Source organism: Bidens hawaiensis, unplaced genomic scaffold, assembly GCF_021521415.1.
Source record: "Bidens hawaiensis isolate Kalapana, Puna unplaced genomic scaffold, B.hawaiensis_p1.1 tig00019096_1, whole genome shotgun sequence".
Taxonomy (NCBI): domain Eukaryota; kingdom Viridiplantae; phylum Streptophyta; class Magnoliopsida; order Asterales; family Asteraceae; genus Bidens; species Bidens hawaiensis.
Genome location: NW_027492903.1, coordinates 157,943 through 218,890, shown reverse-complemented (window position 1 = coordinate 218,890; position 60,948 = coordinate 157,943). Strand labels below are relative to the sequence as shown.

Sequence of the window (60,948 nt, the reverse complement as noted above, 5' to 3'; positions counted from 1 at the left end):
ATATCTCTCTAGTTTAAATATCATGAGAGTTATTAACGATTAATTATTATCATTAACCGGTTATCTTTATAATGATTTATTTAATTGTAATATCTTTAAATAAAAGAAATTGGTTTCAGTTATCCAATATACGTTAAACATTATTCATGGTCGATATGGTCTTTAAGTTCTTTTCAATTCTCTCATTGTGTAAGGTAAAGGTAGAATTTGCTAAAAGTAGAACGACGCTCGTGTAAAATTGTAACTCCATAATCATGTAAATATTCGTACTAATCACATAATTATAAAACGATGTAGGTAAAATAACTTGCAATCAAAAGACTAGCATCTTAAATTTGTTTGATAAAATGGTCATTTGGGAATTGCGGTAGTATCTGTCAAACAAAAGTTACAAGACTAGCTACAAATGATTGTGGTCTTTGTTAAGAATCAGTTAAAATTACTAGGAACAAAACTAGGAACATTGGTGTTTTTTCTCGAATCAAAACGTTAAGAAACATCATTGTTTGATTGTCTTTTTGTTTTAATAAAGACGTAGTCGATCACTCAAACAACATGGTAATGCAACTATGAAGAATCCATATATATATATATATGAATGTATCATGATTCAACTTACAAGTGCTTCATGTAGGAGTTCCTTGTTGTCATTAGATCTCTTGATCCATGCTCCATACCATATAATCTGTAACAAGGCCATAAAATGCATCAATTTAAATTTGTATAATACGTTTACAAAAATCGTATAAAATTCACGACCCCAACTACGTGTCTATAAGAATAGTTTTTGAACAAACGTGTATTAGTTCCACACCTTCTAGCTAGTATCAATACTTATTCTTGTAAATCTAATTATGCTAAAATATTATTATTATTATTATTATTATTATTATTATTATTATTATTATTATTATTAGTGTAAAAGAGAAAGGGTGAATGAGTTACCAGACTGCCATGAATACTTTTGAAGATCGAAGAATGAATACAACCAAGTGTCTCGGTAAACAAAGAGAAGTGTTTTAAGGTATCGAGAAGGTCATCGACAATAGCGACCGTCGGCCTCAAAGCACACATGAATATGTCAAGATTCTTGTTGCTGAAAGGCATGAAGGATGCCATAACTGTGTGTGTGTGTATTACTTTGTGTTAATGGTGAATCTAAACATGAAGTGCAAAGAATAAGAAGATACGAGTCGATTGATGTAAAACTTACCATCAAACGGTGGTCCAAACGACTAAAGGATGCTTCAATTCCAATGTTTAAACTTTTAATTAACAAAAGTCAAAATGTTTACAGCGTCATTTCGAGTTAAGTTTTACATCAGTCGATTAATATTCTCATTCTGATCAAAAGCCCTAAAATATCAATCTGAAATTTGAAAAAAATTTAACGTCGTTAAATTTTTTTTAACGGAGGTCCAATGAAAATAAATAGTGTGAAAGTTGGGACCAGGGACAGCTATTTTTAAAATTGGGATTATTATCGGCCAACTGAACTAAGTTGCGATTATTAAAATCCAATTTTCCTTTTATTTTTAATTTATGATTAGCACTTTTTAGAATAATTTATTATTTAAAAATGTATTTCTCTTATTATATTGATATTCACATATTTAGTTATAAATATTAGTATATTAATGATATTTGACATATATATAATATTCAAAAATAAATATTAATTATATTTACCATATTCGAGTACTCTCAAATACACCCGACTCTCCAGTCGATAGATTCCGCTTACGAATTTTACAACCTTAGTTGTAATTTGTAATTATAAAATAGAAAACTAGGAGGGGCGAATCTTGGACTAGCCAATGAATGGGGACGGATACTGCAAGAAAAAGTTGAACCGAATAGGAAACACAAGTCTCATATGACTAGTCAATTAATATAATTAAGTGGGTGTTTGTCCAGATTGGTGCTTATTAAACCTTCTAATTGTTTTTTAAAATTAAAAGAGCTACAATATAAAAAAACTCCAAAGTAATTCAGATTTGTTTTTCACTTATAAATTTATGCATGTATAAACCTTCAAATTGCTTAACTATTGTATAGAACTTATATAATCAGAAAAAATAGTTTTATAAACAATGTGAAACACTTATTAGTTCCAAAGTTTATCAAATGATTCAGTAATATATACTTTCTCATATACATTTTTAAAAGTTAAGTTTTTGCACATTTCATTCTCTAAATATACAATATAAGGGTTTTTTTTTCTCTAAAACATTAAGACTCCCATGTTTGTTATATACTAAAGGGTACTTGGCCTAGCGATACCAAGATACTGGATAAAGGTTTAAGTTCTGTCGTGTTGTAAGAATTTAGGAATATAGTTGGATTTACAAAATCTGTATATATATTAAAATTTACCCGAAAGTGTTATTATTAAGAAAAACTGTAGATATGAGATTGTTAAATAAGAGTCAAACAATTTGACTAATAAAACGAAAAAACAACATGAGAGAATCTATTGACTGATCAATATCTATTCTTGTTGGTTGTTGCTAATTCGGAATTCCTTGTCCATTGTTTCTGTTCTTGGTATATTCCTTTTAATGTTTTTATTTAGATATTTTTTGAGTGTTAGATAAGACAATCATGAAACATGATGGTCCAACAAAGATAATGGTTAATGGACATACCTATCATCAAACTTTTTTAATAGCTAATTATCTACTTTACCTCTATCTAAATGCAAAACATGAGCCTTTGAACTCGAAAGAAAAAGGACACCTATTATATCACTATATACCATACATACCATTAATCAAAATACCATTTTATTTATTTCCTATGATGCCGATTCCACGGCTTTACTCAAATGACTCAAGAACACAATGATTTCATTCAAACGATTTGAATCGAATGATTCAGTTAACAAGCTTAAAGCTTACAAATTCTTTATTCAAAACATTCAACTCCTGATGAAAGACATAACAATTTTAGTAGCCTCAATATCTTCATAAATTCTGGTTCGTCTTCCCACGCGCCCTCTGGATAGATTGGTTCGATGAATAGAGGTGGGTGACAGTACAACGGTTTCTCCTCTCTGTCGTCACCTTCGTCCCAGACGACGGTGCTCGACTCGGTTTCCGTCTTACGCATCTCCCCTTTCAACTCAAGATCTCGGATCCTATGTTGGAGCCGCGTGATCTCTTGTTGTATTTCAAGATCTCGGACTCGTTTACGGAGCCGTTTGATCATCTTAAGATCCCGTGGGTCAGAATATACTCCACCGTGCCTCGGTCGACGAATCTGCGAGTAGGGTATCGATCTTCTGCATGGGCACGTGAATCACCGATGTTCTTGTCGATGCCTCGGTCAGCGACTCTTCGAACAAGAAAACAACCGCCTTCACGTAGAGCCATGTGAACAACCAAAGCTCTAATATCAACTGATGCCGATTCCACGACTTTACTCAAATGGCTCAAGAACACAATGATTTCATTCAAACGATCCGAACCGAATGATTCGGTTAACAAGCTTAAAGCTTATAAATTCTTTATTCAAAACATTCAACTCCTAATGAAAGTCATAACAATTCTATTTCAGACGTGTTCGGCGGTTCACCTCGCACCCTGCTTTCCCGCCAACACTCCGTTGACTTTGCCACGTCAGCAAGTTTAGCATTTGATGACATTCCGGCGAGTGAGGACGAGTTATACAGCTATATGTTTGGTGATTCCTGGAAATCGAAGAGGTCGAGATCCGTATCGCAAACGAATTCCAATTCTAAGTCGAATTCGTCGTCGATTTTGAGTTCGAAGGAGTTGAGTCCGCTCCGGCCGGCGGTCGGAGACGGTGATGACGTCATCTTATCTTCCTTTGCCGCCAAAATCCGGTAATGTAGTTTTCATAAGACTGTTATAAGTTTTTGTTTCAGTCCCTTATGTTTAAGATTATTATCATTTCTAGCCCTTCTTTTTATTAAAAGTTGATAAGCACCCTATTTGTTTGATGTTAGGGGTGCAAACGAGCTAAGTCAAGCCCGAGCTTATGAGTAGTTTTTCAAGCTCGAGCTCGGCTCGTTTACTATTTCTTATTTAATTTTTATATATTTATAATTAATTTTTATATATTTTTTCAACTACAATTTATATATAACATTATAAATAATATTTAATTATTTTTTCATAATATTAAATAGATTAATAATTATTATTAAATTAATATGAATATAAATTATAAAAATTATATTGATGACAGGCTCGTGAGCCGGCTCGAGCTCGAGAAGTGAATCTCGGGCTCAGGCTCGTATATTCAATGAGCTTACTTTTAGGCTAGAACTCGGGCTTGAGCTCTTTTAAGCTAGGCTCGATCGAGTTTTTTCTTGAGCCGATCTCGAGTAGCTCGGCTCGTTGCACCCCTATTTGATATATTTACTAAATAATGTATAGTTCCATTATATTCAATGTTTTTTTTTTTTTTTGCAAGTAGTAGTTTTAGTTCCATCACAATATAAAAATGTTTTTTTAATCATTTTGTATATATAACTTTAACTAAATAGTTCAAATTTGTAGAACACTCGTTATCTGGTTATTACAACTTCGAACAATAAAAGCAGTATAGCAGATTTCGTTGCAACTTATTATCTGATTCTGATTATTCAGTATCACTTTCAAAACACGTGTTGGTTTGAAACTTACAACTTAAACAAAAATTCCGTTTTTGTGAAGGCCAATAAATGTCACATATAATTGGAACACAACAAAGAAGATGCATGAGGCTTGCAATTATAATTCCTTTGATGGTGACTACACACACAAATTTAAAGGTTGTAATTCTGGATTCACGCAAATGGTTACATCCCCTGAAACTACCACTTTTGGACCGTATTCGTATGCAAGTGTCAAGGAGTCAACTGAGGATATGCAAGTCAACTCTCCAGCATCCATAGTGTCCTTACTTAATCAAGATCAAGGGAATGAAACAAGCACCATTCTTGATGAAGATGATGATATTATGAGCTCATATGTCATTGAAATAAATCTTAGTAAACATCGGGAATTAATTGTTGAATCGCTTGGAGCTGAAGGTGATATAACTAATAGTTCCTATTTATTTTTATTTGGATTTGCTTTATAGAACCGAGTGTTTAGTTTTTAAAGTTTGGACCCCACGAGTATGGGATACTATGGGATTAATTTTTGTTCGTATCTTTGTTCGTTTTGCAGAAACGCATGGTGTGACTAACGTTTCTGAAGTTCAAATAAATGAAACAAACGAATCATCTTCGGTAATTATTTTAAAGGATTATATGTTACACAAATTTAAACAATTTGCAAACCTATAACATGAGAACCATAATATGTTTTGGGATTCACTTGTTACACAAAATAAAATAATTTATTATTTCTACTGATCAGTTGGATAAAGAAAATATATGGACACCACAAGAACTAGAAAAAGATGCAAGCAAACAGGTAAACTTTAGGACCAATATTTTTTTAATTTTTAAAGATTACTTTTTAGCAAATATTTCCCTATAATTATTTTTTAGCAATTTTCTTTATGTATTAGTACAGATAGAACTAGAATTACTGGATGAGGATATAAAGTTGTGGTCAGACGGAAAAGAATTAAACATCCGGTTGCTTCTAGCGACACTACACCATGTAATTTAATCGTATGAACACGTTATAAGTATGTTATTTTCTTATCAAATGATTAATCTTGTGTTAATGTAGATTTTATGTCCAAGTAGTGGTTGGATCATGATACCGTTAACAAACCTCAAAGACGGACCGGATGTAAAGAAAGCTTATCAGAAAGCCCGGTTATGTCTCCACCCTGATAAATTGCCAGGAAACGCCACAATTTCACAAAAATATGTAGCCGAGAAAGCATTTCCAATCTTACAGGTATTCAAATGGATTGTATAAACTATAAAGTTATAAATGAGTTAGTGTTAGACAAGTCGGAGGGTTGTAACGAACCGGCTGGTCGACTTGTTTAGTTAAATGGATTGATGGGATGGGTCAGCCTGTTTAGTTAAACATGTCAACCAGAACACAACCTAATTAATAACTGAGTTAGATATGACAACCCAAAACCCGGTTTTTTATTTTTTATTTTTATTTTGTGTTTCTGGTGATGACTTGTTTCGTGTAACCCGTTTAACTCATTTATCAAAACGAGTAATGGGCTTTATTCAAGTTATGAATATGCTAAACGGGTTGGCGGGTCTACATGACTAGTTAAACATGTCAACCTTAACACGTGTTGTTTACACGAAAACCCAAAACTTGATTATTTTCATTTTGTGTTTTGTGATGAATTGTTTTGACATTGTTTGTTATTAGGATGCATGGGCTGCTTTTATATCCCAAGATGTTCTTTTGTGTATATCATGAAATAGGGATGCAAGAATCTAAGTGGACTGTTTTAGACATACATATATATATATAGTAAATGCAGAAGATATAGAAGCAAAAACAGAATATTTGTTTGTTAAGAATTTTTGACATATTTATCAACATTTTTGTGGTTTTGTTTTCTTTTTGGTATTTTAATTCAGGTAATTTGAGTTAACAAGTGTGAAATGAATTTGTATAAAATTGTTATTTTTTATTTATTTTGTATTTGGGAATTTGTTAAAAAAAAGTCATTAATAAAAATAGCATATTTTTTTTGAAATGACCAAAAACGAAGCAAAAGATAAAAGATAAACGACAGAAGAAAACCATTGTGACCATCTAAAACGCCGCGCGTTACTTGAGCTCCTTACTAACTCAATAGTGTAATAGACTTATCATCACCGAATTGCAACGCTAATTGATGATTTATTAATTTTACATATGTTGCTTCATTATTTTTTGAAAAGCAATCGTCAAAAACCCCTACGCGCAATGTTTTCTCGAAATAGTATATGCAAAACTGATTTAAAACAGAGATCACTCTTCAAATAATAACTGATAATTCTACCTCTATGCAAAGTAAATGCATCAGCAAAGTATATGCATCAAAAAACTATTCAAGTACTATTGTTGTAAAACTTGGTAAGTCAAAGGGTTGGTTGTAACTTGTAACCTCATCCATAATATCATCCAACAACCAATGGGCTTCTAACATAACTAATCAAGTTTTCAACTTTATGTCACAAGAGCTCAAAATCCCAGATTACAATTTCAGAAAATTGATCAAATTGCTTGTTTCAAGTGTTAAAGATCAACTAAAGCCTGCTCTTTTTACTTAAAAATATTAGGCTTTTGTGACTTGGAAGCTTTAGCTTATCAAGATTGTGTCTTGTTGGTGTCAAATGTGGAAAACACACCGATTCCTAAGTTGGATTACTTGATCAGTTTAGGGTTTTCGAAACCGGAGGCGGTTGAGATGGTTTTAAGGTGTCCTGGGTTGTTTACTTTTAGTGTTGTTTATAATTTTAAGCCAAAATTTGACCGTATGTTTTAAATAAGTGTGTTCTCAGGGCTTTTTGTTAGGGATTTAAACAAGTCAAGCTGCTCATTAATTACTCGAGATTGACTTGTTAAAAGCTCAAATCAAGCCCAACTTAAACAAACGCTTAGAGCCTCGACTTCATTTATCAAGCTCTAGAGTTTAAATGAGCCGATTGTTTATATAAAAATTTTTAATACGTTAAATGTATATTTGCATAAGAATTATGATTATATAAAAGTTTATGATAAAACTAATTAAAAATTATATTATGTATTAATAAAAACTTTAATTATAAATATACATAAAACAATCATATATACATATAAATGAAATAACAAATTATTTACATTAATAGGTTAAAAGACTAACAACACCCATAATAAGTCGAGTAATATTACATTTAATGAGTTTACAATCAAGACTATGGTGGTATAATGCAGAATTAAACAATAACAATTCCACAGTTGGGGATGATCAATCTTTTGTACAAAGATATTCTGATATGAAAAAATTTGTACAGCAAGACCAGCGGTTTAATATGCCGATTATGAACTTGGCAATGCAGCACCTGCTACAAATGGAAAAAAGAAAATTGCAGACCAAAAAATAATAATTAAAGAATATCAATTTTTTCGGTTAAAAATTAAAATTTGAAACTATGAACTAACCAGTTAAATCTCCATTCGCCTCGTCTCCACTTCTCCAGACAATATCCTTCAATCCAGTTGAAAGATTCTTGTAGAACTGCATAAAAAATGTCACATGTATCACATTCAAAGCGATATATAAGTGTCTAAACAGTTATTACAGTACTTTACCTTAAAACCGGTTATGTATTATTCATCCCTCTTATGAACCAATATAATCTATTTTGCAATATACTGTGAATTTAATATACCTTGTGAAATTCCAATGTATCCCCTCCAGCTTTGCGAACCTCAACCATGTGCAAAGACGGCGCCACTTCAAATATCTAAGGAGTAATGTTACAAATATTAATAAAAAAAAAGTTACAATGATAATCTAACTCTGTGCGAGTCAGTTTGACCATATCTTAACTATAATGAATTAATGACATGAAAGATTAAAAAAAAATATACCTCTGTTGCAACCGACAAGTGGCCCTTACGTCCAGACTTTTCGCCTTGAAGTTTCAGCTAATGTGCAAAAACGAGTTGTTCAACATTAGAGCTTCCAAAACGGAGAAACTTTAAGCTAAAGAAGAAACATGTTTTGTCACCTTGTAATTGTTTTTCTTCACATCAAATCCTAAAGGTGTAGCGGCTTCTTCTATTTTTGAAATGATTTCATTGGCGGGACATTTTGATGTGAATCTTGTTTCTCGCTTGACAAGCCCCTGGTATTTCATTTAATTCAAGAATCGATAAAGATTATAGTTGATAGTAACAACAATAGATTAATTTTAGATGATCGTCTACAACACTCAAAACAGATTATTCTTTTATTTTCATTTAAAGTTATTATTTTTACTTGTATTTTAGTAAAGTTTTTTCTATCCTTTAACCAACGAATAAATTTTACTACTTAAGCTTGGATTTATTAAAATTATTTAATTTTTTCCTGTAGTTTTTTCTATCTTTTAAGCAAAATATTTAATACATAATTGAGAAATAATTTTTAACATTTATGTTTAGATGTATTAATTGTATTTCTTTTTGGCAAACTTTTTACTATCCTTTTACCAAAATATATAATTAAGGAACAATTTTTAGTTTTTTACTATTAGCGTTGGTTCTATTAAGCTTAATTGATGTTTCCCAAAGTTTTTCTACCATTTTTAACAAAATATATAACTGAGAAATAATTTGTATTATTTAGAGACATATTAATGAAAAAATACTTTTGTAAAAGTAATTCAAACCAAGCTATAGACAAACATGTCTAGGTTAAGATTATTAGCGAACAATTGTTTTGTGCATCTAGAGTTTTAGAAACAATGTAGAAAATTTTTATGTTATGAGCTTCCAGTTAAAATATTTTGACCGCTTATAAACATGTAGAAAATGATCTAAAACCAAGGTTAAAAAAAGTTAAACATACCATTTGTTTTTCAAAAAGATTACTGAGGTTGAGGCCTTGAGATTTAGAAATAAGCTCAAAAGCATTCATGGTGACAGGCTGAAAAGGTCGTTCATCCCGTCTCTCCACTACAAGGACAGGAGAATCCTATAATCCAAGAAAATATATCAACCAACATCAAAAGGGTGTATTAGTAATTTAACAGCTGTTATGTATTACCCCGGCTTCATCGAAAATGGCATCCACGTCATCTAGACTAACATCCTCTTGTTCAAATTTAGGTGGCACGTATCCTTTCTTAAACCATTCATGTTCAATGAGTTCAGCCGTTGTGATTCGCTGTCAGTCATTATATTCATATAATCAGTAATAATACTTTAAGCGTTTTTAAACTTTTTTTTTTTAAAAAAAAAAGAAAAGAAAAGTGAACATACAGTCTCGGGATTAGGATCCAAAATCCTTTTAATTAGTTTCTTTGCATTTGCGGAGAACCAAGGTGGACATGAGAATTCAGCCTTAAATATCTGCAATCACATATATGTTGTTACAAATAGGGGTGTAAACGAGCCAAGTCGCTTGTGATTTAATCGAGATCGGCTTGTTAAAAGCTTATAAATAAACTTGTATAATAAACAAGTCCGAGTCCAAGCTTCACTTATCGAACTCAAGTAGGCTTGCAAGCCTATTATTTATATAATTTTTATTTTAACGTATTAATAATATATTTACGTAACTCTTATTGTTATATAAAAATTATGATGAGAAGAATAAGTATATATTATGTTACATAAAAAAACTTAAGTATAAGTTTATACATAAACAATGATAAATATACAAATTCAAAAACTAATATATAATAAATGAGCCAAGCCCAAGCTGAGCTTAAACTTGAAAATTTAGTCACGAGCCGAGCAAGCTCGAGCCTAGGTGAGCTCAGGCTCAGCTCGTTTTAAACCCTGATTAAAAAAAAAAAAAAAAAAAAAACACTCCAAAGGCACATAAAATATACTTGGCAAATTAGAAACGATAAGATTAAAAAAATAACAATATAATAAATATAGAACTAAAAAATATATTACTAACACTAGTTTTGCTTAATATTGAATGTAAATAGATGTAAACGACACACGAATACCTTTTTGTACAAGGCCATAAGGTTTGACTCTTCAAAAGGCAGATAACCAGCCATAAGAACAAAAAGAATCACACCGCATGACCATAAATCAGCCTTAGCTCCATCATAGCCCTTGTTGTTAATTACCTAGCGATGTATGTAGCCAAAAACATTAAGAAAAGGTACATTAATTTATATTACTAATTGTTTACGAAATGAAAAAAAAAACGTCTTCTTTACCTCAGGAGCAACATAATTTGGTGTCCCGCATGTCGTGTGTAGTAAGCCATCTTCCTACAAGAAGAATATATATTTTATGGTATCTAAATAGTGACATAACATAAAGAAGAAAAAGAATTTGAATCAGTAGAAAAAAAAATTAACTTTTACATGTGAAATAAAAAAAGTAAAATTAGATACTCACTCGAACGTGTTGTGGCAGTGCACTCAATCCAAAATCAGAAACTTTGAGACATCCAGTTGCATCCAATAGTAAATTTTCGGGCGGCAAAATAGCATTAAAAAACCTAATCAAAAAAGGTATGCTTGAATATCAAATTTATAGGCCAGCAGAGTAACGGACAAGGGAAGAAACTAGGGGTGGCAATTTCCAACACAACCGGAAACCGACACGAAAATAACAGGTTTTGGATTGCCATATCTAACCCATTTAAAAACCCAGGTCGCATTCGGGTTGACTTGTTTAATTGAACTGGCCGTGTTCGGGGTTGGCTTGTTTAAAAAATGGGCCATCTTTGGGTTGGCTGTTTAAAAAACGAGTTGGGTTTGGGTTTAGATGTTTAGTTAAATGAGTCGCGTTTGAATTGCCCACTATAAAAAATGGGTCGTGTTTGGGCTGGCCTGTTTAATGAAACAGGACGTGTTCAGATTGACCTGCTTAATTAAAAGAGTCGTGTTAGGGTTGACCTGTTTAATTATATGGATCGTGTGCAGGTTGACCTATCTATTCAAAGGGTCACGTTTGGGTCACCCGTCAACCTGTTTAGTTAAACAGATCGACCCACTAACCCGTTTAACTCACTTTTTACAACCGACCGTGTGACACCCGGTAAATTCCCAATCCTATAAACTAAGTAATCAACCTAATAATTAGGTGATTGTAAATATTGAGCGCGCTATGTTAGTCAGCGCGTGCATTTGTTATGTGCGCCCTGCGCGAGCGCGCTATGTTAGTCAGCGCGGGCATGTTATGTGCGCCCTGCGCGAGCGCGCTATGTTAGAATCAGCGCGGGTATTTGTTATGTTCACCCTGCGCGAGCGCGCCATGATAAGAACCAGCATGGGCATATGTTATATGCGCCATGCGCGAGTGTATTGGTTTTATGTATCCATAATGTTGTCTATTGGGTTGACCGTCTCGCATGATGCTAAGGCGGGTGCATCCCAAATCGTTTATGCGCGTGCGGAAAGGGAACTAACCTCCCCGCATGGCGGGAACATTGAGAGCTAGTTTGTCTGAAGCTCCAAGATGGAATTGACTTCAACATAACTGATCACTATGTTGAAATACCAAGACCACCTGGAGAATCTACAAATGAAACTCAATGTCCCTGACTGCGAGAAGGTTACGTACCTACCCGCAGCAAAGAAATGTCCTTCACGCAGAAAGCTATGCGCACAAAGTGATACGCGCAGAACACTTAGTCTATTCTCCAGAGGTAAGGAGATTACTCCCGCCCAAAAGGGAACAGTAGCGTGTTTCAGAGATTTTCCACTTTTTACTGTACACTGACAAAAGTACCTGAAAAAGCACACTGTAACATGAAAAGTCAACTGTCAGCCACCCTACTCCCACCAACCACAGACCTGCATGTCCTGTCCAAATCAAATCAAAATCTTTTATCCACTACTCCACTTTTAAATAAATAATAATAATTTCCATACTTTATCATCATTACACCTAGATATGAAAAGATTACAATCCCCTAAAGCAAGGGATTGTGTTCCCTTGAGTTTGCCTATAAATATGTAACCTAAATTATCACCCAAAACACACTTCAAACTTCTCTCTTAAGAACTGCAAACTTGCACTAATCATCTCCCAAGCATCCGTTGTTTTCATTTCCGATCCTGTTACTAGGTAAGCCGAGAATATAACCTTGAGATCTGCTTTCCAACCCTTATATTCTCCTAATTCTTGATCTTAATATATATACTTCTTGTTATTTAATCGTATTCTAGACCTTCAATTCCGAGGCCAACACCAAGAAAACCCGAATCTCGATTAATCCCTTAACAAGAACCACAGGTGAGTCTCACAGCCCCTATTTTCACTGTTTTCACTACTTTTAAACTGTTTTCGGGGCGAGGGACACGTACTTAAATAATGTTTTATCATGGTATACTTACAAGCTATGCAAGCGATTATGTGTTTAAATTATGTTTCATGATGAGCTATGCGAACGGTTATCTATGGTTTTCGATGTATGTGCGCTAGAATTCGAGTAAGTGATCACTTTACCATTGGAACTCTAAGGGTAGGGACTGCTGGTTTGATCCACCCACTCGTAGGGGTCGCACCTCTTTGCATGGACGAGTGCCTAGTATGGTCATGGGGCAGTACTATGGGTTTGAGCCCGCTCGTAGGGGTCGCGCCTCTTTGCATAGACGAGCGCCTTGTTTTCCGGCACAACGTCCGCTCGTAACCCGCGGGACGGTATTATTGATTAGCTCGTAGGGGCAACGCCTCTTTGCATAGACGAGCACGGTTTTTCAGAAATGTCCACGCGTAACCCGCGGGACGGCATTACATTATTTAGCTCGTAGTGGCAGCGCCACTTTGCATGGACGAGCACGTTTTCCAGAAACGTTCGCGCGTAACCCGCGGGACGGTATTACTTATTTCGCTCGTAGTGGCAGCGCCACTTACACAGACGAGCACGATTCCCAGTAATGTTCGCGCGTAGCCCGCGGAACGATTTTTATCAGAAATATGTGTCAGATCTATGTTTTCATACGGATTATCAAGTATATGTTTAGACATGAAATCAGAAATGTGTTTCAATATGATTTTTATTAAGACTATGATGCAATGCGATTTATCAAGTTACTAAAACTTGTGAACTCACTCAGTTTATACTGATTCAAATGTTTTTACGTGTCTTTCAGGAGATAACTAGGTAGCGCATGGAGTCACACTTAGAGCACCTCACGCTGAACATCTAAAACTAGCTTTTTGAAAGATTTTAGTTCTATCCCTTCGATGCGCGTGGTTGTTCCCGCCGCGCAAGGGGATATGGCGTGGAAATCTTCAACAGTTTTTATACTTGGATGTTTTTATGTAATTTTTAAACAATGTAATGTATTTGTATTAAACATTTCATGCGCAATGAAAATCTTACTTTGAATGTTTGCAATGGCCCGTGCTTAATTATCAATCCCCACTCGCGCGCGCCCGGCTGTTTCCGCCGCTCAGGGCCGGGTGTGACAGATTGGTATCAGAGCACTGGTTATAGCGAACTAGGAAAAGAAGTTTTAACCTAGACTATAACCGTTGGGGAAATCGCATGAAATATTTTTTTCAAAGAAAATATTTTCAAAAGAAACTATACACACACTTAGGAACACGGGTCACACAGTGTCTAGTAAATAAAGATAAAAACATTATGTGCTCAGAGTACATGCGCTAAGTTGATATATTTTCACTCTTTTAAAGTGAGAATGCCTCCAACTAGAGCCAAGGGAATTACCATGACACCCGAGGAACTCGCGGAAATAATCGCGCAAGCGATCGCAACACATGAGGCCAGCAAGGCCGAATCTAGTCAGGGTCGTCAGGAGAACGAGACCCCAGAACCCGAATCAGGAGCTTTGGACAAAGGATGCTCCTACAAGACATTTATGGCCTGTAAGCCTTGGCCATTCATGGGTACCGAAGGGGCCATTGGGCTCTACAACTGGATTGACAAGATGGAGACAGTTCTCTCCATTAGCGGATGTAGTGAGAACCAGAAGGTCCTTTACGCGACCTGCATGTTCCAAGAAGCAGCTTCGTCTTGGTGGAAGCTTCAAGTGAAGACCTTGGGGCGAGAAGTTGCTCTTCACAAGACCTGGGAGGAACTGAAGGAAATGTTGATGAGAAAGTTCTGCTCTCGCGCAGAAATTCAGAGTCTGCAACAGGAATTCTGGAACCACACCATGGTAGGAACGGATATCGACGCCTACAATAACCGGTTCAACGAGCTTTGCCAGTTGGTGCCAGACATGGCAAACACGGAGGAAAAGAAGATCGAGAGGTATATCTTTGGGTTACCTCCTGTTGTTAGGGTTCCGCTCAACGCTGCAGCGCCTCCAACCTTTGATGAGGCGGTAGCGCGGGCCATCACCCTTACAAGGGATACGGTCCGTGCGGGTATGTTGACTACGCGCGGAATCGAGCAGCGAACCTCTGATCCCAAGAGGAAGTGGAACTCTCACCACCGAGGGTCCGACTCCAAGCAGCCACCGTTCAAGAAGCAAGAAAGCGCAAGGGTTTACGCGATCCAAGCCGCGGAACCATCAAGGAAAGGATACAGCGGGCCTCGCCCATGGTGCAACAAATGCAAGTATCACCACGAGGGTGAATGCGCAAGAATCGAATGCGCCAAATGTGGCAGACCAGGGCACAAGGCGATGAATTGCCGTATCAGAGAAGCTGGAGCGAGCGACAACTGCAACGCATGCGGGAAGCCAGGGCATTTTAGTCGGGATTGCCCGCAAAAGGGAAACCAAGCTCGCGGGAGAGCTTTTGTGATCGGCGCAGGCGAAGCTAAAGAAGAGCCGAATGTGGTAACCGGTACGTTTTTGCTTAACGGCCATTTTGCATCTGTCTTATTTGATACTGGCGCTGACCTAAGTTTTATATCCGCTGAGTTTAAAGACTCCCTAGGCCTAGCAACCAGTAGGCTAGACACACCTTATACTATAGAACTAGCCAATGGTAGGCAGTTATGCGCGAACGAAAGAACTGAACAATGTGTAATAGTCATGGGAGGTCACGGGTTCATTATTAACTTGTTGCCAATAGACTTGGGAAGTTTTGACATTGTAATAGGTATGGATTGGTTAGTCGAGAACCACGCGGAAGTTATTTGTCATGAGAAGCAGGTTCGGGTCCCACTGTTGAACGGAGAAACCTTGGTGATTCAAGGGGAAAGAAGGGGAGTCGCGACGAAACTGATTTCGTGCCTAAAGGCGCGCAAGTGCCTAAGGAAAGGGTGCTATGCCTTCCTGGCGCATGTAGTAGAGAAGAAAGGAGATGAGCGAAGAATTGAAGACTTACCAGTAGTGCGCGAATTTCCAGAAGTTTTTCCTGAAGATTTGCCCGGATTACCGCCGCCGCGACAAGTCGAGTTTCGTATTGATTTAGTCCCAGGAGCTGCGCCAGTAGCTCGAGCGCCTTATCGACTAGCTCCATCTGAGATGCAAGAGCTATCCAATCAGTTACAGGAACTATTGGATAAGGGTTTCATACGCCCAAGCTTTTCGCCTTGGGGAGCTCCAGTACTGTTTGTTAAGAAGAATGATGGTTCGTTCAGAATGTGTATTGACTACAGGGAGCTGAATAAGCTGACAGTCAAGAATCGGTACCCCTTACCGAGGATTGACGACTTATTTGACCAGTTGCAGGAATCCAGTTATTATTCGAAGATAGATCTACGGTCTGGATACCACCAACTTAGGGTCCATGAGGAAGATGTGCCGAAAACAGCCTTCCGAACTAGATACGGCCATTATGAGTTCTTAGTGATGCCTTTCGGGCTAACTAATGCGCCGGCTGTATTCATGGATCTGATGAACCGCGTGTGCAAACCATACTTGGACAAGTTTGTGATTGTATTTATAGATGATATTCTGACTTACTCTCGGACCAAGGCCGAGCATGAGCAACACCTGAGATTGATTTTGGAATTGTTGAGGAAAGAAAAGTTGTATGCGAAGTTTTCCAAGTGCGAGTTTTGGCTTAGAGAAGTTCACTTTCTCGGTCACGTTGTAAACGAGAAAGGAATACACGTTGATCCTTCCAAAGTCAAGGCCATCGAAAACTGGGAAGCGCCAAAAACCCCAACTGAGGTGAGGCAATTCCTAGGACTAGCTGGCTACTATCGACGCTTCATTGAGAACTTCTCCAAGATAGCTCTACCTCTGACCGCGCTAACTCAGAAAGACAAGAAGTTTGTTTGGGGCGAAAATCAGGAAGCAGCGTTTCAAATGTTGAAACAGAAGTTATGTAGTGCGCCAATTTTGTCTCTGCCCGAGGGGACGGATGACATCGTCGTTTACTGCGACGCTTCACATCAGGGACTCGGATGTGTCCTTATGCAGCGAGACAAAGTCATAGCGTATGCCTCGCGCCAACTCAAGACCAATGAAAAGAACTACACAACGCATGATCTGGAACTTGGGGCGGTTGTCTTCGCGCTAAAGATTTGGCGCCATTACCTCTATGGTACAAAGTGTATAATCTTTACGGATCACAAGAGCCTTCAACATATATTTGATCAAAAGGATTTAAACATGAGGCAACGAAGATGGGTTGAATTGTTGAATGATTATGATTGTGAAATAAAGTATCACCCTGGAAAGGCGAATGTGGTAGCAGACGCGCTAAGTAGGAAGGAGCGAATAAAAACGCTACGAGTCAAGGCTCTAGGGTTGACCATTCGCGCAGATCTCTCTACCCGCATCCGAGACGCTCAGCAAGAAGCCTTGAAACCAGAGTTTGCTAAAAACGAATCCCTTGGGGGTATGATTAAGAGTTTGGAACTTAAGGAGAACGGCAATCTGTATTTCGCTAACCGCATATGGGTCCCTCTCAAGGGAGGATTGCGCGAGCAAGTATTAAACGAGGCTCACAAGACGCGGTATTCCGTACATCCTGGCGCAGACAAGATGTACCAAGATGTTAAAGCGCTGTATTGGTGGCCCAATCTGAAGGGCGCCATCGCGATGTATGTCAGTAAGTGCCTGACGTGTTCGAAGGTAAAGGCTGAATACCAGAAACCATCAGGGTTGCTTCAACAGCCAGAAATTCCCATGTGGAAGTGGGAACAAATCTCTATGGACTTCATCACCAAACTGCCAAGGACACCTGGGGGTTACGACACGATCTGGGTTATTGTAGATCGGCTAACTAAGTCAACGCACTTCCTGCCGATCAAGGAAACCGATAAGATGGAAAAGTTAGCCCGATTGTATATTCGAGAAGTAGTTTCAAAACATGGAGTCCCAGTGTCCATCATTTCTGATAAAGATAGTCGGTTCACATCAAGGTTTTGGAGATCGTTACAAGGGGCTTTAGGTACTCGTCTTGACATGAGTACGGCATATCATCCCCAAACGGATGGTCAAAGCGAGCGAACAATCCAGACATTGGAAGATATGCTGCGCGCGTGCGCAATCGATTTCGGTGGTAGCTGGGATACTCATCTCCCATTGGTTGAATTTTCTTACAACAACAGTTATCACACAAGCATCAAGGCTGCGCCGTTTGAAGCTTTGTATGGGCGCAAGTGTAGATCCCCACTGTGCTGGGCTGAAGTGGGTGACAAGCAAATGACTGGTCCAGAATTGATCCAAGAAACAACAGACAAGATTTTTCAGATACGGGATCGCCTCAAGACAGCGCGCGACAGACAGAAGAGCTACGCAGATGTGCGAAGGAAACCGTTGGAGTTTCAAGTGGGGGATAAAGTACTTTTGAAAGTCTCTCCATGGAAAGGAGTCCCCCGTTTCGGCAAGCGAGGAAAGTTGAATCCGCGCTATATTGGACCATTTGAGATCCTGGAAAGGATCGGTCCGGTTGCTTATAAACTCCGCTTACCCGCCGAACTCAGTGGAGTTCATGATACGTTCCATGTCTCCAACCTCAAAAAGTGTTTATCTGACGAAACGTTGATTTTACCGTTGGAAGAGATTCACATCGACAAACAACTGCACTTCGTAGAAGAACCTATAGCAGTAACCGATTGGAAAGAACAAAAGTTGCGCAGAAGTCGAATCAAGTTAGTAAAGGTTCAATGGAACTCAAGGCGTGGGCCTGAATTTACTTGGGAAAGGAAGATCAAATGCGCCAGAAATACCCACACCTCTTTCAGAGCATGGCTTCTGCCAGCGACGTCTCCTAAATTTCGGGACGAAATTCTCTTAACAGGGGGAGAATGTGACACCCGGTAAATTCCCAATCCTATAAACTAAGTAATCAACCTAATAATTAGGTGATTGTAAATATTGAGCGCGCTATGTTAGTCAGCGCGTGCATTTGTTATGTGCGCCCTGCGCGAGCGCGCTATGTTAGTCAGCGCGGGCATGTTATGTGCGCCCTGCGCGAGCGCGCTATGTTAGAATCAGCGCGGGTATTTGTTATGTTCACCCTGCGCGAGCGCGCCATGATAAGAACCAGCATGGGCATATGTTATATGCGCCATGCGCGAGTGTATTGGTTTTATGTATCCATAATGTTGTCTATTGGGTTGACCGTCTCGCATGATGCTAAGGCGGGTGCATCCCAAATCGTTTATGCGCGTGCGGAAAGGGAACTAACCTCCCCGCATGGCGGAAACATTGAGAGCTAGTTTGTCTGAAGCTCCAAGATGGAATTGACTTCAACATAACTGATCACTATGTTGAAATACCAAGACCACCTGGAGAATCTACAAATGAAACTCAATGTCCCTGACTGCGAGAAGGTTACGTACCTACCCGCAGCAAAGAAATGTCCTTCACGCAGAAAGCTATGCGCACAAAGTGATACGCGCAGAACACTTAGTCTATTCTCCAGAGGTAAGGAGATTACTCCCGCCCAAAAGGGAACAGTAGCGTGTTTCAGAGATTTTCCACTTTTTACTGTACACTGACAAAAGTACCTGAAAAAGCACACTGTAACATGAAAAGTCAACTGTCAGCCACCCTACTCCCACCAACCACAGACCTGCATGTCCTGTCCAAATCAAATCAAAATCTTTTATCCACTACTCCACTTTTAAATAAATAATAATAATTTCCATACTTTATCATCATTACACCTAGATATGAAAAGATTACAATCCCCTAAAGCAAGGGATTGTGTTCCCTTGAGTTTGCCTATAAATATGTAACCTAAATTATCACCCAAAACACACTTCAAACTTCTCTCTTAAGAACTGCAAACTTGCACTAATCATCTCCCAAGCATCCGTTGTTTTCATTTCCGATCCTGTTACTAGGTAAGCCGAGAATATAACCTTGAGATCTGCTTTCCAACCCTTATATTCTCCTAATTCTTGATCTTAATATATATACTTCTTGTTATTTAATCGTATTCTAGACCTTCAATTCCGAGGCCAACACCAAGAAAACCCGAATCTCGATTAATCCCTTAACAAGAACCACAGGTGAGTCTCACAGCCCCTATTTTCACTGTTTTCACTACTTTTAAACTGTTTTCGGGGCGAGGGACACGTACTTAAATAATGTTTTATCATGGTATACTTACAAGCTATGCAAGCGATTATGTGTTTAAATTATGTTTCATGATGAGCTATGCGAACGGTTATCTATGGTTTTCGATGTATGTGCGCTAGAATTCGAGTAAGTGATCACTTTACCATTGGAACTCTAAGGGTAGGGACTGCTGGTTTGATCCACCCACTCGTAGGGGTCGCACCTCTTTGCATGGACGAGTGCCTAGTATGGTCATGGGGCAGTACTATGGGTTTGAGCCCGCTCGTAGGGGTCGCGCCTCTTTGCATAGACGAGCGCCTTGTTTTCCGGCACAACGTCCGCTCGTAACCCGCGGGACGGTATTATTGATTAGCTCGTAGGGGCAACGCCTCTTTGCATAGACGAGCACGGTTTTTCAGAAATGTCCACGCGTAACCCGCGGGACGGCATTACATTATTTAGCTCGTAGTGGCAGCGCCACTTTGCATGGACGAGCACGTTTTCCAGAAACGTTCGCGCGTAACCCGCGGGACGGTATTACTTATTTCGCTCGTAGTGGCAGCGCCACTTACACAGACGAGCACGATTCCCAGTAATGTTCGCGCGTAGCCCGCGGAACGATTTTTATCAGAAATATGTGTCAGATCTATGTTTTCATACGGATTATCAAGTATATGTTTAGACATGAAATCAGAAATGTGTTTCAATATGATTTTTATTAAGACTATGATGCAATGCGATTTATCAAGTTACTAAAACTTGTGAACTCACTCAGTTTATACTGATTCAAATGTTTTTACGTGTCTTTCAGGAGATAACTAGGTAGCGCATGGAGTCACACTTAGAGCACCTCACGCTGAACATCTAAAACTAGCTTTTTGAAAGATTTTAGTTCTATCCCTTCGATGCGCGTGGTTGTTCCCGCCGCGCAAGGGGATATGGCGTGGAAATCTTCAACAGTTTTTATACTTGGATGTTTTTATGTAATTTTTAAACAATGTAATGTATTTGTATTAAACATTTCATGCGCAATGAAAATCTTACTTTGAATGTTTGCAATGGCCCGTGCTTAATTATCAATCCCCACTCGCGCGCGCCCGGCTGTTTCCGCCGCTCAGGGCCGGGTGTGACAGACCGACTCGATTAACACGTTTACAAGTTGGTTATCATCCACCAAACCATTTGGCACATACACATTTAGATAAATGAGTTAAACGGGTCGTGTTCGGGTTGAACAATTTTAACCCGGCATGCCGATATGATTGATCATTGACACCCCTAGTTGAAACAGACCTTTTTTACTATGGGTTAATATTTATTTTTTTTACAGATAAAGAGAAAACTTTGAATGATGATGTGTTGGTCAACTTTCAACCCGTTTGACTAAATCCCCTTTTACCTTGAGATCTCTATGGTAAACACCCCGACTATGACAATAATCAACTGCATTTATGAGCTGCTGAAAATATTTTCTTGCTTCATCTTCTTTAAGTCTGCCTTTAGCTGCCTTAATAACAAAAAGGAATAATCTTAAATCAATATGCCAATTATGGAAGTGCATGAAAAGGTTTAATAAAGCGAACATAAACTTACAATTTTGTCGAATAATTTACCACCCGTCACAAATTCCAAAACAATGTATATTTTTGTCTTGCTCGCCATAACCTGCCATAAAAAAAAGATTTTAGTTTAACACTTTAACCACACGTTCATCTTAATTAATTATGCTATGCGTGTAAAATTAGAAAATGTGTTATAACGCTAAGTCTATTTTCTCGCACGCAACTTAAAAGTAGCAAATTGGCTTAAAAAGAAATATTTCGGCCGAATCTTTCAATTCCTTTAATCCTAATTTAAGGTTAATCATATTGCATACAAATTTAACAACAAAAGCAAGTATAATAATTTAAAGGGACGTTCAAAAGTTTAACACAAAACCAATATTAAGTAGAAAAATACAAGAACCACACAATACACGTGTATTGTATGTTTTAACTATGATACACAAAACAATAATTTAACATGCACGGTGTACACGTGCATTATAAAGTTCTCGCATTTCACTCCAATCATATAAACTTAAAACAAACTTTAAAACACATCAATAAAGATAAAACATGTTAGCAACTTAATGACAAACCAACTAACCTCAAACATACGGATCACATTCGGGTGCCTGATCAGTTTCATAGTCGATATCTCTCGTTTAATCTGCACTTTTCCAAATAAAATATCACATAAACACATCCATATACAAACTTTATACTAAACAAAGAAACCACCCAACTCAAAAAAAAAGTCAACCACTTGGTCAAAACTGAAAATAGTCAACACCCCGTAATGCAAAGTTGCAATATACCTGAGTGATCATCTTATGCTTCAACACTTTCTCCTTATCAAGAATCTTGATTGCAACATTCTCCCCGGTTTCCACATTTCTAGCGAATTTTACCTTCGCAAACGTCCCCTCGCCCAAAGTCCGTCCGAGTTCATATCTCCCCACTCGTGTTCTCGCAGGCCGTGATGACGCCATTGTTAATTTTCCGTCTCTTAAGACCCAAAGCTTCGTTTTTTAGTAGGATCGGTTTTGCTATTCAAAAGGAATCTTTCGGCCCGCAAGACCAAAAGCTTCGTTTTAGCAGGATCCGTTTCGCTATTCGAAATGAATGTTTCAGCCCGTAAGACCCAAAGCCTCGTTTTTTAGTAGATTTTGTTATTCAAAAAAATCTTTCGCCCCTAACACCCAAAGCTTCATTTTTAGTAGGATCAGTTTGCTACTCAAAAAGAATCTTTCGACCGGTAAGACTCAAAGCTTCGTTTTTTAGTAGGACTGGTTTGGCTATTCAAAAGGGGCTTGCAAAGCAGCTTATTGCCCGTTTACCTGCCACTTTATAGTAACCGGGTTAATGAAAATTTCCCATTAAAAAAATTGTATAATTTAATTTTCTTGATTCCGTCAATTAAGTACAAATAGAGATATAGGTACCGTCAATTTGGCAGCAAAGGATGGTATTTGTAAGGAATCAGTGTCTTTTCTTGTTATTGGGTTGCCAAATTTGAGATCCTGATGATACACTATTCATGTTCTTTTGAATTGAAACTGAAACCCTGATTTGGTGAATTTGGGGGTATTTGATAATGGAACAAATATGGTGACTAGACTAGGAAGAAAGTATAACTACAAAAAACACTACAATAATTGAATTGAAGGCGTATTAAATTTGTTTACTTTAATTTAATATTGAATTGAATATTCATGTTATGTTATTTTATAGCACTAGTACTAGAGGTGCATAAATAAATTGGTTAAAAACTCAAACCGGTTTGGTTTGATCAACAAAAGTCAAAATTGATTTATAATTGGTTTCGGTTCGGATTAAAACTGGTTTCTTGACCAGGTTGTGATCGGTTTTAGTTCGAGTTTTGACCAATTTTTACCTTGTTTCGGTTCGGTTAACCGGTTTTGGTGGAGAAAAATGCAAACATGTTTTGAACCTACGGTTTCAGTCGGTTCCAAACTAGATTCTACATAACCGGTTTTGGTTTGATTTTTGGGTCGATTCGGTTAACCGGTTTCCACCTCTAGCTTAGACACACCGAAAGTTATGAAGTGGATACATACCATTAATTTATCATGAAATTCATCCTTACCTTAGTATATGTCATGTAAGGCCCCGTTACCGGTGCCTAATATTTGGACGTTGGATTTACTCAAAAACGCAGTACTAAATATCAGAGTTAATTAAAACTTTCGCGGAATATAAAGATTTCATAAGCATTACATAATAGATTCATAACACGTCTTAAAACATTCATTTTGTCTTTCCAAATCAAACATAACATATAAAACATAACGGGTCTTCAGATGCCAGACTCTTATTCTTCTACCATGCGTCCCTGCTCAAGCCAGCTGCCGCATTCTCCTCAACGGCGTGCATACTAAAAGTCAGTTACGCTGAGTGAGTTCTAGTTAATCATATATTACACAATCTGTCACATACTTGCACACGTGCCCGAAGGAGTGTACATTAATCATACTTACTCTTCATATTTAACTATCCATCCTATTAAAGAGCCTTCCGCCCTATAATCTCACAGATATTATAAGTGTCTGGTCCCTAATATCACAGATATTATAAAGGGTCTGGTCCCCAACACCACAGATATTATTATTAGGGTCTGGTCCTTACCATCACAGATATTATTAGGGTCTGGTCCCTACCATCACAGATATTATTAGGGTCTGGTCCCTACCATCGAAGATATTATTAGGGTCTGGTCCCTTTGTTTCATGCAACTGTACCATACCTGTTCTTACATACTTTTCTTGACAATACGTGCAATCTCCAAAGAGCGTTCACGTACCATCAACATATCGTACATACATTATGCATACTTCATATATATTCACACATACATCTTATCTTAAATCATACATATCAATCATATCTTTAACTACCACTTGACGGCACATGCAATATCCGAAGATCGTTCACGCACCGTCAAGCAATCATCATACATAAATCATACAAGGCATACACTTACCACTTAAGGTAAGTGTATTAACTATCACATAGAGTATGCACCCAACCCCGAAAACATTACAAGGAAGTGGGGCTAGAAACTCACTTGGATTCTGTTCCTTTCTCCGTTTATCGTAATTCCTTTCTTTAGCTGTGCTCTGCTGACTGTATAAGAGTTACAAGTATCAATACTCGTTTGATCTAGTCTAGTGGCCTAGCATTAGCTCATTTTTATTTAGCACTTTTACGGTTTTCCTTTATTTTAACATTCTAGCGTTTTATCTCACAGGTTCTTACTTTACATACATTCTCGTGTATGTACATATAGGTATATCTATGCAGGTCGCCGTGTATCTGGGTCACAATGTGAGCGAACTTGGTTAAGGCGAGCTTATATATTTTAGCGAACATAAAGACTAGGCGAACTTGATACTACGAAGTTTACAATTGGCGAACTTTGCGTGCTACGAACTTAGCTATGTAGCGAACTTACCAAAGAGCGAACTTAACAACGAATGTAAGGCCCCGTTACCGGTAACCCTACTTTCGTGTTGGATTTACTCATAAACACAGTTCTAAATATCAGAGTTAATTAAAAACTTTACGCGGAATATAAAACTTTCATAAAACATTACATATCAATTCATAATCATGTCTTTAAACATTCCTCTTGTCTTTCAAAATCAAAACGTAACTTATAAAACATATCGGATCTTCAGATGCCAGGCTTTAGTCTTCTGCCATGTGTCCTCCACTCAAGCCAGCTGTCTCATCCTACTCACCTGCGTGCATACTAAAAGTCAGCTACGCTGAGTGAGTTCTAGTTAATCATACACTACCATACAATACCTTGTTACATACATACGTACTTAACCTCATAACTTTCTTTCATTCACACATAAGTACTCATACCTTCATTCTTACTTACATACTTTCTTCCTTACTTACATACTTTCTTTACATTCATAATCATACGTTTTAAAGAGCCTTTCGCCCTATAACCTCACAGATATTATAAGGGTCTGGTCCCTAACATCACAGATATTATAAGGGTCTGGTCCCTATCATCACAGATATTATGAGGGTCTGGTCCCTAACATCACAGATATTATTAGGGTCTGGTCCCTAACATCACAGATATTATTAGGGTCTGGTCCCTAACATCACAGATATTATTAGGGTCTGGTCCCATGTTTTCGAATATTAGTAGGGTTCGATTCCCTCTTCGTTGCCATACAACCATACATCCGTTATTTCCTTCTTTTATTAACTTTCTTACGTTCATACCCCTAAGCATACATATCATACTTACCTTAACTTAGCGTTACAACCTGACAGTACGTGCAATATCCGAAGATCGTTCACGTACCGTCATGCCATCATTCATACATTTCACATTATTCACATAAGGCATACACTTATCTCTTAGGATAAGTGTATTAACAAACATATTGAGTATGCACACAGCCCCGAAGACGTAACACATAAATGGGGCTAGAAACTCACCTGGATCCTGTTACGCTCGCCGTTGATCGTAATTCCTTTCTTTAACTGGGCTCGGCTAACTGTATAATATTTACACATATCAATTAACTACTGCTACTCGTTTGTATTTCTATCTATATATGACCCACAACGAACGGGGGTCCGGGGGCAGCGCCCCTGGCAGCGGGGTTCTAGGGGCGGCAGCCCCTAGCGGGGTCCAAGGGGCAGAGCCCCTGGCTGGGGTTAAGCTGCCAGGTCAGCTTGGAAAAATTTTATTTTCGATAACTGCCTTAACACATTTTCCATTAGGTTTTTAATTTATTTTATAGACGAACTTCGCTTCAGGCGAAGTTAAACCTTAGGCGAACTTGGAAACAGCTTGGTTCTGGCTTGATTCGATCGAATAGGAACACGTTCGATCGAATACAACACTCATTCGATCGAATACAAAACTCATTCGATCGAATGAGTTGGAGACCATTCGGTTGCTTCCCTATTCGGTCGACTGGACTTGTTCGATCTACGCATTCGATCGAATGGACTGATTCGATCGACTGGTTCGATCGAATGAGTCTGATTCGACTCCTTCAAGCTGGGCGACGGAGAAACCCACGGGTTTTCCAGATTTTCCAGATTTTTGACCCAAAATCGAAGTTTTTGACATGGAAATGCTCGGGATTGAAAGGGCTATCGATTCCTAGTACTTTTAAACACAAAAGCTTGCATTTTGACACCAAAACAAGGCGGTTTTTGACCCGAAAACTCAAGTTACGAAAATGGGAGTTTTTGCTCGATTTGAGGTCGAAAATGGTTATGAAAACGGATGATTTTCGAGAGGGACTTACCAAAAACGATTAGGAACAAGATTGTGGACTCGGATTTGTGATTTGAGAACTTTCTCTCTCTAGCTTCTCTCTCTAGAAATGAGAGTGTTTGGGTGGGTGTAAGTGAAGGAAGATGGTGAAAATGGTGGAAGTGTCAAGAACTTTCGTTTATATACTACGGGTTTGGTTAGGCTCGGGTTGGCTTCCTACGGGTCGAGACAGGCCGAGTTCATAAAATAACTAAGCCCAAGACCCGTTCCTTACTCGACATTAAATAACTAAAACGGGAAATTACTAATCATAACTTTCTTTTATTTATCAATATAAAAATTTTAGGATGTTACAACGAACTTGTACAACGAAGTTAATTAGTAAGCGAACTAATCCGCAAACGAACATATATGGCGAACTTGACTGGCGAACTTGCTTGCAAGCGAAGTTGTACAGTGGCAGCCACGAGTTGGTTTTAACCTCATAATCATCTCTGTTTTAATGTGATATCCTTAGATATGATGTTAATATCTCCCGTAAATCGTTCCCCTGGCTATTTCGGATAAGACTTAACCCAGAAAAGCATAAAGTTTGGACCTTTAGGCTTAAAAACGTTCGATACTAGGTTTAAGGGTTCATTTAGTCGAGCCGCACAGGTTTATGGGTTCATTAGCTTCGTTTTAGCATCAAGTTTACAACTTTACGTTTTGTTTATACCCGATCTATTCTTGTTCTAAGTTTCAAGGCTAAACGCTTATAAAAACGTACACTTTAAAGGGTCAGGAACATGCCTTTAGTGCTTGTTTGGATCTCGTTTAACTTGTTTATGAACTCTAGATCTTGTATATAGCTCGTGTAATAAAGATCTAATACAAGCTAACGTCCGTTTGGTCTCAAATCTCTCTCGTCACTCTCGGCCGTATGTATGGTGTAGGTGTGTGTGTTTTTAAGTGTGTGTATGTAGGCAATTATGGAAATATGGAATGACAGTTAGGGTTTTAGGATGGTTTAAGGGGGTATTTATATCCCTTAAAACCCATGGACCTAAGGCCCATTATTCTTTAATCCCTTTTAATTAGTCCAAGTCCATGATCTTTTCCTTGTTAGTATTAATTACTTATTTAGGCCCAACAACTAAACACGACTTTCTTTTATTAAATATGAAAATTTAGAATGTTACATGTCAATTGTCATGTAATCTCTGAATGTTTAAAAATTGTTAATCACATAACTTTACACGTATAAAATGTGTTTTCTGTATCGTTGCAAACCATCGTTTTTTGTATGTATGGAAAATTGATTGGTGATGTTTTCCAACACTTGGTGTGGATGTGGCCTCGTATAGTTGTTGGTGATCTTATTATCATATGTATAATTAACTAAGATTTACAAGAAATTAAAGGGATGTTTTGTGAAGCTTTAATCAGATATTTATGAGACTTTGTGATAGGGTGACGCCTGACGAGTCAGAGACGATGGATTTTGAGGGGTTGACATATGTGGACTAGAGGTGGGAGACGATGGATTTTTACGGGTTTTGACAACCAAAAAACATGTCCGTGGATGATGGGTTTTAAGGGATGGATCAGAAGCGATGGTGGTGTGCAATCGGCACACAAGTAGGGAAAGAAGAATAAAGGATGAGGGAGGGTGTGGCTTTGGCTATGGCTGTGTGCATCTTTGTTCCTTTGAAAGTGAGGTAAAACAATTTTAATATGATGTAGTGCTAATGATCAAAATATGTTACATTTGAGCAAAGAGTTTGAATTGAACTAAGCGTGACACTTTCAAAAAGTAAGGACCAAAACCGTTATATGGACATACACATAGGCATACCATGTAATGATATAATTTAGACAGAATTACAGAGATTGTCATTTATATTTGTACTAGATTTCATTGGTTGCCCTTAATCTTTAAAATTGACATGATTTGTAATTTACGTTTATAAATGTTACATCGTTTGTCCTTTTACCCTAACCCAATTAGTTTTTCTTGTTATGTCTGGTCATGTGCATTGCATATGAGAGCAAATTGATCATTTTACTCTTTTAATTATATATCCATTTTAATAATTAAAAATAAATAATAAAAGATAATGTGTTCTTCACTTCACCTGCCATCATCACCCAACCCCACACCTATACCACCACCACCACCTGCTACCATCCAACAACCACCACCTCCTCCACTCTTTCACAAAATCAGTCACCATTGCCCATCGCCACCACTTATTACCTCCCCCACCTATAGTACCCTCTCATCTTCTGTTTAGATCTAAAGACCTAACAATTTTGAACCAACAATCAACGACAATGGGAGTGTTAAAAGAGAGTCTCGGTGCTTCTGCAACGACATAAGTAAGAGAGAACCCAATCCGCCATATTTTCCGGCGAATCTCCAACCATGGTTCAAATTTCCATCGGGCTTCGTCAATCACAATCTGACCACAAAAATAGCTTTGCAGCTTTAATTGCCAAACCCCTCCAAATCTGACCATAAAATAGATCAAAGCGGTACGAAAATGAAGAGCTGTGGATGAGAAACCTAACCACCCTAACCCCAATTCGTGGATTTAAACCCCAAATGTGTGGTGGTGGTGATGGGTTGGTGGTGGTGGTGGTAGTGGTATGGAGAACATAGAGGGAGAGAGAGAGAGAGAGAGAGTTTGTAAGAGAGATTTATTTTATCTTTATGTATATTTTAATTATTAAAATGGTTATATAATTAAAAAAGTAAAATAATTAATTTGCCTTATTGTGCAAGTCAGAGGACTAGACTTAACGAGAAAAACTAACTGGGTTAGGGTCAAAGGACAAATGGTGTAACACTTGAAAACGTAAAGTATAAATCGTGTCAATTTTAAAAATAAAGGAGAACCAATGAAATCTGATACAAACATAAATGACAATCTCTATAATTGTATTTATAATTTAATATGATAAGTTGAGTAGTGAGATCTTTTGGAACCATACATGTAAGATTCTAGTTTGCAATAACGGGTATTTAACGTTATTTAAGTATGAAAAATTAGGGGAAATCATAACCTATGAGGTACTTAAGCTAAAGATAATAATGTTAATGACCATCAATTGTTATAAGTGGTCCCAATCCAAATTCCAATATGCATACAAATTATTCCCTTTTCAATTACTAAATGTAAGGGAATGATCCATTAATTTGGTGATTAATAACAACCAATTAGCTCGAAGACTACAATGCAAACACATAAGAATATAATCAATGAAAAGTCATGGAATTCAAAATAGCTTAACAAAATATGTAAATAACTATAAAACAATCTTCAAATAACTATAAATAAAAAAAGAAAATAAAAATAAAAATAAAACAACAATATGCAAGTAATATGAATCATCACATGGGTAGCCCTAAGAAACACACCATGTGACCATGTGTACTTCTTGATTGAAGCCAAAATTTAGTTTAATGATTCAAGATTCACTAAAGACATAGGAACATGGCATCAATGGTACTATGAATTCCATGGAGGAAGATTGAAGAAAGTATGATAGGGATTGTGGGTAAGAACTTGAATCTCACATGGGCTCTCAGAAGATGAGTGAGACATGTAGAAAAAGACTCCAATCGGGAAAGATGACACCACCCAAGTGTACGTATAATAAGATTCGAGTATGAAAAAGGGTATTTTTCAATGTAGAGAAAGTTATGAGAATAAAAAATGTGTTTGGTAACAATTTAAAGTTTAGTAACTTTGTGTTTAGTAAAAAAAAAGTATTTTCAAATTAATTTCAATTTTTTTAACTTGCAGTTAAAATATAATCAAGGATACTTACCAAAAAATATTTTAAAATCCTACAATCAATATATATTCACTCATTTTTCTGTCTATTGTTTGTATATATGCAATCAATAATATAATGTACTAGCACACAGACTAACTTAAAAGAATATTTAATAAATCATAAATTAATTAAATTATAGTGATTTGTTAAACTTAAAAAAGTCTTGAGCAAAATTGCTAATAATAATAGTTTTATTAGGTAGTTTTGTTATTAGTAATATAATTATATCTGTTAGGATGATGTATCTGATGAACCTTTAGATATGAATCTAAAACATATGGTTTGTTTTTAGACCTACCTTTAGATATGAATCTAAAACATATGGTTGGTTTTTAGACCTTTTTAAGGCGAAAGTTTGTCTAAGTGTACAATTACAAATAGAAAAATATTTGGATCACTTAAGAAGATATACATATTATTTGATTTTCAATACTGAAACAACAGTTGAGCTTTCACCGGAAAAATGACTTGTTTTGGAGCTCATAAAAAATGACGTGTTTAAAACGAATAGAAAAATAGACTATTAAATATTAACATGTTCTGAATCGTATAAAAATTGCACTTGTAACCCGCATTAAGAATTACATTACCCGTTTTATATCCGTTAACGGTTCTTTTTTTAGATTTAACTTTGTGTTCAGGTGTATATGAGATCCCCACTGATTTTGGCCCGAAACGAAAGTAAACCATTTTTCCGCATTAAGAAATAATTGTTTTTACCCAATATAGTTCCCGTTTAGACACGCATAAAAAGTTCATGTTCTTACGAATACCTGCTTCGATCCGTATTAAATAACAACTCGTCAGAGCCAAATCATGAATCTGAAGTGAGTACACTGTAACAAAAAACAACAAACATATCCGCAAACAACATGAAGTAAGCCGTTAAACAATGACTATACATCCTATACTTTTCTACAAGTATACAAAACCAAAAACCTAAGGTAACCTCAAACATCAATCAAAACCTATACTAAATAAATGATTCCCTTTCATAACTTTCTTTTGTAGGCATAAACGTTTAACAACAAAGTAAGCTGGAGAAAGCTAATGTATGGTAAACTCCAATTTCACCATCAAATTTGACCGGCAGCATATGTTGTATATGTTCATTAAATACCATAATATTAATTAAGAGTTGTAACTTGTTATTATATCAGGTTTTTAATTACCTGAATCTGCCTACTTAACATCATTACTAATTAAAATAGTCACATTTACTTTCATAAAATATACCAATTCTTGACAACAAACATGTAGTATGCTCAATTAAGACCCTTTTCGGGTTCCTTCATGGAACTTAACTTTCTTCCACACACAGAACGTGGTATACTTGTATTAATAATCCTAGATTTAGCTCCAACAAAACATGATCTTTTAATGTGTGGATAAGTGTACAAGACATATTAAGATGTCCATACATTTACAAGAGTTTGAAACATCCAATTAGATAAACCTTGTAAACATACAGGAACTCATTGGACGGATATGTATTGCTTTGTCATGTAACCTTAACACCAAAAGACCGTAGGTGTATTAACTAATTTGACGCTATTCTAAACCTGGTATGTATACTAAGGCAAAACACCAATTACATAAAAAAAATGCACATCAATGTTTTAGATTTCCCAAGCGAAAACCAAAATTCATAAATTAGGGAAATAGACAAACCTTTTTAAGATCAGTTTGAACCGTGAGAGATCTGACATATAGGAACACTACCTGGGAAGCAAAATCATGTTGACAAAAATCTCAACACCTAGAGTCATAAGAGTAAACTTATTTTACAGTAACTAGCAAATATTAAAGTGGAATCATACCTTAATATATTGCAAATTTTCATTCACAAACCTCTATCTCATCTTCCCTGTCCATTTTCTTCCAAAGATCCTCCCACAATGAAGTCAAAATCATACTGCCAACACAAATCACAAAAATACAAATAAACATCTCAAACTCATCAACAAACTTATTCATAATATGGATAGATGGAAATACCTAATCAAAAAGCATTTACCAAAATTAACTGACTAATCAGTTTAAAGTCTAACAATAATCATAGATTAATCAATCTATCAACAATCCAAGATAATTTAGGATCAAATTAGTCGTGTATGGGGGGAAGCTAAAACGTGCGGTTGAGCTGATGGAATGCCTCAAAGGCATTCGTGACCCTCAAAGTGAACTCCTCTTGCTTCGTTCGTGTATGGGGGTCGCTAAACTACTGTTTGGGCTTAGGACGTGTCAGCCTTCCTATGTCGGAGGAGCCGTCTCTGTTTTTGACACGGGTCTTCGGAAAGCGATCGAGGACATTGTTGTTTGTGGTGGTGCCTTTTTTGGGGACCTCCAATGGAGGTTAGCTTCCCTCCCAACCCGTTTTGGGGGTCTTGGATTTGCTCGGCCGAGGATGCCTCTTCCTACGCTTTTGTGGCTTCAAGGGCCCAATCTTGGGTTCTTCAAGACCACATCCTACGGGAGTGTGGGGGTGGGTTGTTTGACTCTGATTATAGGGGTGCGTTGGATACCCTGCATAATTCTCTTCCTGATCTTGATCTTGGCGGTTTCGACTTTAAAGACACCGCCCCTCCTAAAGCCCAGAAAATTTTGGCGAATGCCTTATATGGTTAAATCGTCAAGACAGTTGAAGAGAAGTTCGCTTTGTCCCCGCGACAGCGAGCCGTGTTTGAGTGTTTACGTGCCCCTCACGCTCAGGATTTCCTGTCAGTTGTTCCCATTGAAGGTTCAGGGCAATGTATGTCGCCAGTGGAATATCGGGCCATCCTCAAATACCGGTTGATGGTACCCCTTTTCCCGGTGGATGACCCGTGTCCCGTATGCCGAAAGGCTTGTTTGGATTCTTTTGGGGAGCATGCAGTCCATTGCAAAGAATTACCAGGCTTTAAATATCGACATGATCTAGTTCGAGATGTGCTTTACGACGTCCTTAAGCGGGCCGGGATCTCGGCAAAAAAGGAAGCCCCGGTGAACTTCTTAACCGACCCTTTAGATGGGAGATCAACCCTACGACCCGCTGACATTCTTGTTTTTGGATGGGAAAAAGGGAAGCACGTGTGCGTTGATTTGACAGGTGTGTCCCCCCTTGTTGGGCTACGGGACCATGGGTTTGTGGTGGGTCATGCGATAAACAAGGCAGAGGCGGGTAAAGTAGCTAAGCATGAGAAAGCTTGCCTTGAGAATCAGCACGTGTTCATACCGTTTGCTTTTGACACCTTTGGCGCTCTCGGCCCTGACGCGGTTCAGTTCCTTAAGCGGGTTCAGCAGGTGGTCAGCAGTAACTCCGCCCATGCTAAAGGGAACGTTGTGTTTAGTAGGGTAGGGTTTGCTATTCAGAAGGGGGTAGCGGCACAGCTTGTTGCCCGTCTATCTGCCGTTAGTCTGTAATTGTCCCGGTGTAAACATCAATAATATTAATTAGTCGCCAATAGAGTGGATTAACAAATTAATTAAAGAAACTCGAGGAATACCTAGATAGTCAACGTATTTCTAAAGTTTGTCGTACAAATTCTGTAACTCCTCCTACGACGCCTTACAGCCCAATATTGGAAGCAAAACATGACATCGCTAGGGTTGTGTGGTATAAGAAGTAGCGTGGATTGATGCTGAGTAGAGGCTACAGGTAGCTTTTAGTGCGGGCGGTCGTGGCTGGATCAGATGGTGATAGGGAAGATTGTTGGTGTTGCGGTGGTGTGAGTAGGAAGAAGCAGATGGACTAACATGATTGGTGTGGCGCACAATAGCATTTCATTGCTAAAATGAAAAGCTATACTAGTCACTTGCCCGCGCGATGCAGCAGTGTATGCGCAAACACAACCGGTCATAGTACGTTTGTAACATCACAACGGTATATGCGTAACCCGAATGTGATATGCATTTAACTTGGTCTCGGACATGTAACCAGTGCTAGTAAGCGCGCCACATAACGCCTATACGCGAGCAACCTGGTCTGTATAAACAATGTCATCAGGTAACTGATGCTTGAACGCGCGTAACTGGTAGCGAACAAGCAAGTAGCAAAGATTAAATGTACAATAATTTCAAAACCCAGTCCGTTTTGATGGACCTGTTCTGACCCGAAAACGTTTTGACATGAACCCTTTCGATCTAAACTCATCTCGACATAACTAAATTAACCCTTTTTGTATTAACATGTTCCAACTCTAACCTGTTCCAACACCATTAGCCGAACCTGCTCGACCCGTTGTCGGTAATAACTGATCACGTAACATGTTGGTTTTTTAAAAATTAATAAACTATACCAATACTATACTCAAATTAAAGAGAACAAAATGCTCGTTTTTATGGTGTAATTTTTACAAAGTATATTAACGTGTGAAAAAGTTACAGCCATTAAGAAGTCATGGGGTAGGTGGTTTATAATTAGAGGGGAATTTGTAACTATTTAATATATTAACAAAACTTGATTGAAGTTGAAGGATCATTATGTATATTATCTTGGAATAAGCAAAGACTATTTTACCCTTACATTCTTAAAATTTTATGCATTGTTACTTGTATTTCATGCAACAAAAGTGGTACATCTTAAAATTTAAGAGGTCCATCACTCCTATATTATATATAGTATAGATTATAATTGATGAAAAGAGATTTTATTTATTTTATTGATGAGAGAAATGACAGAAATATATGATAATAATTTGGTTTAAAATAAATTAAAGGTAGAGATGCAATAATAAAAATAGAGAAAACATAATTAGATTACCAAAATACCCTTTGTATATTATACTTTTGATGATGTTGTTAAATATAAACCAATCATTGAGTTTTCAAGTTCTTATAACTCAAGTATGTTCTCAAAAGATATCATGCATATATGTGTGTGTGTATATATATATAAAATATTATTAAGGAGGAGTGATGGACGAAACTGTAATTTCATAATTAGAGGACGAAGACAAAACAGACATTTCATAATAGGGCAGAAAAAGTAATTTTTCCATCCCTCGATTCGTTCTTAAAGCTCTCGATACAAATTTATGAAGCTTCACGTTTTGAGAAATTACTTTTTTATCTTTTGGGGATGCAAAGGATACACCAAAAAATAAAACCCCCTTTAGACTTCATGGAAATTAATGCACACATCTATACATTAATAATTGATTTATTAGCTTACATTATGAGGCATTGCTTCATATTACTCCCATTGAATTGAGTTTAATTGTCATCATTGCAATCAGACATTATTTAAGATCCTCCACGTTTATGAAACCATGAAGACTTTGTTGCCTGAGATTGAGACATTTTCCTATTAACCTTTTTATTCATAAGGAACGAAGATCGACCTACTGCGACCATTATGGCTATTAATTATTTTTATAGGTTTTTTTTTAAGTAAGCCATAGGAATCATTTAGCTGTGTTGTTTCTCTCTCTTTAGCTCCTAAACCTGAAGAGATCCAAGCCCTTCTTCTGTTTGATTTGTAAGTAAGTCTCTGTTAAAGTTTTAATGCATACCAATTGTTTATTTGTTAATATAAATATATTTCTCTTTCTTCAAGATCTCCAATACTTCTTTTTGATGCTCAGCATGGTCAGACTCGCTCTTTGAATAAATCAATATATCGTCAATGAAAAACAATAACTGACTTGTCCAACATCGGCCGACAAACCTATTCATCATGTCCGTTAATGCCGCTGGAGCATTCGTTAGACCGAACGACATCACGAGGAACTCGTAGTGTCCATACCGCGTCCGAAATGCTGTTTTAGGGATGTCTGCCCCTTTCACTTTCAGTTGATGATAGCCAGATGTAAGATCTATTCATGAGAACCAAATCGAACCTTGCACTTTGTCAAAAAAATCATCAATCCATGGCAACGGAAGTCTGTTCTTTACGGTAAGCTTGTTCAACTCCCGATAATCTATACACATTCTCATGTTTCCATCCTTCTTTTTAACAAACAACACTGATGTGCCCCACGGGGAAACACTCGGCCTAATGGAACCCTTGTCGAGGAGTTCTTGCAGTTGGGACATCAACTCTTTCATCTCGGACGGTGCCAAGCGGTAAGGTGCTTTCGCGACGAGCTGGGCTCCTAGTACTAAGTCCATCTGAAATTCTATCTCTCTCTTCGGTGGCAACCCCGGAAGTTCCTCAGGGAACACTTCTGGGTAATCGCGCACAACAGGAACATATGTCACTTCTTTCGTCTCGGTCGACAACATACGCCAGGTAGGCACTGTACCCTCGCCCTAGAAAACCTTTGGCTTTTATTATCGAAATGACATTAAGCCCTGAACTTTCCTTAATACCATAAATCGTCGCTATACCGCCATCCAAAGACTTCAACCTTATCAACTTACTCTTACATGCTATATGAGCCTCAAACTCATACAACAAATTCATTCCCAACAACATCGAACTCTATTAAGGTCAACAGTAAGAGTAACAAGGAACTCATGTCCCTCTAGTTCTACCTTACAATTCTTAATCAGTCTCATACTTTAATGAAAGTATCGCTGTTGGTCTCTTCCAAAAAATCTCAGGTACACAACTACATTTTTTGTTAGTGCACGGTTTTGCATCTCGAGTCTTTGTATTTATCGTTTGATTATTATAATGTAAAAGTTATTTATATTATTGACTAGTTCGTTAAGGATGTTTAACGAACTAGACAGTTAAGTTAAGTTCCCTCCTATTTCGTTAAGGATGTTTAACAAATTAGGAGGAAGTTCGTTAAGTTTATTATTCTTTTGTAATGTAACGAAGTGGGATGCTAGTTCGTTACGGAATGTGTAACGAACTAGACCCATCTTCTATATATAAAGGTGTTTGCCTCTGCTTTAATAAGTTTTGGATTAATGTATTGAACCTCTGTCCAATTGTTCTCTCGTTCAAAGCTTCAACCAATTAACGTATTACTATAATATATACACATATATACAACTAATATAACATAGTAGATAAGAGTAATCATGAACCAGATCCTTCACGGCATTAGATCTAATTGTTAATCGTTAATAGATCTGAGTTAGATCCGTGTTTCTACAAGTGGTATCAGAGCTTTCGGGGTTCGATTGCTCTTGCTAATGTGTTAATTTGTTAATTAAAGGCATATTTATATTAGTTTGGTGTTATTTAGTTTCCTGTTTTTTTATTTTGATAAAATTCAGTGTTGATTTGATTGTTTCTGGATTGAGTTTGGTTGGATTGTTGTGTGTTAAGGTATTAGGAAGGTTGGTGGATTGGAATTGGTAATTGGATTGAGTTTGAGATTTTTTGGATTGGATCTGTGATAGATCGAAAACAGGGGATTGGAATTGGGTAATTGGCTTGATTATTGATAGATTTGATATATGGATTGGTGCGATTTGGTTTCGCGATGGATTTCGGAGTAACTTGAGCTGTTACTTGTTTGATTTGGTGTATTATCGATTATGTATTACGGATTTGTGGTAGTCTTTGGTGTTCTTCTTTTTCCAGAATTCTGGGAATTTCAGGTGATGATTTGAAGATCTTCATCTGTTGTTGAAGATTCGTTAAAACTTCAACTAATTCGTTAAAGTATTTCGTTAAAACTTCTTAATTCGTTTTTAGTTCGTTACACAGTTCGTTAACATACCTGATTCGTGTCATCTAACTCGTCAGACACGTGGTCTGATTCGTTAACTTTAAATCTAACAAACTTTTGTCACGTGCCAAAAGTTGTCATAGTTTGTTATAACCGTTTTAACAAACTGATTCGTTATAGTTGATTTGTTATCAACTGTATCAAGTTCATTATCTTAATTCGTTATCTTGAATCAGAGATTCGTTACTCTGATTCGTTAAGTTGACATTGCAATTCGTTAAGATTTCACTTAGTAATTCGTTACTTAATTCGTTAAGTGAACTCAGAGATTCGTTACCTTGGTTCGTTATATTGAATTTAGATTCGTTAATCTGATTCTTTAACCTGTTTTGTTAAACTGATTCGTCAAATTGACCTAATTCGTTGACTTAGTTCGTTTGATAGTTCGTGTGATAATGTTTCTGATTCATTACTCAAATAACTTTCAATCCGTTATAATTGATTCATTATTTTAGTTCGTTAAAGACACTGTTCACAGTTCGTTAAACTTACTGTTTCAAGTTTGTTAATATATTTTCAAGTTAGTCCTTGAATATTGCTGGTTTGTACGCGTTAGCTTCCCAAAATGTACTTATGCAGCAAATGTCACAATTAGACACGGAAATTGGATCTCATTCCAAGTGTCCACGTTTAATGAAATTTAGTGACATTGCTAAGTGGGAACCTCGTTTCCGTACTCATCTAGGATCAGTTCACCCTGATTGTTCTTATTGCTTGGATGAAGTGTATACCATGCCGATGATTGGAGATGAGACTATCGGATTTAAACCTAAAGCCATCTCACAATACTCTCAAGAAGAAAAGAAAGCATTAGAGATTGAAACGAAAGCATACTCTACTCTTACAATGGCGTTACATGAAAACATCTTTCATCAAGTCGGTAGCATCAAGATTTGTGCTTCGTTGTTTCAACACATTCATATTAGGAGTATGGGTAACACTGCAGAAAGAAAGAAGGTGAAGTTAAAGTTTCAATATAGAAACTTTAACTTACTTAAAGGTGAGACTTTCGAAGAGATGACAACACGGTTTAATCATCTGATAGCCGAAATGGACAAGATGAAAATGGAACCTTCTGAATCAGATAAGATAGACACAATTAAGGGTGCTTTACCGAGTTCTTACTCGACTTTCTTAATGGTGCTGAAAGAGGATAATTACTTCAACAATGAAGATCTGACAGCCTTTGAATTCATGCAAAAGGTCGAAGCACGAGAATATGATCTTAAATGTCAAAAGTCTTCTAAGGATAGTCAAGATCCAGCTTTTTATGGTGGGAGTATGCCCTTGAGTTCAACAATTTCTCCAATCACCGCACTTCTGACACAAAATGCAAGTGATGATGCTACAACTATCTATAGTGATCCACGAGCATGTTTATGCACTGCTGGAAGTTCTGGGTTACCTGGTGCTTCTAGTTCCTCTGGTGGATCTGGAAATTCATCAACTGCAAATCAATTCTCACCTTCACCGAATGTAAACATGAAGGAGGCTGAACAAAACTTTGCTTTCTTGTCTGCCTTCATGACTTCCTATGAGAATTTGGTTACTAGTAAGATTGCAACGAGTGATTTGACTGATGAAGACTATGATCAAATTGATCCTAATGAGTTGGAACTCATGGATTTGAAATGGAACATGGCGATGATTGTCCAAAGGTTAAAAGGTTTATGCGAAGAACTGGTAAAGATCTTCCTGCTTTAAACAAGAAGGTTGGGTTCGATAAACTGAAGGTTAAATGTTATAACTACCAAGAGTTTGGACATTTTTCAAAGGAGTGTGATAAACAGAAGGAGTATACTGGTCCTCGTAATCAAGATCAAAGTTCTTCAACCAAATGAAGCAATGATGCTGATAAGAAACAATCTGCTTCTGGGTCACAAGCTATGCTAGCTGATGGAACTGACTGGTCACAACGATTGTTGTGTAACGATAATCAAGCTAATTTGAATATGTTCGAGTCAAATGAAAGTTTTCAAGATGCAAGTGGTAGTGATCCGTCTTCTGACAATGATACTGAATCGGATTCTGATGATTCATGTGACAAGCTTCCAACCACTTTTGCTTGCATGGCTAAAATTAATGAGGTTAGTTCTTCAGCACCTATCACTGTTAATGTGTATGCTAATGTATCTTGTGTTGAATGTGAGAAAAACAAGCCTAAGTTAGAGTCTTTGAAAAATCACAATGATTGTTTAGTGAGAGAAATTGCTTCACTTAAAGATACTTATCGAAAATATTTAGAATCTCAAACGAGATCTAGGGAGAAAATAGAAGCATTGTCGACAAGTAATCATGATCTTAAAGCTGAGTTGTCTGTCAAAATGACAATCAACGATAAAAAATTTCAAGAAATCTTGAAACATCGTTCTAAGATAACTGAGCTTGAGTATGAAGTTCTTGAGTTGAAAAATAAGTTGGGCAAGTTTAGAAACTCATCATTTTTGCTAATTGAGATAATCGAAGTATCTGGTAAGCAAAAAGTCTCTAAAAAAGGTATAGGTTTTGTTGAAATATGATGTGTAGTAAAACACACTTACTTTCCTTATGATTTTATCATGGTTTTTGTGCTTAATTGTTTATTTTATGAAAGTATTGGGGGTTAAGTGCAATAATTTACAAAGTTTAAATGTTTATTGTAGGTTTATGAAAGATGGTGAAAAAAGAGTTAATTTGGAAGATTCTAGAGGCCTTTTTGGTCAAGTTTTAAAGCTACAACTCAAGGCCCAACCCAAGCCCACAAGTTAGAAGCCTTGTATGATATTATATTAAGTTAATTAATTTAATTCTCAGCCATTATCCAGCCAAGAAACCCGAAAATAAAAAACCCTAACTTCTTCACTAGTTCCGATCGGAACTGCAGCAAGGGAAAGAAAGAAAAAAAAGCTAAGTGGCGGCTGTTGTGACGGCTGGAGAGGAAGAAGAACACCAAGGAGACTCTTGTGCAGCTGCTAGGCATCAATTACATCCATAAACTCAGCCATATAACCCTAAGTAATCATCTTTAAACTTTGTTTATTGTTCAAGAACCCTAACTAGTTGAATTGATCTTTTTCTTTGGATTGTTTTGCAAGTAATTGATTGTTTGACTTTGATTTAGTTATTCTTGGATCTTGAATGTGTTTGATTATGTTTATGTTGATGTTTATGATGTTTTACTTGAATGTTAATGGCTGTCCAAACTTAATGAGTAGCTAATCTTGTTTGTTCTACCTAGGTTTGATGAATATTGTTAGGTTTTGACTAGTAATATGGATTGTTAATGATCATGGCTTAAATTGTTAATGTAAAGTTTGATTTAATAATAAATTAGATTGTGTTTAGTGGTGGTGTTTTGTTTGATTATACCTAATAACCTCGTGCTGTAATTAATTGAATCGGTTTTGATTAGTTGTTGCATGTTTAAGGCTCTTTACTTTGTGTTTAGGGTTTGTTTGCGGAGTGTACAACCGTAGGGATAAGTGGGTAAATTAATTAGATAAAATCAGTTGTGAAACACCTTCTTAGATACCGAGAGGTGATAAGAAGTAAACTCGTCTCATTACTTTTACTTGTTAGAATTAAGATCGCGCGAGAGCGGGTTTTGTTCTTGTCGGGTTTGGGTGTTTGAGCGATTAGTTGGTCTAGTTTAAGTTAAGTTGAATTGTTCCTCTATCCTTGGTTACGTAGTATTCGTTTCCATTAGGCTAGTGTGTCGGTGAGACCGAGAGGTGAGTCGGCAATAGAACACGTTAATAATTTGTTTTCCCGGTTTGTCCTTAAAATCAACTAAAATAAGTTAGAGTTTGTTAGTGAGACCGAGAGGTGATCTGATCTTCTTGAGCGAACCTTAGTTGTGTCATCCTTTAGAACCGGTGTCGTGAGAGTTTTCAATCCATTGTCTTGTCATCTCCTTCAATATGATTCTTACCTAGGTAGACGTTTTTATCACTGCAGTCAAAGTTTCCGAAGTTTTGTTAAAAGTTTACATTTAGGTAAGTTAAGTAGTTAAATTAATTATATTAAAAATCAATTAAATATTTTGGTGAGTCTTGGTTTGAGTTTAGTGATTATAAACGTTTTCACCTGTCTTCGAGTTCAATATCCGGACTTTCTTCATCTGTGCTATACGCGATCGGTACACTTGCCGTTTGTGTGAACTAGGATAGATTGTTTGGTTTTTAAAGCTTAGTTGCGACTTGTGTTTTATTCATATATATATTTTCGCACATCAAAATATCACCAAATTTTCAAAATGATCAAAGGGCAAATCCTTTTGCTAGAAAAGAAGAAGATGTGCTGGTAAAAGAACCCATTGTTTCTGACAACCCTAAACCAATAAAAACTGAAAATGTTAAAGTCCAACTACCAACTCAAAAACATCATGTTGAAAGAAATAAAGTGTTTGTAGAAAATGTTGAGAAGGTGATCATTGAGGATGTGTTTGAACCTGAAGTAATACACAAAAACTAGAACATTCCAAATTCTAATCACATTTTATGTGAACCTCATGAATTTGAGGAGGTTGTGTATGGTTCACACACAACTCAAGTGACAAAGGAGGAACAAGTTAAGGTTAAACCGTTGAAGGCCAAGAAATCAGAAAAACCTAAAATTTCTGAGGAGGATTTGATGCGTTTTATCAATCCTACTGTTTCCAAGCCATCAAATGGTCGTGTGTTTAAGTTGAAAGGAAAAGACACAATGTTCTCTGAGAAAGACATTCCGATTAGTATTATCAAACCAGAATTGATCGAGTGTGCCTTTCACAATGAAACTTTTAAGATACAACATCTTGTATGTCAGTATGCTTGTGCCAAAATATCAAACACATCAGACCCATTGATTAAAGCTAAGCAATTGTTAAAAACTGCTAAAAATGTTCATTTTGTGAAATCTACTGGAATTGACACTTTGCAAAGTTTTTCAAAATTTTCTAATCTTGACTTCTATTTGAAAAAGAAATCTGTATTGTCTGATGATTTAGCCAAGAATTTTACTAAAACAGTGAGTCATCAACTTTCTGTGGCATCTGTTTTTGCCAAATCTCAACATGATCATGTGGACATGCGAAGTTGCTTTCTTTGTGGTCAACAAGGTTATGTTGTGAGAAACTGTGGACAGAAGAAATTTCAGAACCTTCATCCGTTTGCCAAAGATCAATCAAAACCGGTTCCTGTGATAAAAGAGATTCTGAAACAACCTATGTTGTGTGATGATGACACTCACATCATGTTTTCAAATGTGGATCCACGTAAGGTAATTCATGTGAATGAAACATATGGTCAAGTAAAACCCAAGTTTGTTCCAAAGGAACCAATATGTAAGAACGTGAACTCAAATGTCGTTCAAGCTGCCTATTTAAGACGAAAGTCTAAGAGGCGTGTTACTTATTCTCACGTTGCTGAACAAAAATTGAATTCTGTTAAATTTGATTCTTCTCATGGAACTCAAAAGGTTCCCAAGACTGAGGCCTGGGCTGCCTTTTTGAACTAATCACTTTCATTTGTGTGTAGGGTACATCCAAGACCGTGATTGGTGAAAACTGGATAATGGACAGGTGATTTTCTCGTCATATTACTGGAAATCTCAACCTCTTAACAAATGTTAGAAATATTCAAGGAGGGTATGCGGCTTTTGCTTGGAATTTCGGGGGTATGATTACACAAGAGGGTGAAGTTTCAAAGGGGCATATTACGTTTGAGAAAGTCAATTACTATGATAAAGTTGATCATAATTTATTAAGTGTGTCGCAAATCTGTGACGAGAAATACACGACAATATTTACTGATAAAGAATGTCTGATTTTGAAGCCGGGATACGTTATTCCCGTGGACATGGTTGTCATGCGATCCCCTCGATCGAATGATATTTATTTCTTGAACATGTCTTCTAAGGCGTCAACTTCTGTGGAAACGTGTTTCGTTTCTAAAGCAACTGAAAAGGACACGATTCTTTGGCACAGAATAATGGGACATATTCATGTTAGGAATATGAATTATTTAATGGCGAATGACTTGGTCGAAGGTGTTTCCTTGAAACATTTTAAATTATCTGACCACTGTTTTGCTTGCAAGAAAGGCAAACAGAAGAAAAAGTCACATCCGCCTATGTTAATGAATTCCATTGATACTCCTCTTGAACGACTTCATATGGATCTTTTAGGTCCCGTGAATCGTGCTAGTATCGCTGGAGATTGGTATTGTCTTGTTGTTACCGATGACTATTCAAGATATTCATGGGTCTTATTTATGAGTTCAAAGGATCAAACACCTGTTCTTGTTCAAAATTTAATCACTAAGATCGAATCACTATACAAGCAAAAAGTAAGGAGAATTCGAAGTGATAATGGTATTGAATTTAAAAACACTGTATTGGATTTCTTTTGCATTCAAAAAGGAACTCATTGAGAATATAGTGCCCCTTATGTACCACAATAGAACGGTGTTGCTAAAAGGAAAAACAGAACTTTGATTGAAGCCGCTAGAACTATGCTAGCCGATTCTAAGCTTCTTGTCCAATTTTGGAACGAGGCTGTGAATACTGCTTGTTATACGCTTAATCGAGTTCTGACAGTTAAGAGACTCCACAAGACGAGTTATGACCTGTGAACAAACGAAAACCTAATTTAAAGTACATGGAACCATTTGGGTGTCCCTGTACGATAATGAAAAGAGATGTGGATAAATTTGAAGAAAAAGCCATTGAAGGTTATTTCTTGGGTTATGCTTCTCTGAAGAAAAGGATATTTAACTTTACTTCTGGTTGTGTGGAAGAATGGTACCATGTGGATTGTCAAAACTACAACACACCTCCTTAAGGAAAAGGTCCAGACTGGATGTTTGATTATGATGGTTTATTTAATTCGTTTACTCCATCAACTGAGCAACCAAATGAAGACCTGGTTCGTGCTTATTTTGAAGATCAATTGGTAATTCCGAGGTTTTCAAGTTCTAATGATTTTGAAGCTCCAACTGAAGATCCACGTGATGATCCTTCATCTTCTTCTGATAATGTTTCTACTTCTTCTGATGATACTCAAGTTGTTGATCAAGTTATTGAACCTGATGTTGCTGATACAGTTATAAGTGATGATTCATATCAGCTGGGAGAACATTATACTAATTTATTCGAAAATGTTGTTGTTCCTGAGAATCCCACTCTTCGGATTCATAACTATCATCCAAAGGAAAACATCATTGGAGAACTCGATGCGGGCGTACAAACGCGTCATCAAGTTGCTTCTTCGAGTGAAAATAATGTATTGTGTGCTTATGCGGATTTACATTCATCTGGAATCGTCAATCTCACCAAATACACTTGCTTTCTATCTCAAGTAGAGCCAACGTCGACTCGTAAGGCACTTGAAGATCCTTCTTGGGTAGAGGCAATGCAAGAGGAATTGCAACAGTTTAACCGACTGGGTGTATGGGATCTTATTGATAAACCCGCTAGATTTAAGAAGCCTATTCCGACTAAGTGGGTATTTAAATGTAAAAAGGACGATCGTGGTGTGATCGTGAGAAACAAAGCACGGCTAGTAATTCAAGGTTTCCGTCAACAAAGAGGGTATTGATTACACTGAGGTATATGCTCCGGTTGCACGATTGGAAGCTATACGAATCTTTTTGGCTTATGCGGCTTACAGAAATATTAAAGTCTATAAAATGGATGTGAAAAGTGTTTTTCTCAATGTAAATTACACGAAGAAGTGTTTGCTTTACAGCCTCATGGCTTTGAAGATCCTGATTATTTGAACCGAGTTTACCGCTTAAACAAGGCCCTGTATGGTCTACATCAAGCCCCGAGAGCTTGGTATGGCACGCTCGCCGACCATCTGACTGATAACGGTTTCAAGTGAGGGATTGTCGACTGCACTATATTTTATAAGAATATTGGTGATGATCTTCTCCTCGTTCAGATTTATGTTGACGACATTATCTTTGGGTCAACAAATGACACGTTATGTAAGGAATTCGAGAAGTCAATGCAAACAAAGTTCGAGATGAGCTCGATAGGAAAGATGAACTTCTTTTTAGGGTTGCAAGTTCACCAGTCTGCAAAAGGAATCTTTATTCACCAGACTAAGTATGTGAACGATGTCTTGAGCCGATTCAAGATATCTACCGGAAAAATCCCTTCAACTCCTCTCCCGGTGGGTCAAAATTTATCAGCGGATGAATTGGAGGATATTGTCGATCCTACCCTCTATCGTACAATGATTGGATCTTTAATGTATTTTACGGCTTCTCGCCCTGATATAATGTTTGATGTTTGTTTATGTGCTAGGTACCAAGCTAGTCCCCAAGTGACTCACCTAGCAGCGATCAAGCGTATTCTTCAATATCTGAGGGGCAATCCTGACATCGGGTTATGGTACCCCAAGGACGATAACTTTGAACTTACCGCCTTTTCTGACTCAGACTATGGAGGATGCAAGATTAGTTTCAAATCGACTACGGCAGGGTGTCAATTCTTAGGAAGCCGGCTTGTTTCCGGGCAATGTAAGAAGCAGACAAAGGTCTCCACTTCAACCGCTGAGGCAGAATATGTTGCAGCCTCGAGTTGCTATTCCCAGGTTTTGTGGATCCAACAACATCTGCGAGACTACGGTTTGAAGTTTCTTACTACTCCAATTTTAATTGATAACTCTGCTGTCATTAGCATCACCAAAAATCCCGTACAGCATTCTAAAACGAAACATATCAAAATTCGATATCATTTCATACGGGATTGTTTTGAGAAGAAATTAATCGATCTTAAGAAAGTACATACTGATTTTCAAAAAGCCGATCTATTTACCAAAGCCTTTGACAAAACACGTTTTAAATTTTTGCTTGGCTTAAATGGATTGAAGACCCTTGCTGATATCCGGATACAAGGATGACTATCTTTATTTGGAATTTATTTTTCTATTATTTTTATTTTGGTTTTCGATTTTAGGGGGTGAAAATAGAAAAAGACAAAAATATTGTGCTTTTTGTTTGTATAGATAAAAACCAAAAACATTTGAAAAATCTGCAAAAGACAAAAACATTGTGTTTTATTATTTCAAAATATTTTGAAAATTCAAAAACAATTAAAATCTTAAAAAACCAAAGATATTGTGTTTTCAGTCTGTAAAGAAAAATCCGAAAAACCAAAAAGATTTTTGCATATTTTCTTTATTCTGTTTATAAGAATATTGAAAAAGACAAAAAAAATTGTGTTTAAGTATGTAAAGAGAAAAACCAAAAAGATTTATGCATATTTTCGCTGAAAATTCTTGTCAATTACTTACATTTGAAGGACATATACATGTATATGTTTGGTCCTGATGTTTACTTGTAAATGTTTGGGATAGCCATTTACCTGATAATGGAAAGTCATTGGGGCGACTGTTATGCGTTTTATTTTCTCGCTGAAAATTATGTCGGTTATTTAAGTTTTGGAGCATGCTTGCATGTTTTGGTCCTATTATTCACTTGTGAATTGATATAATAACCATTAATCTATAGACTGAATGTAACTGAGGCGATAAGTTCATTTTGTTTTATGCTCCTCAAAATTTTGAGTTTTTGAAGAAAAAAGAGAAAATGATAGTACATTGATCATTTGACCCCATATCCAGCAAGAAATAAGCTTAAAAGACTGAGTGCTTAATTTCATTGGTGCATTGATAGGTTTTAAACAAGCTGTTAGAGTAAAGTATGTGATATAAACTTAAAGAAATGACAAATTGAAAGAGGTGTTAGTCTCTAACAAAAATCTCGGTGAGGATGGTAGAAATGTAATAACCTGTCATACTTGATCCTTATATTTGTTTGATCACCAAAAATAAAATAAAGAAAATAACAAGCGTTAAGGTTCTAGACATTGTGAGTCTTTATGCGGCTTAATCATCTGTGTATTCATATGCATGAATATTTCTTTCGCTTTTAGAGCAAACCCAAAGTCATTAAACTTGATCACTGCTATACATCGTACAAATTTAAACTACTGACTTGATCAAAATCCGTTGTTAGTCATACATTTGTTCTTCCCTTGCGCGCGTCTCAATACCAATAAGAAATGGACTCCAGGGGATACAGTGTATGTAAGCCAACAGATGGACTCGTGCATACCCACCCATAGTAAAAGAAAATCAATGAATTGCTCACAAATTTCTATAAAATTCAATTTTGATCAACATTATAATGGTTTAAGACAAGTTGGGGTGATATGGCAAAAATCAAATTAAGCTTGAACCGGGTTAGAGGCTGATAGTTTCGATATTCTGTGCTCTAATTGAACATTTAATCATATCACAGAAACGCTTGAAAGTTTGTTATAAGATTTAAGTGGACAACAATATCAATGACCGACTTAACGACAGTTACAATATCGCTGTAATATAAAACTGTGATGGAAGGGCAATTTGGTCAATATGATTCTCTGCTCAAACTCACTAAAAATCCAAAAATATGTACTGCTTTTGAAAACTCATACAAAAACACAAAAATATTTTTCTATTTTATGTTTTAGTTTCGGATAATTTTCTTGTAAATATCTTTCATCAAAAATTCAAAATGCCAAAAATATTTACGTTTTATTTTACATATTATTTAATATATTTAATCAAGAGCGTATGATGGAGAATCAAAAGAAGTTGCTGAGTTATGTCTCCTTTTGCTAAAAAGAGACCAAAGCCCTTCGTGAGATTGTTACGTCTCAAGGGGTGAAGTTAAAAGAACAGGAGGATATAATTTTGCAGCTTACATGCAAAGATGATGCAATCAAGAAGCTCAGAAACAATGAGGAAGATCCTGACGAGTCAGGTGCTGGAGGTGAGACGAAACAAACTCACGACTCATCATCTGGTGCAGGTACTAGTGCTGGTGCTGGTGATTCGAGTCAGCAGGTGGTTGTTTATCATGATTCGACGAATGTCAAACCGATTGAGTCGGTAAAGGCTGACACTGTTATATTCGTTGATGATAAGGGGGTGATAAGAAGCATTGTAAATGCTGATGAGATTGAGGTTGGTCAGTTTGTTGAGTTCCCTAACAAGAGAGCAGATTTCTATACTGCTTGGTTTAAATGATGATGAACTAACCGGGTTAGAAGCTGAGGGTGATGTGGAGGTCGAGAATGATGAATAGGTCTTTGATGATCCGAATATTCAGATGAACACGTCTTTCATTTATGAAGACGAGGAAGTTGAAATTGAAGATATAACGGCTGAGGAGTATCCTGACTTATTTCAACACTCTAACGTTGATCAGGGTGCTCTGGTATTTATTGAAGAAACTGTCAAAGTAGCCGAGGATCAGTTGGAGAAGGAATCAAAGGGTAAAACTGTTGATACAAGATTTGATTCGAAGACTGATCCATCAATTGAAGATATTTAAGGCTGGTTTGCTTACAGAGACACGAGAGCTCGTAAGATTATTGATGCATACAGATACGTTGATCAAGAGTTGAAAGTGGAAGCCGCTGCATGTGCCAAAGCCAATCAGATGACTTCTTTCAAGGTCATGTCAAAATTTCGAGGTGATATTATTTCATGGCTTTTCTATTCTGATTTGAAAGTATGTATCATCAAATGGGAGAACGGCGTTCAGTATTTTGAAAAGATTACTGACGTTCTCTCATTACCTAGATGGGATGTACGGACTCTTGCATACTGTCCTTTTATTAACCGTGGCGGGAATCACCAAGCAAGTTGGTTTCACCAACGTTTGCTGTTTGAGGTGAACCACGTATTTAAATTCTTTAAGCCGAAAATCCCAATTCTTAAGCGTATTGATGAGATCGATCCAAGGACGGGTTGGAGGAAGCTGGTAATTAAAGGAAAGCCGCCAAGGACAATGAAGCGTGTACCAGTCAAGACGCTGAATCAACATATGTATTTATATTTCAACCGCTGGTATTATGACAATCGAACTGGCGAGGCCGTTATTGTTTTGGGTAAGGGCTTAAAAACCAAGCTGATAAAGATCATTGATCCGATGTGGCTCGTGAACTTGACAGAGATCGACAATAACGTGCTATTCAAGAATAAAATATTGATTGAGCGTCGTGAAGACTATGACCGAGCAATGCAATTCCAACGTGTTGTTAGTGTGTGTCATGAGCATGGGATTCACAGTTGCAGAGACTGGCAGTCCAAGCGCTTCAAATAACTTAAAGACAGAGAGCTCAAGACGAGGGGGTGTCTGTGAGTGCACGGTTTTGCGTCTCGATTCTTTGTATTTATCGTTTGATAATTATAATGTAAAAGTTATTTATATAATTGAGTAGTTCGTTATTGTATGTCTAGTTCGTTAAGGATGTTTAACGAACTAGACACTTAAGTTAAGTTCCCTCCTATTTCATTAAGGATGTTTAACGAATTAGGAGGAAGTTCGTTAAGTTTATTGTTCTTTTATAATGTAACGAAGTGGGAGGCTAGTTCATTACGGAATGTGTAATGAACTAGACTCATCTTCTATATAGAGAGGTGTTTACCCCTGCTTTAATTTAAGTTTTGGATTAATGTATTGAACCTCTGTCCAATTGTTCTCTCGTTCAAAGCTTCAACCAATTAATGTATTACTATAATATATACACAGATATACAACTAATATAACATAATAGTTAAGAGTAATCATGAACCAGATCCTTCACGGCATTATATCTAATTGTTAATCGTTAATAGATCTGAGTTAGATCCGTGTTTCTACATTTTTCTTAGCGTCTTCCTTTCATATTCGCTACAATAAGTAGCCTCATCCTTTCATTCCTGTTCAATTAGGATACCTTGACAATCACCCGTCCTTCTCGTTCATCTCTGCTTCCTCATCGTTCGCTTCATTACCCACGATCCCAGCAACTTCACATATTGCAAGCATACAACATGTATTGACTCATTCTAGTTGGCTTATCTCTGTTTCCTTCGTGTTGTTGCCACTCGGATTTCCTTGTTTGGGCTGCCTATGATGCTTCAGCAAACGTTGTTGGCATTGTAGTGTGAAAAAATTGAGCAACTCCCTTAGTGTGAATGACTACATGCTCCAAGCGTGATCCTTCTTCATTACTTCCTAAAGACAAAGTCCTACTGCTTTCGTACATCGCTTTGTCACACCTAATTCGAAAAGGTGTCTGGTTGGCACGTGTCTTACCACAGCGTCCAGTACGACCTCCTCGCGCTTGTCCCTTTGTGTCAGTCATTTATCTTATCTCTAAGGGAACACAAACATTAACACTCTAGGAATTATTTGGCACATGATTCGTAAGGTAAGTAATTAATGACAGTGTCCAAGTGTAATTAACTCTTTACATTACTCCTCAGGTTCTACGTACTTTCCTTTATGATTTCACTTGTGCTAGTTTCTACTTCTCACACCATCATGTAAACATACATATAACATACATTCTTATCCCTAGCAATTAAGCGAGCATAAACATTCTTTTCCTAGCAATTAATCTAGCATACAAACATTCTTTCTTTAGCAATTAAGCTAACATCATATATTCTTCCACTTTCTTACATTACACAAGAAATTAATCATGTACTTTACCTATACTTCGCTTGCTTGAGTGACACAAGTTTTTCTTGAACTGGCATCTTCTTTCTTTACTTACTAAGTCCCATTCTCTGTTATAGTCTAAGCAAGTAGAATGCTTAATTCTCTCGAACTTATGCTTTGATACCAACTCGTAAGGCCCCGTTCCCGGTGCCCTACATTGATGTTGGATTTACTCATAAACACTGTCACACCCCGACTTAGGGCCTAGGCGTGTAACCAATAGTTGGTACATGTTTTGTAAATTCATCAGAGTTGCAGGTTTGTTTTAGCGGAAGTCTTTAATATAAAATATTCATTTGTAAAATATAGGGTTAAAATACATATTTAATAATTACAAAGCTTTATAAAAGAAAATATATTCTTTTCAGCGGAAGTCTTGAATAAAATATTATTATATTTGGAAACTCGGGTTTAAATACCCGTTTGATATTTTAAATATCTTTCTTCTGAAAACATACTTCTTTATAATATTTTAATATAAAATATATGAGCTACCAGATAGCATCTAATGACTATATCTCCAATCTTCTATCATGTCTTACTTGTCTATTCTAACCTCTCTCTTTTTCCTGTAATATGGTTAGAAAATACGTCAGCACACAGCTGGTGAATGACGTTGACTCTGTTATAAAATCTTTTTAATACCTTTGTGTAACCAACAATAATACCTTTGTGAATACTCATTAGGCACCCAACTCAATTGGGATAAAATTACCGTAAGTACATGTACAATTAATTATATACACAAATCATTTCTCATAAAGCATCCTAAGACATGTTGATGATTTGCATGGCCTCGGGAAAATGCCGAGTCACCATGTATGAATGGATCCATACACATGTATACTTTTAATTAGAGTGTCCGTTTCTTATTATTGTAACACAAAGTTTAAGGGATTCGTAAATTCTATGCAAACATTCTGACTCTAAAAGAATTTGTAAAAGTTTAGGGTGTATTCACCTTTTCTGTTTATAATCAGTTTCTATTACTGATTCCTGTTTTCTGATTCTGCTTCTTGATTTGTTACTTTGGACCTATAGTACGAGAATAACCTTTGTATAAATAACTAGATCATTAATCTAGCTTCAGACCCTTAGTTTGTTTTTTTATAGATTTAACCTTGATAAAATAATTTGTTTATATAAAAAATTTGGACCTTTAGTCCCTTTCTTTATTTACCAATTATATGTTTGTTTCTTCTTCAGGAAGAAATATTTATACTGAGTTTCTTCTTCAAGAAGAAACATTAATTTCTTAACTATGACCTCTTGTATAAATATTATATTTCTTAATCATAAAGAATTACTATTTTGACTATACCCTTTGTATGTACATGCTTACGTTTCTTAATAAAAAAGAAACAATATTCTGACTATAACCTTTGCTTAAAGAAAAGTTGTATTATGCTTAATTGTAATCAAGGTTCAGGCTAAAACCCCGACTATGGTCTAAGACATTTATAATAATAAAATAATAACTTAGACAGAACCCCTACCTTACACGGGTATTCGTAGTTAGATATTTAATACTTATTAAGCAGCACTTCTACTCTATATCGTGTATCGAGGCTAAACCGTTAGAACTTCGAAGCTTGGCACGTACAACTAGACTATGCACGCAAAATGATGTAGAGAGAGAATATTCTAGAGAGAGTAATTTAGTGTGTGGGAGAAATGAGCCGTGCCCTCCCTTTTATAGCTGATTTTGGGTCCCATCGCGATACTCGATGAGCTCTACTTTAACGGTATCACGCATCGCGATGCCTCCTTTTATAAGGTCATGCCACGTGGTGACACCTGGTCTGTCACACTGCCACGTGTCACGCGTTGCTGACGTCAGATCGAGATACGCGATCCCGAGACTTACCTCCATCACATATCGCGTTGAGGTTCAATTTTCAGAAATACCTTTTTAGTCCATGCACTTTCAAATCTTGTCATTTCCTGGTCATGTTTCCATTTTCCAAAAACAATAAGGCGGCTCTCAAACGGCTCGCGGCGATGCGAGCGAAGTGCAAAGTGTGCCATCAAAGTACCACATTGCGTCCAACGCCATTCGTCGTCACCGTCGCCTTCGTCCTCGTCCTCGCCCGAGCGCCTGCGCATCGGGAGCTCCGCACCCTCCGGTAGGACCACCAGATGCATGTTTAGCATAAAAGAATATAACTATGGAAATTTTCTTCTTTATAAAGTGCTTCCATTTTTTAGCACTTTCCATGTGGGATGGATTCCATTTCCCTTATTTAAACCCAAGTGGAATGCTTCCACTTTTTTACATCCTTCCATGTGGGATGAAGTTTCTTTTTCTTATTTCCTTCATGTGGGATGACTTACCTTATATATTTATTTCCTTATCTTATTTTCTTATTATTTATCTTGAAAATATTTTTCCCGTTACTTGTATTTAAGAGTATATTTTTGATCCTTCAACTTTATTAATTGTCAAAATTGGATCAAAATTTTGGGGATGTTACATCCTCCCCACGTAGAATTGAATTTCGTCCTCGAGATTCATTGTATTAAGAGTGAATGGTTCTTACTTTTCGATTATTGATTAGATTCTATCTAATCCGGTTCTTGTTGTTACAATCTATATGCAGATGACTAAGGTTTTTATTTTGTTGTTAACTTACATCCTTAAATGATGTAACCAGTTAATAGTTCAGAATATCATTAGTAATTATAAATTGATGAACACAGTGATCAGTTGTGTTGAACTATTTACCTTATCGTCTTGTATTCTAAACGTTTACTGATGTTTAACTACATTGTTGTTTGGATTCAGCCTGTCAAATCTATTCCACTAAGTTGATGTTTGGATTCAGTCTATCGAATCTATTCCATCTTTGATCCTACTCATTAATGTCTTTTTTTTTGTATTCTGACAATACCTTTGTACTTATGCTTAATCACATTTTCTATACTTAGCAACTGTATTTCTTGAATTTTCTCAAATTCTATTTCTTTGACTTTTTGATCAACCTTAGTTGGTAGGTAATATAATATTCTATCAGTTGAATTCCTTGAATATCTTGTGATTGATAGAAAATTCCTTAACATACAGTCCTCGTATATTTAAATATTTCTAACGTTTGACGTATCATTTCTTTCTAGTCATCCTTCAAGATGATACGTTATTTCAACGTGTTATTAGTTCTAAGTTTAAAAAAAAAACTTTTCAGTGTTTGAAACTCTGATTATCCTTTAGAGATAATGAATATAAGCATTCTTGTGTATTAACACGATCTGTATGCTAATATTTCATTTAAAATATAGGGAATTAAATACCCTTCTTTGATTTACAAAACTCCTCGTTTTGAAAACGAGTTACACTTAATGTAGAAAAGTTAACTAATTTATCTAACATTTCTTTGATATGATCTTGTCAATCATTAGTCTTGATTAGCTTTTCTTTTCGGGCATTCAGCCTTAAAGTGGCCCGTTTTCCACATGTAAAACATACTCCAAACTTCTTGCGGCATTCTTCTACTGTGTGTCCTGCTCTCTTGCAGTATGCACAATTATTTGTATTTTCTAATCGACATCTTCTAGTATGTTTTCTTCCACAAGTCTTACAAGCTGACTTGGGAGTACGTTCTTCTTTTTCTAACTTCTCAAAATCTTTAGGTTTCTTGGTTTCTTTGTCTTTCTTCTTTTCCTCCTCTTGATTTCTTATCATATTGTTGATTAAGCATCCGACCAATTCCATAGCCGAATCAACTGTTTGTGGCATATTAGATCATACCATGTCTCTTATTTCTCTTGGTAACCCATATATATAACGAGTTACTTTATTATATTCTGGAGTTACTAGATGTGGAACCAGTCAACAGTATTCTAGGAATTTAGTGTTATATTCCATAAGATTTGTACCACCAACCTTGTGATTCCATAACTGAGTTTGAATTCTATCCATTTCATGAATTGGACAAAATTTCTTTAATACGAGACTTTTGAATGTTTCCCAACTTAAATTATACATTGTTTCTCGACCCTTATTTTGAATCAGGGTGTTCCACCATTCAATAGCTTCTCCCTTGAACATTTGTGAAGAATACCGGATAGCTTCCTCACCAGTGCATTTTCTTATGATGATGATTGATTCTTATTCTTCTAGCCATCTCATGGCGGCTATAGCATTCGTGTCTCCATAAAATTCTTTAGGATTGTAGGCCTTGAAGTTCTTAAAACTACATCATTTTTGGATTTTTAATTTCTTTCGTTTTGAATTATTGTCAGATGTAGAGCTATCATGAGCCTCTTCCTTTCTTGAATGAACATACTTACTTCGACTTCTCTTGTTATACTTTGGTTGAATTTGACTTGTAGAGATGTCCTTGATTGCGTCAAGAACTGGATCCATAGCTTCCTTAATCATCTTTTGAATTTCATCCCCATATTGGGCGGGAATTTCATTAACTTTATTTTCATTGTTAACGTTTTCTTCATTTCCAGTTTTCTTGGGAGGACTGTTGTGAGAATTCGCGCTTTCTTTTCTTGACATACTACAATAAATTTTAAAAGATAAGTCTAATATTTGAGGAATTTAAAAGCATATCTTTTATTCATATTATTGTAATTACAAGAGTACTCATTATTTATTACAACTATACTCTTTATAATTACTAAGGTTCTATTTCTTCCAGCGTATAACTAATTTTTTAATCTTACTGTCTTTGTTTTTGTTTGTCTCCTTTTCTTTTTCCTTTTCTTTCATCTCCATTTCCTTCGGGAGCATTGTTTCTGCTAGTTCGGTAACATCAATTTCATATTGAGTTTTATCTATCCTCAATGTGATACATTCCTTCTAAGGATTTGTAACTTGTTTGTAGACCTTCATTTTGAGTGTGAGCAAAGTAAGGATCTTGAGTTGCCAGAAAATTAAAATATTCCTGTCCCTGAGAATATTCTTCCGGATAAGTCATTACTTATTTCCCCTTTGATATTATTGGATTCTTGGATCTACTTGATCCTGCTCCTTGCATATTTTGATTTGGAATAATATATGCTAGTGGAAAGTTAGAATCAAATGAATCTGAATCTTCCTCCATTGATGTTTGGTATGACTTTTCATCACTAGATATAGGTATTGGGAGTAAAGCTGTTCCCATGAATCCTTTTCCTTTACCTGATGGAGGCTAAAATGATCCATCACTAGATTGACGATCAGACATCCATGCGAGGCTAAATTAAGGATAGAAAGACGCTCCTATCTTATCCGTATGGCCATATCTTATCTTCAACAATTAATTATTTAATGATTGTAATTTGGATACTTTCAATCAAGTATCTAAGTTGCTTAAACCAATATTTGTATAATAAATTTTTGAAACTTATCCCTAATCAAAGCCTAGGTATAATTAAATACCTAATTCGCTAAGATTGATGGCTCTGATACCAACCTGTCACACCCTGACTTAGGGCCTAGGCGTGTGACTAATAGTTGGAACCTATTTTGTAAATTCATCTGAGTTGCAGGTCTGTTTTAGCGGAAGTCTTTAATATAAATATTCATTTATAAAATATTGGGTTAAAATACCTATTTAATATTTACAAAGCTTTATTTAAGAAAATATATTCTTTTCAGCGGAAGTCTTGAATAAAATATTATTATATTTGGAAAATTGGGTTTAAATACCCGTTTGATATTTTAAATATCTTTCTTTAGAAAACATACTTCTTTATAATATTTTAATATAAAATATCTGAGCCAACAGATAGCATCTAATGACTATATCTCCAATATTCTATCATATCTTGCTTATATATTCTAATCTCTCTGTTTTTCCTGTAAAATAGTTAGAAAATACGCCAGCACACAGCTGGTGAATGATGCTGACTCTGTTGTAAAATCTTTTCAATACCTTTGTGTAACTAACAATAACACCTTTGTGACTACTCATTAGGCACCCAACTCAATTGGGATTAAATTACCCTAAGTACATGTACAATTAATTATATACACAAATCATTTCTCATAAAGCTTCCGGAGACATGTTGATTATTTGCATGGCCTCGAGAAAATGCCAAGTCACCATGTATGAATGGATCCAAAAACATGTATACTTTTAATTAGAGTGTCTGTTTCTTATTATTGTAACACGAAGTTTTAAGGATTCGTAAATCATATGCAAACATTCTGACTCTAAAAGAGTTTGTAAAAGTTTAGGGCGTATTCACCTTCTCTGTTTATAATCAGTTTCTGATACTGATTCCTGTTTTCTGATTCTACTTTTGATTTGTTACCGCGGACCTATAGTACGAGAATAACCTTTGTATAAATAACTAGATCATTGATCAGGCTTCAGACCTTAATCTGTTGTGTATTGCTTTAACCTTGATAAAATCATTTGTTTATATAAAACACTTGGACCTTTAGTCACTTTCTTTATTTAACAATTATATGTTTGTTTCTTCTTTAGGAAGAAACATTTACACCGAGTTTCTTCTTCAAGAAGAAACATTAATTTCTTAAGTATGACCTCTTGTATAAATATTATATTTCTTAATCATAAATAAATACTATTTTGACTATACCCTTTGTATGTACATGCTTACGTTTCTTAATTAAGAAGAAACAATATTTTGACTATAACCTTTGCTTAAAGGAAAGTTGTATTATGCTTAATTGTAATCAAGGTTCGGGCTATAACCCCGACTATAGTCTAAGCCATTTATAATAATACAATAATAACTTAGAAAGAACCCCTACCTTACACGGGTATTCGGAGTTAGATATTTAAAACTTATCGAGCAGCACTTCTACTCTATACGCGTATCGAGGCTAAACTGTCAGAACTTCGAAGCTTGGCACGTACTACGAGACTATGCACGCAAAACGATGTAGAGAGAGAATATTATAGAGAGAGTAATTTGGTGTGTGGGAGAAATGAGCCGTGCCCTCCCTTTTATAGCTAATTTTGGGTCCCATCGCGATACGCGATGGGCTCTACTTTAACGGTATCGTGTATCGCGACGCCTCCTTTTATGAGGTCACACCACGTAGTGACACGTGGTCTGTCACACTGCCACGTGTTGACACGTGGCTCGACACGTGTCACGTGTTGCCGACGTCAGATCGCGAAACGCGATCCCTAGACTTACCTCCATCGTGTATCGCGATGAGGTTAAGTTTTCAGAAATTCTTTTTAGTCCCTGCACTTTTAAATCTTGTCATTTCCTGGTCTCGTTTCCATTTTCCGAAAACAATAAGGCGTCTCTCAATCGGCTCGCAGCGAGGAGAGCAAAGTGCAAAGTGCGCCATCAAAGCACCACATTGCGCCCAACGCCCTTTGCCGTCGCCGTCGTTCTCGCGCGTTCGCGTGCGCGTCGGGTGCTCTACACCCTCCGCTAGGACCACTAGATGTATGCTTAGCATAAAAGAATATAACTATGGAAACTTTCTTCTTTATAAAGTGCTTCCATTACTTTACCACTTTCCATGTGGGATAGATTCTATTTTTCTTATTTATACCCAAGTGGAATGCTTCTGCTTTCTTACATCCTTGCATGTGGAATGGAGTTTCTTTTTCTTATTTCCTTCATGTGGGATGACTTACCTTATATATTTATTTCCTTATTTTCCTATTATTTATCTTGAAAATTTTTTACCATTTCTTGTTTTTAAGAGTATATTTTTGATCCTTCAACTTTATTAATTGTTAAAACTGGGTCGAAATTTTGGGATGTTACAAACACAGTTCTAAATATCAGAGTTAATTAAAACTGTTCGTGGAATAATAAACTTCAAACATATATTACAGAATCGTTCAAATCTTTTAAAATTAAACATATTTTGTCTTTCAAATTAAAACATAAACCATAATAACATCATAACATTTTCCTCAAGATGTAGTGTATTCAATCCATTGACATGTGTCCTTATTCAAGTGAGCTGCCTCAACCTATTCACCTGCGTGCAAATTAAAAGTCAGCTAAGCCGAGTGAGCTCTAGTTAATCAGGAAATATACAATACATTCACATACTTACATATATATACGTATCCGGAGATACATATTCATACTTTGCCTATTACCTTTCTTTCATACATACATACATACATACATACATACATACATACATACATACATACATACATACATACATACATACATACATACATACATACATACTTCCATCCATACATATACATTTTAAAGAGCATTTTGTCCTATAACCTTCTTTGATATTATTAGAGTATGTTCCCTACATTCGCATATATTATTAAGTATATTATTAAGGTGTGTTCCCACATTCGCAGATATTATTAGGGTCTGTTCCCTACATTCACAGATATTATTAGGTTTTGTTCCCCACAAAAACCATATCAAACAAACTCATAAATGAGTGATTTAGGCGGCCATAGAATCGTCTCGTCGAGATCTACCAACGCCACCCACTACCGCCCTGGAGGCTGCCGCTACAGTTGTCGGAAAACTTAAACAGTTGCCAGAAAAACTCCATTTTTGCTGTTTAGGTTTTGCTGATAAAAAACCGGACTTCCCGATCTCTGATTGAAGATTTGATCAATGGAATTCTTCATTTATATTCCATGAACAGTCAGTTAAAATTTGAGACCGATCCGACGGTTAGATATCCGGTAATCTACGTGTCTGTGGGCTATTTTCTTAAAAACGGGAATTGGGGAAGTGTGTGTTTTTAAAGGTGTAAGCTATGGGGTAGAGATGGATGGAAATGGAAAGGATTAGAGTTTAAGGGGTATTTATACTTTCTTAAGCACATAGACCTTAGGCTCATCTTTTCTTTTTAGTCCATATTTAATTCCATCTTTAAAGCCAACTTAACCTTACATCTTTATTATTTTATTATTTTTTCTACTAACCCAAGTAAACTTTTCCATCCTGAATAAATAATAAATTAAATATTATTCTTAGAAATTTTGGGATGTTACACATTAGCATGGGGTGTAACTCTAGTTTTTATTACTCTATTACCCAAAGTTGATGATCCTCAACTAGGGCTGTGCACGGTTCGGTTCGATTCGGTTTTAAGCAAAACCGAAACCGAAGTCATCAGTTTTTGAATATACAAACCGCTCGGTTTTGGTTTTTTTGGTATTTCAGTTATTTTCGGTTTTGGTTCGGTTATAGTCGGTTTATTTCAATTATATGTAGAATTGCAAAAAAATTAAAAAAATGAAGATGATAATCTTAAGCTTGTAAGATGTAACATCCTAAAATTTCT

General features: G+C 36.6%; 2 protein-coding genes and 1 long non-coding RNA gene across 4 annotated transcripts; 1 reads left to right on the top strand and 2 right to left on the bottom strand.

Annotated features, from left to right (window-relative positions):
• Positions 1-5,495: 5,495 nt before the first annotated feature.
• Positions 5,496-6,428, top strand: LOC143557731 (uncharacterized). The gene is made up of 3 exons (XR_013139623.1): positions 5,496-5,621; positions 5,694-5,867; positions 6,309-6,428. It is a non-coding gene; the product is annotated as an uncharacterized LOC143557731 (long non-coding RNA).
• Positions 6,429-7,779: 1,351 nt separating this feature from the next.
• On the bottom strand, positions 7,780-11,217 carry LOC143557739 (CBL-interacting serine/threonine-protein kinase 23-like). The gene is made up of 12 exons (XM_077046743.1): positions 11,201-11,217; positions 10,983-11,085; positions 10,799-10,852; positions 10,580-10,705; positions 9,879-9,968; positions 9,664-9,783; positions 9,466-9,591; positions 8,645-8,761; positions 8,505-8,561; positions 8,303-8,377; positions 8,073-8,148; positions 7,780-7,972 (listed from the first exon to the last, which is right to left on the bottom strand). The coding sequence occupies exons 1-12, from the start codon at positions 11,215-11,217 to the stop codon at positions 7,950-7,952; spliced, it is 984 nt and encodes a 327-aa protein (XP_076902858.1). The 3' UTR covers positions 7,780-7,949.
• A 10,050-nt stretch (positions 11,218-21,267) lies between these two features.
• LOC143557734 (CBL-interacting protein kinase 23-like) lies at positions 21,268-22,688 on the bottom strand. Of its 2 annotated transcripts, none has more exons than XM_077046738.1 (4): positions 22,338-22,688; positions 22,127-22,189; positions 21,572-21,643; positions 21,268-21,481 (listed from the first exon to the last, which is right to left on the bottom strand). In XM_077046738.1, exons 1-4 carry the CDS (start codon positions 22,509-22,511, stop codon positions 21,428-21,430), a joined length of 363 nt encoding a protein of 120 aa, XP_076902853.1. In that variant the 5' UTR covers positions 22,512-22,688; the 3' UTR covers positions 21,268-21,427. The 2 variants fall into 2 exon arrangements, with proteins under 2 accessions (XP_076902853.1, XP_076902852.1); XM_077046737.1 differs by having other exon boundaries at positions 21,271-21,485.
• Positions 22,689-60,948: the final 38,260 nt, after the last annotated feature.

Excerpts from the sequence above, each read along its gene's own strand:
- LOC143557734 (XM_077046737.1), bottom strand. The coding sequence starts at position 22,511 with ATGGCGTCATCACGGCCTGCGAGAACACGAGTGGGGAGATATGAACTC. Across the intron at positions 22,190-22,337 it reads AGCATAAGATGATCACTCAG|ATTAAACGAGAGATATCGAC; the intron begins GTATATTGCAAC and ends GGAAAAGTGCAG. Across the intron at positions 21,644-22,126 it reads ATGTGATCCGTATGTTTGAG|GTTATGGCGAGCAAGACAAA; the intron begins GTTAGTTGGTTT and ends TTTTTATGGCAG.
- LOC143557739 (XM_077046743.1), bottom strand. Across the intron at positions 8,762-9,465 it reads ATCTTTTTGAAAAACAAATG|GGGCTTGTCAAGCGAGAAAC; the intron begins GTATGTTTAACT and ends ATGAAATACCAG. Across the intron at positions 8,562-8,644 it reads TGAAGAAAAACAATTACAAG|CTGAAACTTCAAGGCGAAAA; the intron begins GTGACAAAACAT and ends TTTGCACATTAG.